General features: G+C 40.7%; 2 protein-coding genes and 3 long non-coding RNA genes across 11 annotated transcripts; 3 read left to right on the forward strand and 2 right to left on the reverse strand.

Annotated features, from left to right (window-relative positions):
* Nucleotides 1-3,547: 3,547 nt before the first annotated feature.
* LOC111845493 (uncharacterized) lies at nt 3,548-6,071 on the reverse strand. 2 transcript variants are annotated; one of them, XR_002838626.2, is made up of 3 exons: nt 6,010-6,071; nt 5,081-5,160; nt 3,548-4,954 (listed from the first exon to the last, which is right to left on the reverse strand). It is a non-coding gene; the product is annotated as an uncharacterized lncRNA (long non-coding RNA). The 2 variants fall into 2 exon arrangements; XR_002838625.2 differs by lacking the exon at nt 6,010-6,071 and having other exon boundaries at nt 3,548-4,628; nt 4,858-4,954; nt 5,081-5,535.
* A 16,081-nt stretch (nt 6,072-22,152) lies between these two features.
* gaa2 (alpha glucosidase 2) lies at nt 22,153-33,300 on the reverse strand. The gene is made up of 20 exons (XM_023814909.2): nt 33,129-33,300; nt 31,743-32,387; nt 31,438-31,583; nt 31,184-31,349; nt 30,421-30,517; nt 30,009-30,128; nt 29,810-29,928; nt 29,581-29,712; nt 29,209-29,319; nt 28,616-28,729; nt 28,441-28,525; nt 28,092-28,209; nt 27,743-27,876; nt 27,479-27,630; nt 27,229-27,377; nt 26,381-26,522; nt 25,943-26,041; nt 25,701-25,865; nt 23,153-23,299; nt 22,153-23,057 (listed from the first exon to the last, which is right to left on the reverse strand). The coding sequence occupies exons 2-20, from the start codon at nt 32,361-32,363 to the stop codon at nt 22,995-22,997; spliced, it is 2,880 nt and encodes a 959-aa protein (XP_023670677.1). The 5' UTR covers nt 32,364-32,387; nt 33,129-33,300; the 3' UTR covers nt 22,153-22,994.
* Nucleotides 33,301-33,349: 49 nt separating this feature from the next.
* On the forward strand, nt 33,350-36,085 carry LOC111845474 (uncharacterized). The gene is made up of 4 exons (XR_002838621.2): nt 33,350-33,417; nt 35,010-35,074; nt 35,503-35,573; nt 35,689-36,085. It is a non-coding gene; the product is annotated as an uncharacterized lncRNA (long non-coding RNA).
* Nucleotides 36,086-36,316: 231 nt separating this feature from the next.
* LOC111845471 (transcription factor MafK-like) lies at nt 36,317-48,612 on the forward strand. 5 transcript variants are annotated; one of them, XM_023814914.2, is made up of 3 exons: nt 36,317-36,419; nt 44,562-44,631; nt 44,736-48,612. In XM_023814914.2, the coding sequence occupies exons 2-3, from the start codon at nt 44,605-44,607 to the stop codon at nt 45,168-45,170; spliced, it is 462 nt and encodes a 153-aa protein (XP_023670682.2). In that variant the 5' UTR covers nt 36,317-36,419; nt 44,562-44,604; the 3' UTR covers nt 45,171-48,612. The 5 variants fall into 5 exon arrangements, with proteins under 5 accessions (XP_023670682.2, XP_023670680.2, XP_072568647.1 ...); XM_023814912.2 differs by lacking the exon at nt 36,317-36,419 and adding an exon at nt 37,172-37,493; XM_072712546.1 differs by lacking the exon at nt 36,317-36,419 and adding an exon at nt 37,529-37,847.
* Nucleotides 48,613-63,403: 14,791 nt separating this feature from the next.
* On the forward strand, nt 63,404-65,537 carry LOC111845499 (uncharacterized). 2 transcript variants are annotated; one of them, XR_002838627.2, is made up of 4 exons: nt 63,404-63,857; nt 64,229-64,247; nt 64,502-64,944; nt 65,085-65,537. It is a non-coding gene; the product is annotated as an uncharacterized lncRNA (long non-coding RNA). The 2 variants fall into 2 exon arrangements; XR_002838628.2 differs by lacking the exon at nt 64,502-64,944.
* The last annotated feature ends 6,552 nt before the right edge of the window (nt 65,538-72,089 follow it).

Raw genomic sequence — 72,089 nt, forward strand, 5'->3', positions numbered from 1 at the left:
GGCTGTCTCCCTAATAGAAACAAAGCACGAGTATTTTTTTCAATTTCCAATTGGAAAAGGCATGTCTCCTTAATGTTTACATTTGGCAAGTTCAGTCCCATTTGTTTTTTTTTCTCCAGTTAATATTAGGTAGCAGATGTCCAAACTAAAGTGGGAAGAGCATATTTTTTCACCAGAATTATTTGTATGGTTTCATCATAATCTGTTATATACTTAGATAGATAGTCTTACTAATAAATATGCATAATGTCAAATATGGAGAAGACATATCAGCCTCATGAGATACTTTTATCCTTGTTTATTGTGTAAACACATTTACTTGATATGTCGAAAAACACAATAGCTCTACATAAAATATAGAAAAGTAAATTATTTTTTTCAACAGCATGACGCCTCCCTTGTTTTTTCCCCCCACATCAATATAATATTGGAGCCAAGAGATAACAGATTATTAAAAGTAATCTGAGCTTTATTTCTGTTCCTGGATGAGGAGAACTCCGTGGTGGAAAACAATCAGACAGGAAGCAGTAATAAGATAATTAGAAAGGCAAACTAATTTGACTTTATTGCCCAAAGAGGTTTCCTATCTTAATGACAGGGATCCGCTTGGGTGAAACTCACACTAGTTATATCAGGACTCCGATGCTGCGAGGAGGAGATTCTACGTGTAAATACCACCTCAGTGCCAGCCAGACGACGCAGCAAACGGGCTTCTTCTTCCAATGCGGCAAAAAAAGGAAACCATTTAATCAGCCGCGGAAAACATTTATGATAAAAAATCGTCCAGTTATACATGAGAATGCAGCAATAAAACGCCACGTGACATGAGTAAGACTTGCATTCTTTCCCAAAACAATACATCTTGGTTTCCAAATGTTGCTCGTTAGTAAAATTATTATTATTATTATTAACAACAACAATAATAATAACCAGAATCAGTCAAATAGGACTTTCTCACTTCTTCCAAAAAAGAAAATATCCAATTACTGTATTTTACAGATACATCAAGTTACAGCCTTCATGAATGAAGAGATACGTAGCTTAATTAGAATCCTAATTAGAGTTAAATGTGTTGTGATCATTTGAAACATTTGCAAATCGGTTATAATAAAACAATCAGTAGATATTTGGCGTTTCATAGCCTATAAGATGTAAGCCACCTGTGAAATCTGTCACATTTCACAAAATGCAGCTTTGATAGCGCGGTCTGTGAGGGGTGCCGGCGAAGAGTGATGGAAAGCGGGCTGTCTCACATGCATGAGTGTTCATGAGTGACGGTCCAAAAGGCAGCACCGGTGTGTCGATTAGACCGCATCAGCCAGTGAAACACGCCCCGGTGCTTAATCGGATCAGACAGCACGCTGTTGTCACTGCTGTCACTACTAACCGACAGGCCAAGCTGGCTTTGATCACTTCGCGTTGCACAGGCAGCTGGACTGAGTCGAGCCGCAAACATGTGCGGTATTGGACCCCCATCCCAGCCTAATGCACTGATTCATCTTACCTGCAAGCAACAGCCTCTCAAATACAAAAAAGAAAAAAAAACACTCATCGTACCTGGAAACCGCACTGGGATAATTCTGAGCTGGTTTTAGAAACATGGGTATATCTGATCGAGCTCAAGAAACGAAATGCATAGAAAGACGTCATTGAGGCTGAAGTTGGCGCGATTAAGCTCTCCGTTAAGGTGTTTGAAAATCGAAATCAGATTAGGTTTGACGAACATGTATGGTCTGTTGATTACAGAAGTAATTAATTCTTCCGCGGAAAGTTTTTCTCCAACAGTAATGACAGTTTTTGCTTCCAGCAATTGCGCATTAAAGAAAAAAAGGAAAAAAAATAACAATTAGGAACATAAAGGATATACTTCTGCATTTCAGGTACCATGGGAACTATAATACCAAACCAAGCAAAACATTATCATTATAGAATTAATCACAAAGATAAACACTGCAGGAATGTAACGCTGCAGAAGATATACTAATGTGTCATTATATAATAAGCAGCTTTTTTTTCCTCTAGAAGATCCTTGCAAAATATTACCGTAAACCTCCTAAAATTAAGGTTGCAGGGTTAGGTCCCAAAAGAGGATGTCATGTTTCTGAACATGATACTTAACCTGTATTGCTCTGGAAGGTTCTAATTAGGATAAAAAAAGTCACTTTGAATAAATGCATAACCTATGTTTTAAAATAATATGCTGACGGTTTAGTTATACACGTTAAATAAGCATCGTGTAGACGCTTCGGTAGACTCTATGTATATTTACCAACAGCACCTAAAAGGATTTGGAAATCACCGATAAATTCCAGGTATAAATTTAATGAGGTGCCGAAGCGATGCAGCAAGGAACTTGTCGACATTTATCAGTTTTACAGATATCCATTTGTAACCCACATTAAGGCTTAACTATCAGTGTAATATCGATGGTAATGATCTGAACACCACTGTAATACTACGGTTTTTACTAGGGTCTTTACCTGAACATGTCGACTTTTATTCGGGAAATGCGATTTATTGGAATGAATTTAATTTATGTTTTACCTTAATAAATATTGGGGGCCTGTGCTGCCTGGATAGACTCCAGGCTCGCAACCTTAAAGACGATATGCAGTTCAGAAGACGAATGGATGGATGGAAAATAAGGAGGATATATTGATAAAATTGGCAATTTTCAGCACAATTTAGATGGTTATTGTTGTTGGAATACAGTGGATAGCTGGATGGAGATGGCGATTTTCTCGTGGTTCCCGCAGCTGCCTGATAAAGGTTAGAAAAGCATCTATATCTTCTGGTCAACATGCAAATCTCCATGAAGTGAAAATTGTAAGGAATAAATGACTTCACTGCCTTGTAATTCATGTGGAGTCGAGGGAGAATAAGACGGGCATCCTCGCTGTTAAATTGGGCATGCGCCATTAGCTCTTAGAGAGACTGCTACAGTATGCAGCTTCGGTAGCTTTGTGTTCGCAGCCTCTGTCGAACATCTCTAATGCTCTGCTGCTTTTAAACAATGCAGCTTTTTTCTCGTGATGTGAGGGGCAGCTGAAATTGCACGCTTGGTTTCAACCCATTTTTGACACTGTGTCATAATTTAGCGGGTCTAATTGCTTTCAGCGCCAGAAAGAAATGATTTATGCAGCGCATCATTGTAACACTGGTGATACAGGCATAGGTCTAGGCCAGGCCAAGGATTTGACACAAGGCCTAATTCTTTTTGAGAGCCATTCTCAGAGCACCGTGTTACGCGGCTAAGCGAAGGATGCCTGTCTTGTGCGTTTTGGAATAAACGCGTGAAAGACAAGCATTAAAAAACTGACTTGGTTTCACAAACCTGCCAAGTAGCTGAGTATCGCCATTCTGTGGTCTTCAAGGAAGCAGTGAAATTAGCATCAGGGGCTGTAGGGTAGCTGTCGAATCTTCCGCACACACCCCAGCAGAAATGACAAAGAGTTGTGACATAGCACCCCCCCCACCACCACCCCCAATGCCTTCACCACCTTTCTTTCATTCTTGTAACTATATCTGCCAGTCAGCAGGTTGATTGGTTTAGTCCTGGATCACTGGCAATGAGCTAAACTTGAGAGCACAGGCTGCTTTTTCATGTCAGGGCCTTCGACAGAAACCGGCAGCGGCCCAAAAACAATCACACTTCAGACTTCAAAGGTGGAAAATGCACGGAGAAAAAGGCCGTTTACATTTTTTCACGCTAGCCAAGTTCAACTCATGCGTGGAAGCAAAAGGAACTGAGATGATATAAGTGGAAAGTGGCAGTGAGTGGAGACGGCGGCGCGAGCAGGTGTGTTTGGGCAGGTCGTGACATATCCCAGTACAATCTGACCTCGGGAGTGCCATAGTCACCAGTCAGCCCATCTGCTGGTCCTCCCCATGTTTATGTCAAGCTGCGCTAACAGTGTACTGCCGTCCTCAACGCAGAAATATTGAATATCCCGATGGCTTAACGGCAAGTTTCTTCTTCTGGCATCCGTTTGGGTCATTCCTGAACAGCTAGTTAGGTAGCGTCCTGTAAAAATAAACAAATAAATCTCACTGATTGTGAGAGCTTAATAGGTGTCATTTAGAATAGTTGCTATTGCATAAATATTCTTCTTCATGTCTAGTTGGCAGCCATGTAAAGAGAGTGAAGTACCATTTGTTGCCTACCAATGATCAACAGTTCATTCTTTCTTACAACACCTGGCTGTGATGAAGTAATGCTTGTTAGAAATGTCTTAGTTTAGAAAATGGGCGGTCACTAAGTTTTGTAGCTCTCTTGAAACTGAGTATTTTGGTAAGCATTATGTTTAGGCTATGTTTATTGTATTTTTGAAAAAATACGTATGTGTTTCCAGGATTCTTCATTAGTAAACACTTAAATGAGGCCACTTGTTTCCACCTGTTTTTCTCTTTCGTGGATTTACACATTGTTTTATGTTTTACTGCACTACTTTGTCTACACAAACATACGAGTAGGAAATAAATATGTCCATTCGTGAATCCACAGGAATATATGTAAATTTCCTGCCAAAGTCTCTTCCGCTTGTGTAAAGCTATACGGGCAGCTAAAGGAAGTACAGTCCAGTTCCTCTTCGATGTGTCGAGGGGGGCTCACACCCAGTGTGTCCTTCCTACCAAAGCAAAAAAAAAAAAGAAACGCAAAAAAAACTCTTGGTCCATTCCAAGGCAGAAAAGCATGTACATATGGAGGCACTGAGAGAGGAGCAGCATGTTATGACCAAGCGAAAGGGAGAGAGAGACGTAGAGAGCCGACAAGGTGATAAAAGAGACAGGGCCTGTCAGCGTGTCACTGCCCCATCAGGCTGCTCCAAGCGACCCCGACGGAGGAGAGCTTCTCACAAGCTGTCACTCGGCCCTGTTCCGCCCCACTGCTAACCAGCCAATCGGTCGCTGGCTCCGTGCCCGGAGCGCAGACACAGGATGTATCTGTTGCAGGCTGTTGAAAAAGGAAAAAAAAAAAAAAAAAAAGAATTAAAAATGTAGCATGTTGTGTAACACCAAAAGGTGCCAGGAACAGTAATAGGACACATCAACCACTAAGCAAATGATGGCATCAACGTACTGATCAGGCTAATCATCATGTCCCTCGCTGAAGGGAGGGATCTTGTCTCTCTTCTTTTCAAGCCAGATGACGAAGAATGTCTGCTTTGAAAACATGTACTAACTAGTCTAAAAATTAGTCTGGAAATATTGTCTGCTAAGACAGTCTTAGGGGAAAAGGCAACGCAAAGCTAAATAGTGCTAATGTCCATATTGTTTTTAAAAGGCATATTAGAGTCGTCAAGATTATTGATCGATTTATACAGAAATTTGTAGGAACTGCTTAGTGTTTCATTTTAGCTGCTATTATTTTATTACGACATAGAGGATCTGAGGTGAGCAGGGAGTGACCGATCCGTGAAATTCCAGTTATCGGTTACGGCATTTGGGAAGCGGAGTATCGAGATGGATTAGTGTGGACGGCTGGGGCTCTCATCGGGGCCTAATGTCTCAGCTGTCTGGATGTCCCGTCAACCGGAGCAGGTCACGCCCCCCCCCCCCCCCGCTACCCTCAGTGTGGGTACACCTCACCACCGGATAATATTAATCCTCACTCGGAATAACGAGAGGCTCGACTCTGCGTCCCGTACCGAAAGCTGATCCCAGCAGAAGAAGTGAAAGAGTGGCTCCACATCCTGCATCTGGGAGACTCATTTGTGTCTTTTAGCAATTAGCGATGTGGCTAATGCCCCTGCATGCCTTTTCCGGCCCTTCCCCGATGCCAGAAAACACCTTGAGATTTTACGGCAAATTGCTCGGGACTGCAGTATCCGCTCACCTCTGGGGGGGGCGGGGACAGGTGAACGCACCGTGACAGGAATTTCCCCTTAAATCAGCGGCCATGACTACACCCTGGGTTGCCAGATCAATTCAAAGTTCTTCAGATAAGTAAGGACATTGCATGATATATAAAATGATAATTCCTAGCATTGCATACAGTGTGACCCCTACCTTGTGCCCTGTGCTTCCTGGGATAGATTCCAGGCTCACCATCTCACCATGACCCTTTCCTGGTAGGAAATAGATGGATAGTAATCATAGTTATAATTATATACCACTAAAGGATATTGTGCTGTATAGACTGAAACAGGAAACTTATTTGAATTTGATCTTAATCTTTCCGGTCAGATGTGCTCATACACACTGAGCAGTCTTTATCAGATTTTTGTGGTTTGCCAAGTGAAAAGTACTGTTAATTTCACGCATACGTCAGATGCGGGATTACACTGTTCCGTCTCCTACCAATAAAACCGCTCTCACCTTAGATTGTAAATCTTAAACACACACAAACATCGTGCCATATTGAACTTAGGGATGGTGTGTGGCTCAGTGGGTTAGGATGCTCAGTAGGTTGCTGGGTTGAATCCCATGGTCTGCAGAGTGATTTCACCATTAGGCCTTAACCCCAGTTGGTTCAGGGAGTGACTGACCCAGCTTTCTCAAATGTACATTTCTTTGGATAAAAGCACATATTAAATAAATCTAAGTTTAACCAGTCACTGACATTCAGATATTAGTTAGTGGATCATCACCAACTCCACAATAAAGCGCTTTCATTTCGATAAGCACAGGAAATAAGCGGTAGATCCGAAGGGGGAAACCATGTCTGAATAGACACACAAGCAGCAGCCTGAGCGACGTTCGCTATGCGGTCAGTGTCCGTTGCGGTTCCGACAAGACAACAACTGAATCAAAGACAAGCTCCGCCTACAACAATCACATAATATAACATAATATCTCTCAACATTAAGGAGGGGCACCCCCCCCCCCATTCACTCCGGAGCACTGAATAAGCAGACAGATGGTGAATTCAATATAAATTATGATCCCAATCATGTGTAGCAACCATGGTATTATGTTCACATTCCTCATAAGCACAGGTTACTTTTTGTACTTTTTCAGTCCCATGTATGGAGGTTTTATCTGTTATAATAATTTTAAGTCCTATATTGAACTCCTTAGTCTGCTCTTACAATGCTGACATTCATAACAGTTTGCAAGCAGCTAGAAACTGCAGCCTTTTAGACGTTTAGAAGTTTCACAGGCACCTCAGCAAGTTAAAGCCCTTTCTTTGTGGGACATTAGATGCACTACAGATGAGTAAAAGAGGGGAGGAGTCTGTTGGATCCTATGAGTAGATCTGCAAGGGCCCTGATGCGGAGATACATTTTAGGCACTTAAGAAGTTTGGATTCTTTTGGTGAGTAAACAAGGGTTGCGGATATAATAGTGTGATAGTGTAACTAGAGGCGTATTTCTGGATGAAGTGTGTATCCTCAGAAACAAGGGAGCAGGCAGGCGGGAAAGCGGCTGCTGAATTTCTCAGGCAACGGGCATATAGCAGAAGCGGAAACAGACCGCAGAGCTTAGAGAGCATGTTAGCAGGATTCGTGCTGCGTATGACGTCTCGTGCAATGAAAGTGAAACCTCCTCCACCTAATTAACGTTCAGTGGGGCCCTACTGACAGCTTGGCACTTTCACTTAAGCGACGTCCCCGGACTTCCACCAGAAACACCTCTAATCTCACTGAGATGGAATTCCATACTGCTCAAGCTCTCGGGGAATCTTATCGAGCCCTTTGAATGTCAACATCATTTTAATTCAGTAAAAATATTGCACGTATAAGATTTTTTTCTATGATTGGGTTATGTTTTGCAACACTGCAAGTGAAAACTGCATATCTCTCTATGGTATGTATAAGGCTAGTAACTACTCATATGTAGATAAGCTATTAGGATACAGTTTTTGACTATGTTTATTTGTGTAATTAGGGATATGCAGTTTCATATAAATAATATATATCTCAGAGTGAGTGCAGGCTCAATGGACTGTGTTGCTTTCCAAACCCAGGGGCTAAGGAGACCAGGCAGGACAGAGTACAACATCGCCCCCTTGTGTTCAATGACCACAACTGAGCCAGAAACTGCATCTGGGGGGAAAGTACAAGGCTTCAGCTAGCATAATGGTGTTTAGGTGAAGACAGAGAATTTTATAAATAATATTTTAACATAACATAAGATCATATTCCTCCTGCCGGTTTTGTCTCTTGGTTGGTGGCCCAATCAGGATGTACCCCAGCATTTCACTGCATGGAAGAGGCTCCGACATCCCCCTCCCCCAAACCACGATCCTGAGTGGAGGGGTTGATCGCGTTACTGTATATACATTGTATAATAACAATAATCTGCATTTATAACATTATATAGTAAAATGTTGTGTATTGAGGGCCAGCTACATATGTGATAAAAATGCATCCATTAGACTTGTGTTTCACAGGGCCATGCGCTTTATGAATAAAAAGAAATATACATTACAACATGTTTATTTTTGTTTTGGATACAAGCATGGAGAGAATGACCTTGAGGAGCTGCAAGGATATGTTAAGCACCAGACGTCGATGTCTAATGTGTATCATAATGTGAGTTACACTAACCCATTGACTCCATGGTGATCGGACCAAGACTACAGCACAATGGCGCCACAATGAAAGTCGCTCATCTCAGCGAGAAAATTTAAGGCTTAACGTAACACTACTTTATTCCCCTCGGCTCGTGTGCCCTTCCATGTAGCCGACACGGCTAATCCAAGAGCCAGACTTGCACGCTGAACAAGAGCTCCGTATAACGAGAGACGCATTCATCCCATACTGAGCTACCATTAATGTTTTTTTGCGAGTTGGTTTAATCTGGCTATGCATTCACTGGGCAACTGCCTCAGAACAGAGTTCAGCGTTTCTCAGAATATTGTAATTATTGCGCTAATGTTACTTGACCTTGACCAAAGTTTCCCCATAAAATCGTGGTTTAAATACCAAAGACAGATTAATGAAGTGAGTTATGCTTCCTCAAAGAGCCGTGCTTCAAGTCTATCTTCCGCGGTTAATTTGGACGTAGCAATTCGCAGCGAGGCCAAGCACAGAACTTCTGCCTTAATCCTCCTGCCTTTATTAAGCGACACTCAGCTATTAACGAGATCACAGCTACAGCCAAGAAGATAGGGCAAATTCTGCAAGTTTTAATTTCATACCAACAGACATAATTGGAGTGAAGCACTCTCTTGGCCCTAGTGACTGGCCCCTCCCACCCTTCCCGGGAGCAAGTTGGATTCAACACTATTCATGTCTGTGGCGACTGGTCACCTGACCATTATTTACCAACGTCAAATACCAATTTGTCCACTTCCACCATTAGAGAAAATGCATGAATATTGCTTTTCCATGCCTCTATAAAAACTGAAGCTGTTTTTTTTTTTTTTTTTGGAATGATAAAAACACATCACAAAAGAATGATAATGTGGATTCATATGTATATATTCATATATTTTCAATAATTTCATCATATGTATTTTGTACATATGATGATACCGTTATCATTTTTAGTAGCATGCATTCCTCAGACTGTCAGTTAATAGTACAAGGAACAATAACGGTAAGCAGGAACACCACAGAGTAAAGAATGCAGGAACAGTAACAGAGTAAAGAATGCAGGAACAGTAACAGAGTAAAGAATGCAGGAACAGTAACAGTAAGCAGGAACAGTAACAGAGCAAATGAATAACACAAAACAACAGGTAATTCAAAAGTAGTCTCTATTTCTGAACCATCAAAGAGACTAAATAAATGAGCAATAAGTGTCACAGATAAAAGTCAGATGTGGCTTTCTGGACAGGATGTTAAACAAAACCACAAGACAGAGGGATGAGAGGAAGATAATTATGAAATTATCACAAAATCGTGACAAAACGAATGAACGATAAACTCTAAAAAACCCCAGTGTCCCTGCAGACAGAAGGTCAAGTGGTCTTCAGGATTTAAACAAAGACGTCTTCCTCCACAGGTAAATCCACAGCTACAACGAGAGGCAGCTATGTTATGTTGTTGCTGTTATGTTAGAGTACACAGTACATTGATCCAAACCAGAAAAGAAAGACTATGCCAAGCCTACCTGCAATATGACAGAAATTGTCATAAGATTTGGTCTAAACAAAGAATTTCAGGAAAATCACACAACCCTCACTACCTCAGAGAAAAGACTGAGAAGAAGCTATTAACTATTAACAATTTACACTGAAATAAAAACACTTACTATTACAGAGGATACAAATAATAAAAATCATACTTGTGAAGAGTATGAGGTCAAAAAAGCATTAAAATGACACATTTTACTGCCCAGTAATAATGCTGGATGGATGGAGGGATGGAGGGATGGATGGAAGTTTTCATCAATCAAATATGAATAGAAAAAGAATACATTCAATGCATGCAAAATATTTCCTGAAATACATTTTTTGTATAGAGTGCCAAAAGCATTGTTGAGAATGGGCCATTTTTTGTGTTTTCTAGGACCATGTATTCTGTGTAATACCAATTGTACAAGGCAATATGCTCTGTTAAACAATATGGTAACCATAGCCAATAAAAAGTCAAGAAATTAATTACCTGGCAACTGCTTATACTAAGATAATAGTGCATAGTGTTCGGTTATTCTAAATCATATTATTCCATTTTTATCCAGTACCACCGTGCCATATCTTTCCATACATTCCCACAACTTAATCATAATTAAAATTATAATTATATAGAAGTCATTAGGAAAAACATGGCTTGAGAACTAATATGGCTGCCACAGCAGCCAACCAGGCGTGTTAGCTCAGAACCTGCCATGACAAAAATCATCAAAATATTACAGGTGTTTTAATAACTGGCACATTGTGCATAGCATTAGCCAATCTTGGTCAGTTTGCATTAAGCCGGTCACTACATGTATTTCACTGAATTGTTAATTTTCTAAAACAATAACATTGTTGTATTCTCAATTTGCATTTATTTGAAATCGTTGAGCCTGCCAACTTTCTCAATACACACACACACACACACACACACACACACAGTTGTGTAATCATATCTTTTTGGGGACTGCTCATTCATTTCTATGGGGAAAATGTTAATTCTAACTATGAGAACCTTAACCCCTACCCAGCCCTAACCATAACCATAAGTAATTAACCAAAATACAAGAATTCCCATAAGGTAAAAAAAATGGGTATTCTTCATGTTGTAGGGACATATATATATATATATATATATATATATATATATATATATATATATATGCTGTTAAAGGTCACTGACAGTGTATCACATAAATACTAGCACATTGATATATGTTACGTCACTAATGGCCGTTGGATTGAGACACAATGCATCATTAAAGCTAATAGGCATGTTCTGGCGGAGGGTAGCATTACATTGGTAGCATTACATTGGTAGCATTACATTGGTAGCATTACCTGGACGACAACACGCTGTGGCTACAGTCTGACTTTCTTGTAATACACGTACCTCTGGTGGCGGGAGCAGGGAAGGTCACCTTTTTCTCTGCTAAAAGGAGCCTTTGCTGCTGCTTCAGAGAAACAGGTCAGTTTAGGGCAAAGCAGCTTCTGTCATTATACTTGCATACCTGCATTTGTCATTCTGAAGATAACACCCAATTAAGGAATGAAAACTGGACTCTTTTGTTTGAATAAATATGCTGCAAACAGGCGTATGCATCACGTGTATAGTTTAATGATGGATAATAGTGCAAACTGAAGACATGACATTGTACATTTTTGGATTAATAAGACACAAGTAGCTAAAACAATTATTAAGTTAAAAGTAATAATGTATGCTGTAGCTGTCATTTTAAATATTTTTAGTTATGTGTTTTACTTACGTCATTTTAAAATGCACTCGAGATAAGAAGCTTGAGACAGGAAAAAATATAAATTAAATAATGTAGTTTCAATATACGAGTTTTTTTTTTTTTTTTAAAAAGAAAAGAGCAAAGGAAACCACTTTGATTTTATTATCATACATTCTGTTTACTTGCAGACAAGCAGGGTTTACACATGGTGTCACTAGGCGAGCAGCGCTGCTGCTTATACTTGCATGCATAGTTTATGTCAATCTGGAGAATTAAAAGTTATGTCCACCAGGGGGCAGCATCAGAAAACCTTCTCGCCTCGGTCCGCGGTCTCACTTTTTGCATGAGGTTGTGGCATGGAATCAGCCCATTTTGTAAAGCCTTCTTTGTATCCTACCTACTGCTCCACATCGCACTGGAACTTTGCTCTGCCACATATGACTTTACGACCTCATTTTGAATGTTGCATTATATGCTGTTAGATATCTCGTAGTAGTTTTTCGTACTTAGCATTACAGCTGCACGATATTGGAAAAACAAAAAAAAATTCCCGATGAATATTGTAATATTTTAAAGCAAAAATGAGGCAATTCGGCCCATCAGATTATATTCGTAGAGCCTTCAAATTTTTATATTACATGACACAAAAAATTTGAGAAATTTCAAGAGATGCAAGTAGTTTTTGATGAAGGATCAAGACTGTCAGCATTTACACATTAAATTGTGACATACACTCACCTAAAGGATTATTAGGAACACCATACTAATACGATGTTTGACCCCCTTTCCCCTTCAGAACTGCCTTAATTCTACGTGGCATTGATTCAACAAGGTGCTGAAAGCATTCTTTAGAAATGTTGGCCCATATTGATAGGATAGCATCTTGCAGTTGATGGAGATTTGTGGGATGCACATTCAGGGCACGAAGCTCCCGTTCCACCACATCCCACAGATGCTCTATTGGGTTGAGATCTGGTGACTGTGGGGGCCATTTTAGTACAGTGAACTCATTGTCATGTTCAAGAAACCAATTTGAAATGATTCGAGCTTTGTGACATGGTGCATTATCCTGCTGGAAGTAGCCATCAGAGGATGGGTACATGGTGGTCATAAAGGGATGGACATGGTCAGAAACAATGCTCAGGTAGGCTGTGGCATTTAAACGATGCCAAATTGACACTAAGGGGCTTAAAGTGTGCCAAGAAAACATCCCCCACACCATTACACCACCACCACCAGCCTGCACAGTGGTAACAAGGCATGATGGATCCATGTTCTCATTCTGTTTACGCCAAATTCTGACTCTACCATTTGAATGTCTCAACAGAAATCGAGACTCATCAGATCAGGCAATATTTTTCCAGCAGAGGAAACAGCCTGGTGGTCAGCAACAGGTCCCCACCAAGCTGTGGAAGAAGAAGGGCCGAGGCCAGGGGGAGCCGCACCCCCAGAGCCTGCTGGACACCCAGCGGCCGCTAGCAGCCCAGCTCTGCCAGTGGTGCCCAGCTGCTCAGCATGTCCACTGTCCCTGGAGAGGGAGCAGCAGTGGCTGCCACCAGTCCTTGCCGACTGGCTGGAGGACATGGTGGAGGACTGGTTTTGGCGGTCACAGAGGTGGTCAATCTCTGGGAGGGGGGCAGTGTAGCACCGGCTAGATTGTTCCACGTAGTGGAGCCCAGTAAGTGCAATGAACATGCTGGGAAAATGTAACTGGCCCTGCATGCCTCCCTTAGGTCATATGGGGAAATGACAGAGGAGCAGTAACAATGCACTAGTAATACATATCACGAGTGGAGGACATTCACCTGAGATACATAAGGATGGTGATCAATGCGCTGTTTATTTTACAGTGATTTAACGTAAACACAAAGAGGCGGGGAAAGGAACGAGAGTGGTGCCATAGAAATGAACAAAAGAAAACCAAAGAACTCTTTTCCCCTAATTATTGCTGTATACAAATGATAAAGATCAACGGCAAAAAAAACCAACACAAAACCAAATACATTAACCATCACACAATTACACAAAAAACCACATCAGTCAGCTCTCTTTTCTAAGTCTCTTCGGTCTGCAGGTCGGCTTCCTCTTAAGCTGACGGTCTTCCTGCTCATTGGCCAGCACAGGAGACAGACCGTTTGACAGACGGGAGACACAGCTACAGGGACGGTGAACACTGTTCCGGGTCGTCTTCACGGCGGGAGACAGGGTAGACAGACAATGTGGGGACTACACAGAGTGATGGAACGCCGACACCAACGAGGACGCGACATACCCCTTGTGTTTATGTTATTAATTCCTATTGTGTTCCCGATTTTTGTGGGTACCCTTGTCTTTGTCATATTTGAACCCTGTCTGATCCTCACGTGTCTTTAGCCGTTGTATAAATTGCCCATCGTCTGTGTCACACCTCCTTATATTTCGGTGTCGTGTGTGGTTCAGTAATTGTGTGCTGCCTATGTTAGTCCTTAATAAAAGGGTATTGTTTTTCTCTGCAAGCAAGCCTCCTCATCTTTTGCTGCCGTCGCAATGCCTTGGTCCACCACACTCTACAATATATTTTTTATTGAAATAGAACTAGGCTTCTCATATAGATGATTGATCCTGAAATAACTCTTTAAAACAGCTGTTTACCACAAGAGGGTTAGGGTAGCAATACAAATTAGTGGAATTGCCCTGCATTCCTGTAATTGTGTTTCAAGCTAGCCTCAGGTCAGACTATTTTAAGTGGATACCTCGTTATCTGGTATTAATTTAAGCTGTCTGCGATATAGGGACTTATTCTCTGTTTTTTACTGATAACTAGAGGTTGAACTCCAAAGAGAGGAACTGTGATAAGTGATAAGTAGGACAAAATATCAAGGTATATTTTGTATATTTTAGGAAAGCCTACATTCATTTCAAGATTCAAGAGTTTATTTGTGCAATAACAATCTTACTCTACATGTCCTTCTGCTAAAACCAATTAAGACAACACAGATCAAAAGTACAGATTCCTTAAGGTGCTACTACAAGTTAAGGTGCATGTACACTAACACATCCAATTATAATCATGTCACAATAAATATGTAGACACAGTGCAAAGTAAGAGGTGTTTGGTGAGGAGAACCTTTGAAGTAAAGCTGTTTCATGTTTGGAGCGAGAGGAGTCAGCTGACGTGGTTTGGGCCCCTGGATGACACTCAAGTTAGCTGTTCTGGGAATGTACCTCTGGGCATAGACCTCAAGAAAGGCCCAGAACAAGCTTTGGGGGATTATATCTCCTAGCTAGCTTGGGATCCCCTGGAGAGAGGTCAAGCCTTTGGCCATGTAGAGAGAGGTGTGGTCTGACCTGCTAAGCACACTGTCACTGAGGCCCTTGACAGTCAGGTGGCTGATCTGAGTATTATAACCCTTTTTCTTACCGACACCAGTAACTCTGATCTGTGTGACTCTGGGCTATGACTCTGTGACCAGAAGGTCACTGGTTCAAATCCTGTGGTCAGTCGAGCAAGTTTACCATTGGGCCCTTAACCTCCTTTGCTCCAGAAAAGCTGTCTGACCCAGCTTCCTTACTTGTGTACTGTTATGTATAGAAGTGCCCGTTAAATAAATAAATATAAATCAGACAGAAAAAAAAGTCTCACCAGAATGGGTCTAGCTTCTCCATGACGGTACATGTGTTCTTTTCTCTAGGTGACTGATGAGACAGAGGCTTTTTTAATGAAGTAAAATCCCAACTACACAAGAGAGATTTGGTCTGCAGTACCCAGAGTGAATTAAGGTTTATCTTCTAGAAATGCAGCTACTAATTAAGCAGAGTTACAATGGCATATAATTTTACTGAGCGCGTATCCTTTTGACCCCTGTTACTCCTGTGAACCCTCCAAGCAAGCTTGCTTATTGTTTGTCATGCATATTTCAGACAAGATTCACTATTGTGATGTGCTGATATTTTTCACTGGTAGTCCGGCTCCATTATAATTCTGTTCTGGTTAAGGGAGGTAGAAAGTGTTTGGTTGAGTAGAAGTTGGTCTCCTCATAACCATCTCCTGACTTGTTGCAACTTGATGACATCCTGACATCACTGCGATATCTTTACCATACATATATAGTTCATGTTGAATTACATTTTTTTTTGTTGTTTTATTATATAAATGATCACAAAAGTTACTTCTTGTTTCTTTTATGTTACAGAAATGTCAACACATCTGTACCTCTGCCATGTGTTAATAGTGCACCATAAATCTCCAGCGGAAAGTGGAGGAAGCCAGCGGAAAAGGGGGGAACGTTATCAAGGTCATTATTTTAAAGCTGAAGACATCTTTCAACACATCCATGCATCAGGTGAGCTTTGGCCTGACAGGCACAATATGCATTATGCATATGACTATTTTCTGGTATCGAATGTAACACCATGCAAGCATGTCGACATCTCATAAGAAAATGATGGAAGCACTGCTCTGTTGGGGAGGGGGGCAGTGTTGCCATTTTAATAGCACCACACCTTAGAGGGTGGCAACACTCAGAGCTTTAGAAGAAGGTCATATGGCAGGAATGCTGTCTAAAGACTGTGGGGCTGCATCAACACCCACACAAGGAATGTATGTAATGACCTTTTACATACATATATGTAATGATCTTTCTTGCAAGCTGTTACATGACAGCTGTCCTCTTCCATGTGGGAAAGAGAGGAATGCAAACTGAAGTGTTTCTTGTAAGGCGATATGTGTATATTGGTCTATGTTTATCTGTCTTTTGGTTTTGGTCTCTGTTTAGGTATGTACATATTAATGGAGGCTGACGGCAAAAATAAAATGTGGGAATAAGAAAACAGTACAAGATCACAATGCCGAATTTCTCCAAAGAAGAGGGAAAAAAATGTGTTTTTAAATGACAATAAAATTGTAGTAAGTTATGTCAAAGTTGCTAATTTCATAATTTATTCTCCAAGCTAGAAAAGATGCTGTTTGAACGACAGCGATGTACTCCCCGGACCTCCCAATACCCTCTGACCCCATCTAACACCTGCTCCTCCCGCACCCCAACCTCTACGATTTCTAGAATTACTGAATGGATCAACTGAAAAGGTAAAAGCCAATAAATGTGTTTTTACCCCCAATGAGTCCTGGTCATGACACGTAACTCTGAAACTACACCTTTTCATTTATTGCACATTCTGTTTAAGTGCCAGGTTGCACAAGCTATTCCCCACGACAAGGTGGTTAACTGTAAAAATATTTCCAAATAAATTAATAGACAATTCCAGTTCAGGAATAAAGGGCTGACAGCAAAAGTAGTGTGATTAAACAAGTAATGCAGTTCAAGCAACACTTGAGATATAACAAATTCCTGTGCAAATTCACTTGGATATCAGTACAGTCAGACAAGATTTCAAGTTATCGGCATTGGTGCAATGTGTCAATCTTGGCTGGTATTTTAACTTTACCAATACTCCAGCACCAGGATCAGCCTTAAACAAAATAGTGTCATTCAGCTGACCTGCTCAGGCACACTTTTCAAGTTTCACCACCAGCAACACCCCCCCCCCCCCCTCGCCTGGGGTCAGAGTGCAGTTTTGGGGTGATCTGTATCAGGTCAATCGGGTAGGGGAATTTGTCTCAATCCCTTACAAATGTGTGTGCAAAGGATGAAAAAGATCTGTCAAACACTTTATGAGTTATTATGCTAATGCTGGGTTCCCCAATTCCGGATAAAATTTGCAGATCTCCCAGCTCATTTTTTTGCTATCAGTTTGCCACACTGCTTTAATCTTGGGCTGATCGGTGTCATAATTTAATGATTTTCAGCTTGTCATGCATAACATGCCTCTGCAAAGCTTGAAAAAGATCTGTTAAATACTTTTTGAGTTATCATCTTAAGGGGATCAAGTGTAGAAAACCAGCCTTCCCTTTGCTATTACTATAGAGTGCTGCTTCACTTTTGGGGTGATCCGTCTCAAAATTTTTATCAATTTCAGTTTGTCTCCCATACAATGGCTCTGCAAAATTTGAAAAACATTTGTCAAACATTTTTCGAGTTAGCGTCTAAATAAGAAAGTGTCTGTGGCAGCTGTGATGGTGGCCAAAAGCATCTGTATCTCCATCCACGGAATGCAAATAGAGGAGGTATCTGCTTTTCATGACTAATAATGCATTACAAACAATGGGATCATTTTACCAGGGTTGGACTGGCCATCTGGCATTTTCCCAGTGGGCTAATGGGGTTGTGGGCTGGCAAAATTGAGATCTACCCCCACCGCACCACCCTTGACTGCCAAAATTCATCATTGGGGATCCCCCCAATGATCATATCATAGGTATGCATGTGTGCTGGACCTGTATGGCCAAAAGCCGAGGGCTGATTTTTAATGCCAGTCCAACGCTGCATCTTACTGTTGTGGGAACCATTTCTCAAGCCTTCACTGGGTATTGGTAAAGGTGTCAGCTGTCAGAAAGATCTCAGTGCTTCTATCCCTGAACCACAGCACAGAACCTGACACATCTGACCACAATGAATGCCTGTATTGGTATTTTTGAGTTAAGATCGTACCAAAGAAACAGTTTAATGGAGATGTTATTCATACTGACCTCGTTTTTCATAATCTGATTATTTTTTTTCTATTCCCATACAAAAGGCTGTCTGGCTCTGGATAATCTTGGTGTCACACACCTTGCTATTATTATTATTCATTCCGATGTGTCTTCTGATGCACACTTTATCACACATATCAAAACACGGAGCCGGGAGACAATGGAAAGCGCTGAGCTCAGCACCTGAATCCAGCAGCAAGCAGTGACCTGGCCCCATAATGAAAGTCCTGCGAAGGGCTGTACTAAACCCTACTGCTTTACCAGATACACGGTCTTATAAATAGATAAAAACTTTTGTTTAAAGGATGACCTAAAACTGTTTAAATCAAGAGGGTACAGTTTCCTCCTAAAGACATTAAGACAGTGGGAGGTGTGTGTCTCAGAGGGGTAGGACTTGTGGTCGGAAGGTCGCTGGTTCAAATCCTAGGGCTGGCAGACTGATGTCACTGTTGGGCCTCTCAGCAAGGCCTTTACCCCCCAGCTGCAGGGGTGCCGCATGCTGGCTGACCCTGTTTTAAATACTTTTTAACTAAAGAAGCGATTTGGTTAACTTTCCTCCTTGATGGAAATAATTTTAGGAAAAGCAGATGGTGCCACGCTTTTGGTCACCTTGGGCAATTGACTTGATTCATAGAAATAGCCAGAAACAACATTATAACATTTTGTAGCAGGTAGCTAAGTCCTACAATTTTCACTCTATCCCTAGGAATATCATTATCAAAACTTTTAAACCGATAATAAAATACACAAAAACTAAATAGAAATGTAATGGTTTAAAATAAAATTAATGAAAACAAATAAAACCACACTGACTGAAACGAAGCAGAATTTCAAATAATGAATGCAAATAATATGTATAAAGATAAAAACTAAATTTAAAAAGTAAAACTATAATAAAACCGTGCCATGGTGGACAGGTATCCCATTCAGAGCACTCTCTGCTTGGTGCTATACAGTGTACCGCCTGGGAACAGCCGTGGGCCCCCATCAAGCTCGGTACTGGATGTACAGTAAGGAGACACTTCGATAGGTATCATGCAATCCCTGAATAAATAAACAAGGAACGGAAGCTAGGATAAGCTGAGAATATTTCTAAACTTCTCAAGAAATCTTAAGAGTTTCAGCTTCTGGATTTGATTGTGTAACTCAAGGAAAAAAAACAAACAGTATAAGCAGTCACACCTCTTGCTCACCAGCTCGTTACACACATTCACTTTACATCACTGCTGCTGAGATACTCCAGGCTTAGGGTGGACTTGCTCTGGCTCACTAGCTAAGTAAGCTTCTTATGCTTATGGACCACGATGAGCAGCCTTGCTGCCAGCTCCCAGCACTGGCCGAAGCAGAGACCCATTAACATGGTCACAGGGCCCTGGGCTTCAGCCTGGTTAAGCCCATGCCTCGCTGGGGGGGGAGGAACCAGGAGCAGAGACCTCCCATTCGAGTAGAGTGGACCCAAGATATTGAATTCAGAATTTGGTGATTGTTGACACACCACAGCACGCAGTGCACAACAATGAAATGTCTCCTCTGCATTTAACCTATATGTCACATCATGACATAGCAGGGGGCAGCTAATTCAGCGCCTGGGGAGCAGTGCTTGGGGGTGGTACCTTGCTCAGGGTACCTCAGTGGTAACTTGCTGGTCGGGGATTCAAGCCAGCAATCTTTCAATTACAAAGATTCCCTAATCATTGTTTTATTGCTTATTAAAACTAATGGCTGTATTTCTGTACAAAATTACCTGCTATATGCTTAAAACAATTGAGACGGTGACATTTCCAAAAGAATCGTGAAACTTTGTTTTCGTATTTAATTCTTGTATATTTTGATGAAGATTATTAAACTGCACACTTTTCGAAAACAGTTGATTGTTCTAACAATAAATTATTCACAAGCCAATACGATGCAGAGATTGCAGTAAGACAGTAAATGATTTAAAGCCTTAATTTCTGGAAATACCTTCCATTTCCACTACTTCTTGGATTTTTTTTTTTTTCGAAAATGCAGAGGGGTTGCCATAGAAATGGGGCCACTGCAATAGTGACTCCTGTCTCTGTGCTAACTCTCATCTGCAAGACGGCACTCCCTCGGAATAAGATAAAGAAAAACAAACGCTATCATCTAGTTTGCCTTTATTTTCCACACTCATGCGTCCATCCCTCCACCTGCTAGTGGTTTATCCTGCTCAGGATTGTCTGGTGGGAGAGCATTAAACTGGGGTGAACCCAGGAGGGGATGCCAGTCCATCGCAGATTTTCTACATTTATTGTTAAAATACTATCAGTCACCAACTTCCAGTGTGTTACTGTGGAACATTGTTGGGCGTTCACACCTACAGACATTTAGGCTCTCAGGCAAGAGTTATGATTCAGCATTAATCATAACAAATGTGTACTTGATGACTGATTGTTTCCTTAGATACCATGTCTGCTGTAGAGTTTTGCCAGGAAATACACAATTAGTGTGTATTTACCAACTTGGCTGCAAGAATACATCAATGGCACAAACAGAAATGAAATTAATTAGTAGAGAAGTGATCCCTTGACTCACTGTGACCAGACTCAATGTCTGCGACTCCAGAAAGGCCATTGAACTCCAGTTCCTTATTCTGAGGTTTTAGGTGACAGAAATTCTTTTTAAATAGTGCATCTAGTTTACAGTCAATGATGATGTGCGTCTGTTTTTAAAATGACCAATTTTACATGTCAACAAGCAACTAAGTAGAGAAATTACAACACACACATTATTTGTAATTGTTTCATTTCAAATGGGAACAGGTAATTTAGTTTTTTTTTTTTTTTTAACTGTATAATTATGGTTTTGTCTTTATGAATATTTTACATTTACATGCAGTTTCAGGAACTAAAGATAGACACAAACATTTAATAACCATCTCACTAATTACGGGTGATTGTTTCTTTGGAGCCTCGGAAAAAGCCTGTGATCCTTTGCGGGTAGGAAAGAATATGCAAGATGACGAACTGGTGCCCTCTAGTGGTGCTGTGCTAAAGCTGTCACTTCACTAGCTAAGGAAAACGCGCGTGCCAGTCCTCTGATGCGCTGTATCACCCGATTCAGTTGTACAAACAGATCAATAAGCTTCCCGAGCTTATCGACCTGAACAATCAGGTCTTCTGTTTAGTAGGCTAATTTTATTTGCCTAATGGATAAATTTGGGGTACTGATCCTAAATAATGGAATAATGAGTCAAGGTACAGATAAATAAGTATCCCCTCTGGACCCCAAGGACTGTTACGTGCCAGGCTTAATCCCATGATAGAAGTGCACTGGATTAGGGTCACACAGCGGAAATACAGGGCTCTGTGCTGTTCCTTTCAGGTTGTTACCCTAACGTATGCATTTCACCTCCCCTGGATACCAAGAAAAGAGTTAATATTTCAGATGGGGCCAGTGAAGACCTTATTAACCTATTTCACCTCATATTGTCATATGGATTCCGGATTCCCCAAAGCTTCTGCAACTCATTTAAATAATGACAATAAATTTACCTCTAATCAAAGTAATTGGTCAAAGTGAATGCTCTAAACAAGGAAATGACAACAAACAAAATCTAAAGGGATTATTTATGCATTTATTTTAGGTGATAATGGGTATAATCGGATAATCGGCAGTATTTTGTTTAAAAGAAACACTGAACGGTGTCATTTGATATTTAAAACTGGCACTGCAAGTGTGTGAAACTCTTTGGAAGAGTCCAAATTTTTTTTGCCCTTTCAACATTCACCACATATTCAAATTAATTCTCTCGGAGTAAGAAAACTACAGTAAAACGCAACAAAAGCCGACACCACGACAGTGACAAAAGCACGACGACTCCAATAAAACTGTACAGATTTAATGAACACTGCATTATGCCATTTGATTAAAAAGGACATTAAATTAAAAAGGACAAGCTTGAAATTTTATTTTATTGCTGGTCTAAAACAAAACATTTCAATTTAAAAATTCAACTCAAACAGGTTTAGTGCAATGAAGCATCAAATGCTTTGTTATTTGCTTAATTTATACTTCAATACAGTTCAATTCTCATGCATGAAGAGAGAGCAGCACACAACAGATAAAAGGGTGACTGATGGATGACACTAATTGGCTTTATGTGTTCACTGCCTGCCGTGTACTTGTTGGAAAACCCGTCCAGAGCATATATATCACACACACTCACACACATAAGTTACATTAGTTAATACATTCTTATTAAACTGTTCCATCGATTCCCGAAGTGTCACTTTGTCAGTGGGACTTTTGTTCACTATGTTATGAACTCCCAGCAGGAGAGATTTAAGGCACAATGTAACTACTGCAATTCTGAGACATGGGGCTGTGTTACCTAACACCTAATTTTGCATCTTGTTCCTATACGAACAATTTCACAACAAAAGCAAAAAAAGAAGCAAAACCAAGAATGGAACTTTTTACGTAAAACATTTCACAGTCGTTGGTTTTACCCCTTAATACCCATACAGTGTACATTTAGTGGTCCTTAATAGTGCAATAAAGCTCAGAAGCGCGAGCATAAAAATCAACAGACCAAATATACATATATAATTACTATTATAATTCCATGAACGCTACCAGGTGATTTTCACAGAGAGCACAAGTTTGGTAATCAGAGCAGATCCAGCAGCACAGGGTATTATTACTTGGTTACGCCCAACAGCCACCTAAGCCCAGCTGATTGTGAAGTTCTGACTGAGGTTGAGACCAAGATCTCTCACGGTTAAAACCTGGACACAAAAAAATATGGTGGGGATTTAATGACCGTTTCTGGTTGAATGTACAGAGCCGCTTCCCCAGCGCTTTGGCCGACGCTGCCACCTACCTGATTCGCCTTGTATGTAAAAGGGACGTCCTGGGAATTCACAGTTACATTGGTCGGTTCCTTTTTCACTCCAAAAAAGGACACAGTCTCCAAAGTGATGTAGGTGGCCTCTGTGTTCTCATGGAGCACTTGTGAAGTCATCACATTCTGGTGAAGAAGAAAAAAAGGAAATTGCACATTACATAGCCTGTCTTTGTAGCGGAATGTCCCAACGTGCAGGAAGAACAATCAATCTTCACCAGAGTCAGGTAGAGTTTAATTTCTGTCCTGCTAAAAATATATCGAGTTTCCAAAAACACAGCAGCGTTGAAAAATAGGCCTCTACGGTGAAGGCTGTGCCATTTCTAGCTAGCTGTGTGTTTTTCTCTGTTTTTGTTTTAAAGATACTTCAGTGAAGTCAGCACATTCCTTAAACGATACTTAAAATATAAATTCTCTTGTTACATGGTGGGTCTGGAGGTTTGAAAAACAGCATCTGAAAAACACTGATATTCCCAAGACACACAGGTCACTGACACGCCAACTGTAACAAACAGGTTAAAAATATATAACTATAATTACACAGTAATTCTGAAGATATAAATAGTCTCTAGATGGAAATTATATTTTTAAGTGCAGAGATTTAGAACATGGTTATGTGCAAAAGCCTTAGTTCAGCCAAGTTTCAGTGATTGAGTGCTGTTGTTACATATATAACAGCAAACGTATAAAAAGGTAAAATAACAGCATGCACGTCTTGGAACTAAACCTACAAATTTACTCCAGTCTTATTTATATTCGGGTGTTTATACATTTTTTATCACTAATGCTGCCTTTACATATATGCTTACCTAAATATTTAACATTGTGTGTTAGGGTAAGTAACTGATACATGGATCTACTTTGTTAAAATGACTTAAACTGCGAGTATAATGACTGACTGATTCTGTTGCCTTGTTGTTGTGATGGGGCAGCTTCAGGCTTCAGCAAACCTCGGTCATGTGACAGACCCTGTCCAATGAGGCTTCAGCTAGCTTCGGTCATGTGACAGGCCCTGTCCAATGAGGCTTCAGCTAACCTCGGTCATGTGACAGGCCCTGTCCAATGAGGCTTCAGCTAACCTCGGTCATGTGACAGACCCTGTCCAATGAGGCTTCAGCTAACCTCGGTCATGTGACAGACCCTGTCCAATGAGGCTTCAGCTAACCTCGGTCATGTGACAGACCCTGTCCAATGAGGCTTCAGCTAACCTCGGTCATGTGACAGACCCTGTCCAATGAGGCTTCAGCTAACTTCGGTCATGTGACATACCCTGTCCAATGAGGTTTCAGCTAACTTCAGTCATGTGACATACCCTGTCCAATGAGGTTTCAGCTAACTTCGGTCATGTGACATACCCTGTCCAATAAGGCTTCATCTAACCTCAGTAATGTGAGTATGTGAATAATGTGAATAAGTTTTATGAGGCTTCAGCTAATCTCGGTAATGTGATCCTGTCCTATGAGGCTTCAGCCTGCTGTCGGTGACCAGGCCAGCGAACCCTTGTCAAAGTGCCAGCTTCAATCTGCTTTACTCATAATGCATTAACAGCCAAGCCATGCCTGACATGGGAATTCGGTACTTTGCATAATCATAGCACAAAAATAATAATAATAAAATTAAATCTGAATTTTACCACATAAGGCAGACTCAGGCAAAAAAGCTGGCTATTTTTCCTGCCCCATGTGATCATTTGAAAAAATAAAAAATAAAAATAATATTATATATATATATATATATATATATATATATATTCAGATCCATGGATTTGAACAGATTTTTGTCCATACATTTTTCGTTGAATTAATATGAGATACGAAAGATCTACCAGTTCTATTGATTACTTTTTTGGAAAGTTCATGCATTAAAGTAAAATTTAACAAGTCCAACTAACTTACATGGGCTGTAAAAATGAAATAATTTAAAAATGGCCCCTCTTGACATGAAGCTTGGATTTGGCCTCCACAGATAATACCTACCCAGGGCCTGATGTGGGCTGCTGCGTAAGGCACATATCTGGGATGAAAGCAGCGTTATAGCCTACATTTTTTTAAATTCAGTTTTTTTACATTATTTTCAATTTCCATTTGAAATCGCATTTAGTTTTAGCTATAGTTTTTGCTGTGGTTTTATTAGTTTTTTAAAAATGCATTTCTATTTAGTTTTCATGCGTTTTAGCTTCTGTTTCAGTCGTTTTAATTCTAGAGATGGACATATTCAGCTTTCAGTCTGATGTTCCAGATACTATTAATGGTACTTAAAGATAAACAAGTCATTAATTCAGATAAACAGAATTTAAAAACACACTAACAAAGTATCTGACATTTGTTTTGACTCTATTTCAGTTTTGGAAGTAATACTTCGATTTCATTTGGTTTCCCATATCTTATTTCAGGTTACGAAAATGTGTTCTTACAGTTTTAGTTTCCGTTAACGAATGCTATGGTAGAAAGTGAAACACTTTCTCAGAACCAAGCCTAACAGACCCAGCCATCTCTCCCTGCTAACATGCTAGCACACTTTACCGTACCTTGGCCACATCGAACACGACGTAGGCATACTGGTTCATCTCGTAGGTGTCTATGGTCTCCCCGTCATCCCAGAACAGGTCTCCGGAGGCGGTGCCCTCGTCCGTCAGCGTGGCGATGAGGTGGAGGCGCTGTCCGCTGGTCACCCAAAGGGTGGTGTTGGCCCTCTGGAGGAATGTGAGACAAAATGAGACGAACCCCAGGTGGGACCGGCCGTCGCAGGGACAAGCAGCCCCGCTCCTACCTGTCTGGCAATGACCGCTCCTTCACGTAGGTGAACGTTGATTTTATAGAGGGGAGCATCCAGCTTCACCTCCTCACCGCTGCTCCTCAGACAGTCCCCCTGCAGGGACAGTGGGGAAACCCCACAGAGCATGCTGACATGACAGCCTCGACCTTCAGAAGGATTCTCGATTCCCAGTTCAATGTCTTAATGGTGACCACATATAAACCATCAAACTGACACGATGATTTTTTAAGTCACTTTTGCTGCAATCTGAATTGAAACAGAAGTGAGGGAAAGGCTGGAAGAAAAGATCAAATAAATTATGCAGGCTTAAAAGAAGATAACTAGATATTGTGCCATTGTTTTTCCACTTTAAAGGTGGGTGGTGACAATTTCTGAAAAAGAATGATCTATTTGAGAGAACCATTAACATAAGGGTGCTATGCTTTTCCTTACCGTGAAAAAATCGTACCACAGCCCTTCGGGGAAATATCCAACCACATAATTGACACCTTGCTCCAAAACAGGAGTCACCAGCAAAATCTTCCCCAATAGAAACTGCCGATCGATTGCATAAGTCTTCTCGTCATTTGGAAACCTGAAATACAAAACAATAAACACCATCCCCATCTTCATCCAAACTGCATGTCATGCACTGTTTGGATAAAACGTCATAAAAATGTTGCAATAATGTTACAACACTCCAAGAGAAGTACAAAGTATGCAGTTCCATTCAACACAACTTCCTTATTGCACTGTAAACCTTTCTATACATTTAAAATGTATGAAGTATATGAATGGTTTAAAAATTTACGTGAAAAAATGTACGTTTCAAAATTTTCAGAACGGCCTTCAATGTCAAACACCCCTAGGATGAACAATGTAGAAAAATGACTCTTGAGCGAATGGTACTGTGCATGTTTGGGATTGGAGTTTACTGGGAGTATTCACAACCTTACATATTTTGAACAGTATCTGATAGCATGACTATAAACCCTGAAATCTTTCTGCTCTTCAGCACACACATATGGTAAAAGATTTATATGAAAATTCCATAATACCTCAGCTGAAAAAAATAGAATTTCTCTGAAGTTCTCAGTAACTCGACCCAAACAGTGATGAAATATATTACAAGATTTCTATAATAAATAACACATTAACCCTCCAGAACAGGCTCCTACCCCTCCCCCCATGGCCTTGAACTGGCTAAGTGTGTAGAAGGTGGATGGATGGATTTACTAAAAAAAAAAAATATATATAAATCCTATTGCAGTTTCCCTGCCGGCAGTGAACGGCAGTCTCACTGGAAGAGCAGTGGCTGGGCCACGGTGCATCCGTCCACGTGGGCGTGGTGGAACAGCGTGTAGAGCAGCGGGAAGAGCGAGTAGCGTAGCAACAGCGCCTCCTGCATGGCCGTCCGCCCGGCAGGGCTGAAGGCGGTGGGGTCCTGGGCCTGTCGTGGAGAAGCACACCGATCAACGGGAAACAGGCACGACAGGGATGGTGGCATAAGCTCCACAGCACCACCCAATGGCTGCATGGAGTAAGGCGCACCTTCTGGTTGATGGAATTGTGGTTGCGGGAGAAAGGGTAAAAAGCTCCAAGCTGTGTCCACCGCACACACATCTCCTCGGTGGTGGTGCCCCCAAAGCCACAGATGTCAGCTCCCACTAGAGGGATACCCACCATGTTGAAGGTCAGCATGCCTGGAAACGTTGGGACGGAGGAACACACGCATCTCAGATTCTGAAGCCTCTGCAGGTGATCAGCTGTCCCGCCGAGCCCCGGCGTGGTGTGGGACGCGTAACGGCTGCTCACCACAGATGGACGTGTGTAAATCCTTCCACCGACTCTGGTTATCTCCCAGCCAGTGTCCCGAGTAGAGCCCCTGGCTGGGGAAAGTCGAGCGTGATATGACGAACGGCCGCTTTCCCAGAATCCTCTTCAAGGCACTGAGAAGACAAAAAATATGCCAGTATGAGAGTGAAGTCTCAATTTTGCTACTGAACCGTGTTTTTAGTTGCCAAATAGACACTTATGTAGTAGCGCACACAAGTATACACAGCATAAATATGTGGATAACAGCAAACTTCTTATCGTGGAAAGAATTTTGGAAAGGACAACAAAAATCGATTTCAAGCACATTAAATGCAGTAAAAATACTGACCTGGAGGAAGCTTTGGCCTCCATTAGACCGTACAGGCTGTGGAGGTTATAATGAACTGATGCTTTCTGCTGGGCAGAAGCACAGACCGTTTTGGCTCTGAGGGTCCCACCAAGAACCCCTGGAAAAGCCAAGGGAGGATGACAGCTTTTACAGTGACCTGCCTTTGCCGTCTACATTCAAAAGGCCAAATACACAAAATGACAAGGCTGGCTTTTAATGTACGGGAATATTAAGTTGCCTCAGTCCCCAGGTAGGCCTGGAAACAATACAGAAAAGTTCTGCAGTAACCATCTAAGAGGTTAATACTCCTTAGTTCTTCCAGGAGATCTTGCAGTCTACTTAAGCTCACCAGGTGAGTAGGGTGGGTCTTCCAGCTCATTGGACGGGCATCCCTTCAGCGATCCGTCCAAGAAGTTCGAAGGCTCATTCATATCCTGCCGGGAAGCGTAGAAAATACACATTTCTTTCCGATAGCTTAGAAAACTAAAGCAAATCGAGGGAAAAACAAAACAACGTTGACTTACAATCCACACTCCATCAAAGGGAACTTTGGCATGAAACCTCTGCAGGTTCTCAAACCACCATTCATGTGTCTCCTGGTTTGAGAAGTCTGGGAAAGCAGTCAAACCGGGCCACACCTGAGACACAGCAAGAAACCAGCAAACCAAGTGACACCTGATTCAATCAAACTGACAGGAGGTGCTGGAGAGTACTGGGTGAAATTAACCAGCTGGGTTAATGGCTACTTGGTGATTTCAGTGTAACCCTTCCAAAGACTGATGGATTAGGTGGTAACAGAGCATATAGCCAAACATGTTTGTGTCAGACTCGATTTCTGAATAAAGGAAAACGGACGCAGAAAACATAATGCCCCTTTTGCACAACAGCTACAGTTTAGAGAAGTTGGAAGCATTGTTTGCATCACAAGACCACGAATCACAAGATGCAAGATTTCATTCCAAATCAAATACTGTCATTTTTTTCCTCAGATAGTTAATAAAAGCGAGTGTGGGTTTTCTACAAGAAATACTCAGAGGTAAAACCCCAAAGCTCTTCTGAGAATATTTCAAAGATCATTTCACCATGACTTGCAATAATGCCGATTGCCAAACAGCACCTTCCCAATCAAGGTTTGCCCACTGGAGTCATTGATGAAGACGCCTCTCTTCAAGCCTTCGTCATAAGGCCAGTAGGAGCCGGCCGGCTGGGTGCTGCTGATTCCTGGGTCCTGCAACACCCAGACAATGATCCAACACAGCAAACTGGGAAGGAAAAGGCCTGTGACCCAATTCTAATTCAAATTCACTAATCATGCTTTGAAGAAAATTAGAAAACTGTCTACATGAGAAATGGAAGCCATGGTGGCATTTAAGCATAGCTTGTTTAAACTATGCTAAAAAACTAAATTAATGCTTAAAGATGTAATAGCGTTTGAAGAAGGACAGTAGGAATATGAAAAACCGTACAGACATCTAAAACTTATTACTACCAGGATCATGACGTAACGTTGTCCGTGACTGTGAAGGTCTTTCACCATATCTGGTAGGGTCGCAAAATTCTGAGGGTCAGTGGTGAAATCCAGAGACTTGTCCATGTAATCGATATCATTCCACTGTACGTCCTGAAACAAAAACTCATTCTTAGGTAAACTTGAGACAAGACGAGAAATTAGATGAGAAGAACAGCAATTACATGTCATAATCGAGTACTGTATGTACCTGAGGTATCCCATACTTCCTCATGGTCTTCACAGCGTTCCATGTATTATCACTGGAATTATATCCCCAGCGACACAGGTGATAGCCTAATGCCCAGAAAGGCGGCATGGCAGGAAGGCCTGCACAGGGAATTAACAATGTGACTCGGGCTGGCTCAAGATCTGGGACACACTTTGTTGGGTCTTCCGTGAAGACTCACCAACAACCTCCAAGTACTGCTGCACTACAGAGCTGGGATCTGGGCCCAGGAAGATGTACAAATCCAGGATACCGCCGACGGTTCGCCAAGTGAGGGCCGGAGCTGGCTGCAGCACCACATCTGGGGGAGGGTGTTTGGACAAGTGCTCTTAGACTGGTGATAAATCAAGAATTCTCCGTCATACTGCTATGAAGCTGCACTTCCAGAGAAAACAATACTGTTAATATAACTGTGTAAATCGATGTGGTGTGAAATTAAGGGGTCAGGGGAGAAATTATGCAAGAGCCTTCGGCCCCTTTCAGATGAAAATGAACGCTTTTCATTTGCTGTCCGGAGGGCGAAAGACTGTATAACCCCAATACGATCCCCAAGCCGTGAGACCCATTAGCGCACGGCTAACACGATGACTCACCCATGGCATTGCTGTTCAACAGGAAGACCCCGTGAGCCAAACCACCCGGCTCCATGCCCAGGTAGAAAGGATGAACGCCATACAAGTTAGTCTTTTCCTTTCGGAGAACATTAAGCAAAAGGAAAAACATTACCGCTTCATTAACTCCTGCAACAGCTCTGACACAACATGATCAAAAACAGTCTGTTTGGGGCAGCTGGTAATAATTCCAGTCTTGGGAAAACCTGAACATATAGCCCTTTAGTAAAGAAATCAGCTGTGTTTCTGCAGGGTTAGACAAAAGTTCAGCAATCGCATGGGTCCCCCACGACTGAAATAATAATAAAAAAAGACCACCATTCTAGGGAAAATGCAGCTAAAAGTTATTAAGCGATATGATTCTCTTTTGCTAGGGGGAACAGGTCATGATCGGATAGCAGGGTTTCCCAGTTCTGGTCCTAGAGGGTTTGCAGAATATTACCAGGTTTAGTAGGTGCATCTGAGTAGGGAAATCAGGAAACTGTGGTGCAAACTGGTCTTACAGGACCGGAACTAGGGAATCCTGTTGAAAGCATCAGCTATCATCTTACTTTTTTATCTAATGAAAGATGCATTATATATAATGCAATGCAAGCTATTCACATTTTGCATTAGACTGATTTATTTAACAGAAGCTTTAACCCAAAGTAACAGAGTTGACAAAGCAGAGTCAGTCAGCTAATCCCCAGAGCAACAGGCGTTTAAAGTTCTTGCTCAAGGGCCAAACAGTGACATCACTATTTACCACCGGTGCAGCATCTCGAGCCCACATGGTCAGCGTGTTCCACTCGACGTCATGCAGAAAGGCAGCTCGATGCTCCCCCAGGCCATAAATAAAACGTGAGGGCAGGGAAGTAGATATTTGTAAGAACTGGTCTGCATAGAACAGGGGAGCCACGCTGGTATCAATTCTGTTAAAAATGCAGAAAAATGAAAGGTCATGAAAAAATGAAAACACTGGAAAATGTAGAAGTAGCATAAAAAAATAGCAATCCTTACAGCACAGTTCTAGTTGCCGTCCTTTTCACTTTCAAGCCAAAGGGATTCTTGGAGAACTCCACAGTGTAAAGAGGACTGGGTGCTTTTTTCGTGGCGTTGGGTACAGAGATGGGGACTTCAAAGCGGCGGGAGGCAGGATCCGTAATCTTGGATGAACAAGAGACACAAACAAATGATAAAGTTAACTGTGCAACAGCAGCATTCAAGCTTGGGAAACATTAACACCTAAGACATCCTTGAGTTGCATCACAAATATGGTTGACTGGAGTGGTAGTAGGTGTAGGCAGATACTGGTAGGATCTTACTTTCACATGGAGACGGGAGTCAGTCTCAAACATGACATCTAGCTGCACGGTCTCAATGTCCATGGGGTAATAGGTCTTCTCTGCCTTCTTCAGCTGTGCTGTGTAGCCAAGTTGAGTCTCATTCAGCGTGGCCACTGAGTACGTAGGGAAGTCTGGGGAGTAGAAACACCAGGGGATGCCGTTCTTGGACGGAGGATTCTCCGGAGATACCTGGACGAAGCAGCAATTCCTAGCCTCACAGAGGTCCTGTGTTACAACGATTCTCTCTGGGTAGCAGTCAAAGCGCCAGTTCTCAGGGATGGCGCTGCAGGACTGCGGAGAATTGGCCACCCTATCCGGAGCTCGTGAAGCTGAAGCTGAAGCAGGAGGCGGCGGTCTGTGGGGAAACTGATTGCTCGGGTTGTGCAACCAAAAAATGGTGCCGATTAACCAGACACCACAGACCACCAAGAGCAGAGCTCCAAGGGCCATGAATCCCGATGAGCTGGAGCATACAGACTGCTTCTCCAGCAGGGGGCTTTCAGGGGGGTTGTCTTCCACCCGTTCCTCCGGTGGCTCCTCAGCAGATGCAGACCCAGAAAAGTACACATCCTCTGGAGTTAGGAGTTTGTAGGATACCATCTTGCTGTTAGGAATCCTAGGCAGCTAAACAAATGCAAAGGCTGGATGCATTAAAACCAGAAACGAAACACAATGTTTCTCCAAAATATTTCTGAAGGATCTTACAAACGAGTAATCCACGTTATCCTTGTAATTTAAAAAGGGGAACTACGCTCTGGCTTTCCTTTTAGAAACGACATTCTTCCCAAATGTAAAATATATACGTATATACGGAAAATACGTTGCTTTATTATACATTAAGTATACATGCATTAAGTAGCTATTTTGTCGGGGTGCTACTACATAAGCATTCAAATATCTTGTACAACGCGACGTGCAGTATTGTTGCAGCTACAGCCATAAAGCATGCAAGAGAGCTGTTCGTGCTGTTATTTTTTTACACTGGGATTATAACTGCTGACCTTTTCCCGAAGGAAGGCATGTGACTTTTCTTAGCTTCCAACATAAAGCATCTGGTAAAGAAATTTGACTGCCCCGTAATGTCCCTCAATGCTGTTTCTCACGTACACTGTACAGCAGAGCATGTCATGTAGTGAAATGTCAGCTCCCGTCTTAATGATCTCTAATTTTTATCCATCCTCTAAGGTTATTTACAATTGAATCCTTCTACGATGCACATCACCTGCCTTATGTATTAATACAGCACGCACAGGACATCGCTAACAAAGCTATTCTTACTTAGCAGTACTAACAAATCGGACAACTGCATGAAGTAATTAAGCAAAAGGCTATGCATGGCGCACTCAAAACTACACAGAAACTCACCGCCAGAGTATGTCTAGCTGAATAGCTCCTGTTCTCATTTAACTCCGCTTACAATAAACCATAACAAATGCAAGGACAGTTTAAGTTTGGTTAAACATCAACGAATGAAGGATTATTGGCAGTCAAGATAACCCCTGCCGCAACGACGGACAGCCGGACGGCCAAAAAGAGTTTTTCTATACGCCAACGAAAAATGAATTACGTCATCAAATGCGTTGCAACGCTTTTGTTCATCTACATATTTTCACGCCGGCAAGCCATTAAAGTAAACATAGAGCCGCTAGAATAAGTAGGCAAAACTTTAATCTGCGCAAGGTCCTAGTGTAGGCCGACAGGGAAAAGGGCATAATGGCGATCTAATCTCATTTAACTATAATGACTGAGTTTGAACATGTTGACTTCCAATGAAGTTTTCATATATTTTAGCAGATGATAGTATACACACTAAACATTTGTATAGGCAACGTAAAACTCCTACAAAAAACTATATGTTATTATGGATACTGATTGATGGACTTACACGTGTTTGGTTATATGTATAATGTCTATCTCATTTTCTGCTCGTTAATCATAAATTACTGTAAGTTGTGCGGTAGTGTGTTGTCTGTGTAATTCCGTTATTTTCTCCTTATTTAACGTATTATAGCGCTGGGGGTAGCCGTCGGGTATGCTGAACCAGCGCTAACCGCGTAAAAATGTCAACAGCTGTGCGTCTGTAATTATGTTGTTATTGCGTCGTATCACGTACGGTGTCATGTATATACTGTTTTATGTTATATGTTGTAAATGCAGTGTGGGTATCCTTTTAAGAGCTAGAAATGAAAAGTGCGCTCTTTTTTAGAGTGTTTCCTTTTGTTTCTGCCGCTGTACGTAATGCCTTGATCTGCCTGGTCTGCCTCTCATTACAATGTAGGCCTAATAATATTGAAATTGTTGGTTTTATGATTAAAATAAAGACCAGGAGGCTACATGCAGCTAGGAATGGTGTATGGTCAGCTGGCGTTCATAGAGCAAGGAAATATGTACTGTTTTTCCGTGTATTTATTATTGTTTCAATTTTCTTAGCCGTGTTCAATCAACTGAATACTGGGAACGCAATGAAATTGTAAATGAAAGTTTCAGTTTGTGTACATATCTTGTGTTTTACAAAGATGTTTGACTTAGTGGTCTGTGGTCAAGTGGACTAGAATTACGCTTAAAGATAATATACACTGCCCATCCAAAAAAAAAGTCGCCATTTGAATTTATATCAGCAAATATACTTAAAAGCCAATGACTAGATCATTATTACAGTCCTGCAACGTTATGCAGCAATAAAGTAAAGTCAGCTGAGTACCTGAATCTACTGAATGGCCAGGTTACACCTCCATCCATCATAAACTGAAACAAGGACAAGAGTGCAAAGATTCAATGGGTTCAAATTGTCAAAGAGTGGTTCAGGGAGCATGAAGAATCATTTTCACGTGTGACTTGGTCACCACAGAGTTGTGACCTTAACCTCATTGAAGGTCTCTGAGATGTGATGAAGGAGGCTTTATGGAGTAGTTCAACTCACTTGTCAATACAGGATCTTGGTGAGAAATGAATGCAAATCTGGATGAAAATAAAGGATGAGATGTTACATAAGCTTGTGGAAACAATGCCATGACAAATATGCACCATAATCAAAGCTAAAGGCGGCCAACAAAAAATTCAAATGGCGACTTTTTTTTGGGACGGGCAGTGTACGTTTCGCATTTAGGGGGCATTCCAGTTGAAATTTCTGACTAGCAACTTGGAAATTCTGACTTCCCAATTCAAATGGAATGCAGCATAATAACAAAAAATTCTTTTGTACATGTAATTGATTTATTGATTCATTCATTCTTTCATTTTCTCTAGGCTTGACACCTGTCCTACTCTGGCAGAAAAAAAAGAGTACAGCCCTGGTAGTTTTGTTCCCCAAGGTACAAGCAACATTAACATACCCGCAATGGTACAAAAATGTCACTCAGAGTCCATTTCTGTACCTTAAATTAGATTAAAAGGTAAACTTACCCACCGCTAGGGTACAATTTGCAGGCCCTTCAGGGTACAACCCCAGTGACAAGTAATTGTACCCTCAAAAGTTCAAATTGGTACCTTTTTTTCCTGACAGTGCATGCAGGGTCATGGGGGTCCAGAGCCTATTCTCCAAAATATTTGGAACATAACTGGATCAGTCTGGGTTGCAGGCCCAGTATGACATGCATTCATGGGTCTCTTGTGGCAGCCCAGCCTATGCTATATAACACTGGACTTTGCAAAATCAAAGAGTAACAGTATCCTGCTTTGTAATGTGTCTGATGTACATTTCGTTGGTCATCTTCTGACATCTCCCAGTTTGTGTTGACAGTAAATGTTCAGGACGTACTTCTTCCATAAGTGCTGACCTAAAACAACAGCTTCTGTGATCCCATCTCTCAGGTCAGGACTCTTCTTTCTGGTGATCCTTAGGTCAGTTAACTTTTAAGACCGCAGTTGTCAAGTGCAAAATGGATCCTTTGGTTCATGTCAATGCTTGAATTTTGTTATTTTCCAGCCATAATCCCCTATGGATACACACAGTGCTGCAGGAAGAAGGCACAATGCATCCTTAGAGATCACCACCACCCAGTTCATACCCTGCTCAGATGCAAGGAATCTGGATACAACTTCAGACATCACCAGCCAGTAAGTATCACTACACAAAAGGCACAGTTCCACAACAATTAATTTTCCCAGCCACAGTCAGACTGCTTGGCCAGGACATTAAAAGGATTATAAAGAAGAAGAAGTAGAAGATATCATACCCTCAATCTCATAACATTGACATTTTACATTATACCCGCATACATCAGGGTCTGGACTCATCAAACTATACTACCTCCACCCCACTAACCCTCCAGGTCTCTGTTACACAGAGAGGTGCTAAAATATGTCTGTACATAAGTATAATATTCGAGAGTGTTATGTTCAATAATCAATGTGCAATAACTCAGGGTGTCTTTTCTTTTTCTAGTTTATTTTTGTGTGAGATTATCATTAATTGTGCTGCTCTTTGTAACTACTTATGTATCTCCTCTATTTTGAAAGCTAACCCCGATGTACTTGAACTACCCTGTACCTGTGCAGTCTGTCTGTCTGTCTGTCTGTCTATCTAGCAGCAGAACAATGATGCAGCTGAAATTAGGCAGATTTTCACCAAATGCTGGACTCACATTAACCTCTGAGTCAGTGGTTTACAAAAAAATCACTGTTGTGTGGACATACACGGCTTCTCTAAGCCTCCGGGTAAGTGAGAAACAAGACTACTGTATGACTGAACAATACAGTGCAAGGAGTCAAAAGCTTGTCACTAATTACCTGACTTTGCTAACGTTTTGGATTGTCTTCAAACTATCTGTGTAAGAGATATTCATGACATCAATGCTTTATTCCACAGTTAAAAGAATATTACTCCTATCTACAAGATACATCCCAAACATGGTGATACTCCTGATTTAAACAAAAAATCATGCATGGAGTCAGTACTTGAAGTGGGCCAATACTCACTTAAAAAATTAGTGCCCAGTGCAGGGCTATTCAAATCACAGTTCCCAAGGTCTGAGCACTGCAGATTTGCCAGGGTATTGTGAGCCACTAACTATCTGGGAGAAATGGAAACCCATCCTGGATTTGGAACTGAGGCCAGATTTAAGCCCTGCTCTAGTGCATTTTCTGATAAATAACCAATTTCTATCCAGATTATAATTCTTAGTTTTTTTATTAATACAATGCACTATGTCCAAATTATGCCAAACAACGTGTACTGTGTTCAGAGTTGCTTACAAAAGTAATCCATTACAGACAGAGGTGGAAAGTTCAGGTACAAATACTTTTGTAACTTCCCCAACACTTACGGTGTTTTGGCTAATTTGTCCGCTCATTTCAAATAATCATTCGTCTTAATCGTTTGTTTAACGGCGTAAGGGAAAAGCTGCGCCGTTGATAACCGTAACTGGAGCCGTTGGCACGACAACCAATCAGTCTTTTTATTCCACGTATCTTTATTTGATATGATGTAGTATTAAGCGTCTGTGTCTTCGGGGATCTTGCTATTTCTGGCTTTCACTAGTTTCCCGCCGGAATGACGTCAGTACAAAGTTATTTTCATGAATGGAAGGGGCGGTCACGAGGAGCGGGTGACGTGAGTGCTTGCGGAAGCATAGAGTGGAATGTCGATACATTGTTGTTTTGTAGTTATTTTGGATTAGAGATAGATTTCACTTCGATTGCAGCAAGGTCTCTCTGGGTTGAACCAAACGCCACCGTATAACTAGCTATATTGCAAAGCCTATAAATTTCGGACAACAAGCGAATTACAAGGTAACGTATTTTTTTCACCTCTAAAAATATCTGTCGAAATTCCTCTTTTAGTAGCTGGTGTTTACACTATGACGACAAGTATTTCTGAAACTAGCGCTGTGGGGTTATCCGTAACAAGTGATGGGTTAAGGTAATTTATACAATTTAATATGACAAATGAAGTAGGGTGAAAGATGATTTTAGGATCCGCGCGTTGTGTTTTAATTACAGAAATACTGGAGGAAAGTCGGGAACACGTGTTCGCAGTAAAGTGAAATCTCAGCGTCAGCCGCGGAGTTACTTTAGGAAAAGCATGATTCACGTTTTTTGCAAGTTTTTCGTGATAGTTTGGATACTTTTTAAAGATAACCGGAGGTAGGTAACTTTTAAACTATCAAGTTACAGAAGTGCGTTTTAAGTAAATTGAAAGGCTTCCGTTTGCCGTTTGAACATTTGAGGGGTCCCTGAAAAGGGAGGCGTGGTAATAAACTCCCTGAAGGGGAAAAAGAAACTGAAAAACAAAATTTATGGAAAGACACTTTAACGCATTTTAGCAGTTTAGCATTGTTATTCACCTGCTTTGATTCGTTATGTTAGATTTGAACTTAAAAACGGAAAAGAAAACGTAGAAAGCAGCGTACGGTACTGACATTCTCAAGATCATTTGATTTGAGGATTTTCGAGCGATTACACGATTAGTTTTCTTTATACAAAATGCATTAAAGTACTGTTTTAGGCTACATTGGAAATCGCAATTGTGAGTGAGCCTATAATTATCATTGCAATTCAGACTCGCTACCACGATCTTCAATAACATTTGTTGTCGTGGTTTCGCCGGTGTAAAAATAGGTCATATTTGGTCGGTCCCCTATGCGTATGTAATGCGATTCTTACGGTCTGTTCCAATCTGCTAATTTCATGTCGGGAAATGACAATACACTAATTATTGTAAAATCTGTACATTGCTGAATATGTAATATCAACACTTTCGAAGGACTGTATGTTTAACAAATACTGTGTTGTTATAATTTATGAATTTAAGGAATTTTTCAGTTTCCCAATCAAAATAGTTTGTTCTACTTGGAATATTTTGGACTTCTTTTACCACTGAGGAACCACACCCTGTTATTTAGGAAAGGTGAGTCATGGATGGGTATTGTGATTCATTTCCACTTTGGCAAATTTCACAATTGTCTTTCAATTTGCTAGAGGAATAAATGGAACTACGGGAAACAGCTTAACATGGTACGGTTCAAATAATGTTTATAGTCAGCGTGCAGCGGGAAAGCGTATGGACTGTGTCAGAAACAGTGGTGTGGTGAACAGAAGATTTTAGGGTAGTTGCATGAGTCATGCTCAGAAGCGCAAGCTTTAAGTTCTTGATCATTAACTTTGAATAAACTGTCGAGCTGTCGCATTCCCAACTTGGACATCTTCGCCCGTTTTAGTATTGCAGGAAAATCTAAGTCATGCAAGCGGCGCAACAAGAAACTATATTTTTCCCACAAACCGGTAGAAATGCATAATTTTGCAAATTATTCATATAGTACAAAATTACCTTAATGCCAGGCATAAATTTTCTACATTACGATGTACATCTAATCTTCCCGGTGACTGCGCACCCCTTACAAGTCGTGAGGTTAAAGGTTTGGAATTGCTTTTTATTGGTACTTTAAAAGGGAAATTAACTTAACTTTTTATTGTTAGTAAAGGAATCAAACGTTGTTAGGCGAGGGATAGGTGACCTGGTTCTTTTTCGGCGGTCGTTGACCGCTTTGGTTTAAACAGCATGGGATCCGCGTGTCCCCTCCGCTAGTCTACCGCACGGTGTCCCATGTCCCTGCCTCATGAAAATCCACGCGCGCGCAGCCCCTTTGTCACGCGCTTGTTGGTGCTGGACGCGTGCTTCGCGCAGCACAGTGGCCGTTTTGGTAAACTGGTATCTCACGGAAGCTCTTATTTTCCGCTTTGCTCCGCACTTCTTGGATATGTGCCAAAAAATGGGCAAGCTTTCCTGCAGTTACACGCTCCAAATGTGTTGCACAAAACATTCTCAATTTTTCAAGGGAAAAAAAAACATCCAGAGCGGTATTTTTGTCACTTCTAGCAATTCCCATGAAGAGCAGAAGAATTACTAGGAATAACGTATGGGCCGGGTGACTCCTAAGGTTAAAAAACTCGTATTTTCTGTCTTATTTCTTATTGTAGTATGAGCCTATTTGTCACTTCTATTTTCTATTGTCTTGTTCCATAAGAAATAGTATTGCACGTGTTAAACGGTCTATCACACCTGAAATAAATATCATTGTGAAATGGGAAGTTTAAAAAAATAAAATTATGGAGAACGTAGTAAAACGTAATCAAATCAATCTGAAGCTGTTTATATATATATATATATATATATATATATATATATATATATATATATATATATATATATATATATATAGTGTGTATGTATGAATGCGTTACTTGTTTACGTTCTTGTAATTCCATCTGGCTAACGTTCAGTGAATGCCTTAAAGGATGTTTTCTTTGAAGTTAAATCTGCGGTAGTTCTTGGATTTGTATTAAAGCCAATCTGGAACAACTTATTCGGAATTTTGAAATTGTTTTAATTGCCTTATTTTTAATTGTTTTCTATGAATATAGCCTTAGTTCTTATTTGCAGGTATGGTATTAAAACTTGATCCAAAAATAGCTACTTGTTTGCCGTCAGTGTTTCCCCTGGATTACTGCTGCACTCATCACTTAGTGGCTATGTATGAAAGCCAAATCCATGACGCTGTGGTTTACAAACATGTGCATTCTCTTTTGAGAAGGAAATGCCGCAATATATATTTAAAAATCATGTTATTGCTTATTATTGCTCTCAGGTCTGTCCTCTTCCCTTATCGTATACAAAACTTTGGAATCCCCCTCCCCCCGTTCATGACATTTTTTGAATTCCGCTTGGAAAGAAGAGGTATTCCTGTCCTCCTCCCGGTCGCAAAGTTCCTGTAGCCATGCCAAGTAATTTCCCACAGCTCGCTGGACCTTTCCTTCCGTCCAGCTGAATAACAGGACCCTCCAGGATACGTTAGCTAAGAGGGTGTGATCCCCAGTCTCTGGTCCCGCTCCTTGCAGTAAACAGCGTGACTCATAGCAATGCTATGCTTTCTCTTTACATAATATTTCATCAAATGTGCTGCGCTGCTGTGCGAGCAGAGCTGTAAACAGTGGAAAAAAGGCTTCTTTCCCTCCCTGTAAGGATGTGAAAGCCACACGGTGATTAGAAAAAAACTTTAGGCATTCACAAAACGGAAATTAGCAGCTGCGGCGAGACCAGCACGCTGTTCCTGTGATCTCTGCTGAGTGTAGTGTTTGAGCTGAACGAAAAGAGATGGGGAAAAAGCAGGAGCCGTCAAGCAGGTTTCTGATTCAGTGCGGTGAGGTAAGCCTCTGTACACATTCTACGTAAACTGGCTATTTCAGTAACTTTGTTCATTGTAATTAAACTGTTTGGATGTCTAAAGGAACACGCTTTGGGAATTTGTGCCTGTTTTGAATGTTTTATTTGTTGTGTCGTAGTTACTGCTCATAAGTATCATTTTGCCAGAACTGTATTTTTGTACGCTAAGCTGGCTGATGAAATTGGTAGTTAACCAACTAGGCAGGTTCACTGTTGATGTGAGATGAACTGCATGTATTTTTGAGGAGAAGTCTGGAGTTGCAATCTGTGTGGCAAGATGAGAATTTACCTTCTAAACTCAAACCACGCGTGTGGACAGCCAACTTTCCCATGAAAGTTTTCTTAGCAATTTTAATATTTGTGTTGATAGTAGTAAAAAATAAAAAGAGAGAGTTTCGTTGCACACTTTTTGATTACTGGCTCAGCGTCAAAAATTTCTGAACTGAAGTAAATATACAATTGTTTTGCATTGAGGTTATAGCTTTTGGCATTTAAAATACATAAACAGGTTAAAAAGAAATCGGTCTAACCAGAATCCCTGTTGTAAACATCATTCTGTTGAAATGTACAGTTCTTTAATTCCTGCTAGATGTTTACATCTCTTGTCCGTTTTTATTTGAAGATGAATTCCTGCAGTTTCTCAGGGTTTACAGTCTGTCTGTAAATCATGTATGGAAGCCCACAGGCGGTGGTGAGTGAGGATGGGCGACAGACACATTTGATCGTGGGCTGTTGCTCCCTCTGCAGCTTCCCAGTGAAGGTTAGGAGCGACTGACTCACAGGAACGCTATGTCACAGCGCTGGAGTCTGCAGCCGCGTGGTTTGCCGTGTGTGGGCAGTAGGCTGTCCCGTTCTCAGGCTGACTTTACACGCCTCTTTTTTTGGCGTCAGCAGCATTGTGTATCAGACATCCTCGATGGCCCAGTGGTTTCCAAGTTGCAAAGTTTGTTATGGTAATCTAGTGGGTGAATGTTTTCCATCTCCCCCATTTTGCAGTGTAATACATTCTTTGGATTTCAGTTATGTTTGGAATTTGGCTAAATGTTAGAAGGCCATCGGTTCACACTGTAAATCACACTGACAGCTTCGGAGGTCTTTGCCTCTTAAGCATGTTACAGTTTGTCTGATCTCTGTTCAGATTTGCATGACTTGCATAATTTGGCCAACTTGATACCACGTGACGAGCTGAACACTGCTATTGCTCCAATGTTTTTGCCAGTGTCTTGTCTACACAGATATGGTGTATACAGTCACGGCTTTTCCCTGACAGATAGGCTTACATATTAATTGTTTGCATAATGTCTTAGAAGAACTGGAATAGTGGTTGAACATACTTGAATATGGTTTTCATGAATGTTTACCTATAAACATGACGAGGATTAACATAGTTCTTACATTTCAAGTAATTAATTCCCAAGCCAGGAAGACACATTTTTCTCTGTGGTTGACCTGATCTTCACATATTATTAATTTCTTTTATAGTTGCAATTAAGTCTAACGTGTCAAGCATTGTTAAATATGCAAACATATATACTTAATATATTTCACAGATATATTAATATGAAGCAATTCTCTCCTTTTAAACGGAGACACTGAAAGTGTTCTTCAAGTTTGTGCTACGGAATGTTATTTGTGAAGTAAGAAGCCCACTGGCTGCCCCTGACATAGCAAGCCCCCCCCCCCCCCCCCCCCCCATCGAGGCGCTGTCAAGGCCTCTTCCCATTTGCTCGCAATGTGCAGTGGTTGTTTTGCCGATTAAACCAGAACTAGAGAAGAATCGCGGATCTTCCTGCTTTTTTCCTTCCCCCGTCTCAGCAAGCAGGCACATTTCCTTGTTTATTTCTAAATAGCCCTAAAGAGAAATGACTCCTGTTAAAAGACCAGAAGGGCTGACTCTACCATTGACTTTTGTGCTTGTAATGAATCTGTATGTCATCTTTCCTGTAATGACAAAATCAGCTTATTTATGGACGATTTAAAAAAATAATAATAATAATTTAGATCTACTGCACCGACTGGCAGCTGAAGGCATCAGGTGGCCGGGTGTCCGATGGTAACTGGTGTGTCTGATGGGGAAACACCCCACCCTCAGTTTGGGGACGGTGAGATGTGCATTCCTGAGAAATCCAGCCAGCGCCAGGATGGCGTCGGATACCGGCCATGCTGCTTATGTGGCAGATACCTTTTGTCTTGTCCTTTTGTCTGTAGTCAACTGAAAGAAATAAAAAAAAAAAAAAAACTTTGTGTTCAAAAAATGCTAAGAGGAATCCCCCACTTAGTGTGGTGATGTTGTTTATTTAATTTAATTTAATTTTTTGCTGTAGACAACGTGTCGAGTTTGCAAAACTTGTCAGTCTGTCAGGTTAAATATAGCCAGGAAAGTTAAATAAAGAAATGCGAGGTGCTCTTGCATAGCGTGCCGGGTAATAGGATCTCACTGGCAGAGTCGAGGCCTAAATCTGATAAAGAGCATTGTCTCACAGAAATGCCATGCAATGCAGGCTGTCAGCGTCATGCAGATTTTGCCCGTGTTGTTAAAAGCATGAGTTGTTGGAAACATGCAGTTCTTTTATAAGTTTTCACTTGTTTGTGTGTTACAACAATCGGACTTTACTCCAAAAAATTGTTTTCTGTGAAATGTCTACTTTTGGTGGGTCTTTTTTTTTCCCCATTTGCAAGTTGTGCAGAAGTATGTGAACACAGATGAAGAAAATAACAATCTGGCCAAACTGGAACGTTAGCATGCTGGAAAGAGTATACATGTGTTTGTTGTCGCGTCATGTGAAAGCGAGCATTCGTGTATTTTCTTTCCTCAGTTCATTTTATGTGGCTTGTGCGTGTTCGTGTCGAGCGGGCTGCCCGTCCTGTTTGTGATGTGCCCTTCGGATCGCTTCAGTCCTTGCAACTGAAGGGCCCTAATGCCTACCACGTGTGTGGCCATGTTGTCAATGAGCCTGTTTACTGTTTGCTCACCCATGTGACCAATTTTCCGGCACTGATTTGATGTTGCTTGGTGGTGGTTGGGGGGGGGGCTGATTCTCTCTGCTGGATATTTCCATGACAACAGGCAAGGGACAACAACAGCTCCGTGAAGGTCTAGTGTGGACGGTGTCAACTGCAGGCCGTTGCGAACGGGAGCCTTTCCTTCCTGAGACCCCGTGCCGATGCTTTTCACGGCGCGGCTGCTCCCAAAGGCTTAGGCTTCAGAAGCCGATGATTCTTCTAGCAACCGACTTCCGTAAATATGAAACAGGGCCACCAATCCTATTCTATTTTTGAAAACCGCTACCATTGTTTGTTATAGTTGCGGCATACTTTCTTCTCAGCAGCTCAGCGGATCCAATATAAGACAGTTGGCTGTAAACATGGTCAGCGGTTGCTTGTTCTCCCATATCGCTTGCACATGGTTTACTTCTTTTATCTGCAATCTCATGTTAAAAATAGCTTGACGGCAGGCCTTCTGGAGTAATTGAACGGCACTGAGGCAATAGTCTCGAATAGTGTAATGCGGGCCATGTGACAGAATGGCAACATACTGGAATTTTTGGGGGAATCCAAATAAAATGCCTTCACTTTTTCCAACGTTACCCAACATAATATGGTAGTTTTTTAATACTGTGTTTGATCTGTCTTTTCAGTTGCATTTCTGAGGGATTCTGGACAGCTGGATGCACGCAGGGCATGACGACGCATTTTAAAGCTTTACAGGTAAACACAGGCCTGTCAGCCATCTTGAAACCCCATACAGGTGTACCCAGGGGCCTTTGCTGACGCCCACTCGCATGTTGCCATTCTCCGTCCCGCTCCTCCAGGTGAAAAATGAGGCGGAGGAGAATGCGGCCGCCCTCAGCGACGACGAGCTGGTGGCCATGTCGGTGCGGGAGCTCAACCAGCACCTGCGGGGCCTTACCAAGGAGGACGTGGTGCGGCTGAAGCAGCGGCGGCGCACGCTGAAGAACCGCGGCTACGCCGCCAGCTGCCGCATCAAGCGCGTCACGCAGAAGGAGGAGCTGGAGCGGCAGAAGGCGGAGCTGCAGCGCGAGGTGGACAAGCTGGCGCGCGAGAACGCCAGCATGCGGCTGGAGCTGGACGCGCTGCGCTCCAAGTACGAGGCCCTGCATTGCTTCGCCCGGACCGTCACCTGCAGTCAGCTCTCGCCCAGCAAAGTGGCCACCACCAGCGTCATAACCATCGTCAAGTCCACCAATCACAGTCCTGTCTCCGCCCCTTTCTCCACCCCCTCTTAGTGAAAGGGAGGGGCCCTTTTCCACGCCTCCTGCCAGTCGGATGCATATATCATTTAAAGGTCCCGTGAGGATTCTGACATTCTCACAGACTATATCTGTTCCCTCTTCCTCATATAATCTGCATCGCCTATGCCGATTAAAGTGTTGCCGCAAGCTAAGCTATAAATCTACAGCAACAGTGGGCCAAAGCATACGCTGAATATACACAGCCGTTTTAAATACGGCCTGGAGTCAAGATTTCGAGAGAGGCAGAGTCGGTCTAAAGTGTAGTTACATTTTTTTTTTTGGCATCCTTGGTTGTGTTCCTGAAGTAATGCAAACAAAGCATAAAATATGCAGGATGTCGTTTGTGGCACGTCTCAGTGACACATCAAATGATTGTGAGGGTTTTTATGATCACAGAGACGACTGGTCCAACGACAGTTACATTTCTGCAAAGAACATGAAATGGCTAAGAATCGAAACTGATGGTGCAGTGGATGGGTGCAGACCAGTTCTCCACAGCATCTTTTTTCATGTAATGCCTGAAACATTTCTTATTTTTTATACTCTGTCACGTCCGAGATCGTGAGTTTTATACATTCCACGGCAATGTAAACATAATGGCATCCTCGTAATGCACCTTTCGTCAAATATATATGAATAGGTGTTTATATTGATTCCAAATCACATCTAAAACCTCACGTAGAAATGCCAGTCAACACTATTGCACATAATCCGATCTTCAAAGTCAGGCATGATACCTGAGCTGTCTATTTCTATCAGGTATATTACATCTGTTCTAACAGTGATAGAATTGGTATTTCTTTTTTTATTCATTTACTCATTATACAAGCCACATATAAACTTTCTTGTCACTATTGAACCAAAATCAGTGGTGAAAAGTGATTGAACATTGAACTAAATAAAAGCACAGTGTGTTTTTGCGTACATAGTCAGAGGGAGTATCTCAGAAGTAGGACCTGAGTAACTACATCCAAGCTGTTATGGCAGGAAAGATCATGGCTAATTTATATAACATATATGTAGTGTGTTTGTGTATATATAATATATAAGTATAGATTTTTGTAGTTATGTTTCTCCTGAGCTGTTAATATTGTATTGTTAGGTAATCCATATTGGATATGGGAGGTTTCATTATAGAAAAATAAAATATTCAGTTGTGGGTTAGACGTTACAGGCATAAATAGCTAATTTTCGGAGTTTCGCGGAATGAAAACTGGCTGTAATTACAGGCCGCGTCTCTCATGTGGGAACATGTCACCCTTTTGATGTCGTTCCTGCTCGGTCTCATGAAAGCATCACTGCTGATGTGAGTCAAAAGCACTTGATGGTTTTTTTGCATTTCATTTTTAGACATGAACATTTGGGTAAAGGTTGGGGGGGTGTAACTGACAGAAACAGAATCTCTGTCGCCCCCTGCCAGTGTAGATATAGTGGATGATGCAGTGTGATATGTGGGGTCCATTGCTGAAGCTTGCTCGCCGCCCAGTGATGTCACACTTGGGGATTATGGGAGGCTCGCAGCATTAGCGGTTCCCCGTGGAGACGACGGCACTTCCCTTGGTTAGATGCCATTATAGAACGGGCCATTTTGCTGCTGTACAGCCCGATGCATTACTATCAGTCTCCTTGCTCTTGTAATTTTTGTTTTTCATGTTATTTTCCTTGAATCATTTGGTCATTATCATTCTCTATTTTGCTGTATATTAAGTTAATCCTATAATATATGAAATAGCAATCACTGTTCCAGTTTCAGATTTTAATGTTTGACATATTCTTGGGGTTAAAAGTACATTTGTCCCACAGGAACTATACAGCTTCATGAATGCAGTAATGTACCTGACTAAAACTGGAGTGTTTATATGAAATAGAATCCAATATATTCCCCATTTCTATCAAAAATTAGGACTAATTAATCTTGAAATTGTCCACAATCTAACCAGCAGCTAGAAGCCTTTGAACAATAGACAAATTATTGTTACAAGTCTTATGAATAATCAGTCTGCTATTTGAAGAGAAAATGTGTTTTTTGTCTTGTCTTTCCAGCACTTATTTTCCTGTAAGTGAGCAACATTCTGTGTTAAGCTTACCCCCAAAACAAAAGCATTTAACATAATTGCATTTTCTTTTTGTACAGTAATTTTGTGACTCGTTGTCCATAATGGTTCATTGGTCATATGATCAGTACAATATACTGTAATTCTTTCCTATTGGAAGCTGAGAAATAGTTTTGTCTTAACAGAATTTGTATTAGCAGAATGATGGTGTCTTTATCTTTACTGACACCTAGTGGCGAACTCGTGTATCCAAGACATAGTATAAAATAACTGGATAAAATTTATTTAAGGCTGCTCATTCTTTTTTTTCCTCCTGTGTTAACTGCTTGCCTGCCCCTAGTTCTCCACTGGCCACAGGTACTCACCCTGAATTACGGGCTAATTGGTCACACAAGTGAGAGCTAACAGAGAATGGGCATTTTCTGTTTTAGGGCTCAAATTGGTTATCGCCGTGAAGCAAAGAAGCTAGAAATAAATGTGGGTGCTGAACAAGGGGGCAAATATATCTCTCCTTTTCTGCCCTGATCTTGAGTATATGTACTGTATTTCTATTTTATGATTTTGTTTTTACTCTGTAGTACTATGTTTCATTTGTATTGGAATAAGCAAACATGATTGAAAGCGGTTTGTCAGCATATGAGAACTGAACATTCTGTCTTTATACTTTACGGTCTATTTCCTGATAGCAGTCGCTGTTAAATTATTCAATATTTTCGATATACAACAGTTTCTAAGTTATACTCTGTGCGTTTGCTCTGAACACCATTCAAGCTCTTTGCCAAACACGCACAAACACATAATCCCAGTTAATTTGTGTGGTGCATAATTTGCACTGAATGCATTAAAAATGAAACATGAAGTATGCTGCTTAAAAAACACTTTGGACACGTCGATATACAAAGAATTAAAAAAGATGTGCTTAACAAATGTTAATGTGTCCTATGGTTTGCATAGAATTTTGAAGAATCTGATGATTGACACGGTCTGGTTATCTTAGATTTGTTGGATACACATTTTGTTTCTTTTTTGTCGCTGTGAGGTACACAGATGGTGCAGTGATGCATACTGCAGTATGACTGCCATCAATTAAACAACTTTAAACACCAGTAAACTATCTTACAGAAACTATGGTCTTTGCATCGTAATTCAGTTTATTAGCATTTTATAGTTATTCAGAGTTGTTTTCACTTTTATCTAAATTATTGGATTTTATTTACTTTCTAGTTTGATGGCTGTACTCTTGTGTATATATAAAGAAAAAATATTTTCCAAAACATTTTTTTCCATACTCTGACTGAAAATATTATTTATTGCTGTAAATAAGAGTCCTTTGTGCCTGTTTTGTACTTAGGTGCTGAAAATAAAGCGTTTTCTCATGAAAAGCATAGTTTGATCTTTTGATACATAAAGAGCTATCTATATCCATCCATCTTCTCCTCACATATCACATTCAGGGTCAGCTGGAGACTCTCCCAGGCTGTACAAGGTTGGCATACATCCTGGATATGATGTGTAATCCATCACCGAGCACATACACATACAGTCATACTCTATGGACAGCTATTTATTTTTTTTTTTAGAGACACCAGTTTGTCTACCTAAATGTCCTTGAGCTGCAGAACAGAAGAACAACATCTGGAAGACACCCATGTGACACAGGTAGGACATGCAAACTTCACAGCCAGACCAACGGTATTTGATCCCTTATTCCTGGAGGTGCTACCTGCTAAAATACCATTACATAAAACAAAACTACCAAAAAAATGAGATAGAAAAGTTAATCCTTATTAGGGGAAAGCGGAGCAAAAGTACTATTGAAAGGTCACCTATTCTGGTTCTTGCTGACTCATATGATGTAAGAGTCTTAATTTAGCTTCAGCTCTTCCAAAACTTCTTAAGTTGGGCAACCAGTCATCAGAGACTGTGATGGTGACTTTTTATCAGCTGGTAGGTGGGAAGCAAGAATGAGTCACACACTCGCCCTTTCTGATCTCCCGCCTTATCAGGCGACTCAGTGACCCTGGTAAGGTCACACTTTTCGCTCCCTGCATGCTATCCCATGGATAATGGAAACGCGTTCTTAGATATCATCGTGACAGACATCAGTGTCACTTCGCAGTTTCACTTCCTTTAAATGCACTTACCCTCGCCTCCACCTCAGCTGGAGAGACACAAATACGCTGGATGTAAATCTGGATTTTTTTAACATTAGTGCTCTATCTTGGATGCTTGGCACATCACGCTTAAGTTGGTAGACGATGTTTCAGTAGTATTCTGCAGTTCCATAGTATTCCACAGGTGCTGCATGTACAAATTCCTCTTCTGTCAGGAGAAAGAGAAAAGGCACATTGACCTGAACACCAGCTGACTAAATATGTAAATACTATTAAGCTCAATTATTTCATCTGCTGGAAAAAATGGTGCATTTAGCATTTCATCTGCACTTCACAGCATCCGTTCAAAGGAAACCCCGCAGTATTGTATTTCCATATTGAATATTTAAATATTCGCAATCACATATTTTATGTAATAATATATTATTACATATTTTACCATTTATCGTCTTATGTTATAGTTTGTAAAAGATCTAACTGATTAAGGTTTTTAAAAATTCACACTAATTATGTAATAAAGGCTGGACCCAAAACATGCATAAAAAGTCCAAAACCAGAGATGACATGTGTCACATTAGTTTTAAGGCCACTTGTTCATGGGACATCTGTGATATTTTGCAAAAATAACAAAGGTCCTGGAGATTTGTTTTAAGCCACCAATAATTTATATATGTGTGTGTGTGTGTGTGTGTGTGTTCTATTCGCTGATGTCATAACTATGATTATCTTTAAACCAACAACATATTCATATCCACGATGATAACTGTAATGTAACAGTTTATGGTTAAAGTATATGCATTGTTGTACTTATAAAACTTTACGTTCCTAGTGAAGAAAGGCAACCCGTATTGTTATATTAGTGACACTTAAAAAAACACGTCAATTGACCGACTGAGACGTTGCATAAATCAGCCTTCAGTTGAGTAACTCACTGTCCACTAGAGGGAGACATTGACTGCTGCTCGAAGGTGCTAAAGTTGCACATTTTCCATCACCAGACAAGAACACAGAAAAAAGACTAAAAAGAAACACTGAACAGTAATTCTATCTATTTGTAGCATTATTATATAATTTGCAATTATAACATAAACACAAGAAGTACTCCTGTAGAATTGTGTTTACAGAGATGAGTAGTTAACTCAAAAAGACTACAAGTTTTGCACTCAAAAGAAGTATAAAGCCATTCTTGGAATTAATGCACTTCAATATTAATTTGAATTTATACCACATAATTACTTTCAGCTTAGTGAGTTGGCAGTAGGTTGGACATTTTTTCTTTCATGACATCATATTGATCCTTCCATCCATCCGTGCATACATACATACATACATTAACCAAGACCCTATCCTAGAATGCAAAGACCATGAAGCAAGATACACCCTCGAAGTGAGAATGTTCCGACACATAGCCACTAATATAACTGATATAATTAAAGACATTACAATTGAAGTTAAACAATTACATAAATATACTTGGTAGGATTTAGTTTACAGTCTACGTTAATACAACGATAGACTTATAAATAATACAACTGGATAAAAAGCAATAAAGAAAGACCGGCAGGAGGCAGTGTTGCCTCAGCTTTCAGTGTACTTTCTCTTGCGCTCCTTCTCAGTTTCGCCTGCTTTCCCCACATTCTCCTCACGTAAAGGCATCACGAGCCGCTGTAAGTGCACGGCACCTCCTGACGGGAGGTGTCTGTGTGGGCCGCCACCGCACACTCTCTGTTGTGTTAAATTACATGTTACACGACGAAACCAACAATCGGGCAATCAGGACCTTAAATAAGGAGTGTCACAACACGGCTCTGATTGGATCGTCGCGCTGACTCGGGTTTGAGTGCGGACTCGTCCTGATTGTAACGTCGCCCAAGATGCGCTTATGTTCAGTGGTTTAACTCTGAATTGTCATCGGCGAGCCGGTTATTACGTGCAGCCGCTATTTAGGCTGTCATTTCACGCATCATCTTCTACTGCTCTCTGTCAGCTCTATCCTGAAACACAATAGACGTGTATGGCTTTGTAAAAAGGAGATCAGGCGTGCATGCCATGCATCACATCCTATAGAAAGAATGCTGTAAGTAATAACTCAGAGATGATTAATATTTTCAAAAAACGTCTTAATAATAAACGGGGTTTTAATAACTGTACTGATCTAATAGGTGCTGATGAATTAACTTCATACTTCAAATTGATTGAACGATGGAACTTTATGAATAATAGTACATCATATTCCCAAAGTGTTGCGAATAATTTTAGAAAGTCAGCTACGTTTTTAGATGCGTGGTGTAAAGCACGCCGCCACTGGACTGTAAAGCATTAGGGACGTGTTCTCTGGAGTGACGAATCACGCTTCTCTGTCTGGACAGTCTGCGTTTGGCGGTTGCCAGGAGAACGGTACTTGCCTGACTGCATTGTGCCAAGTGTAAAGTTTGGTGGGGGGGGATTATGGTTCGGGGCGGAACTAAGGGCGGAGCGGGCGTGGCCACCGCCCCAGGGCCCTCCCCTGGATCGTAGAGGCCCCTCCTCCCAGGCATAAGAGGCCCCTCCCAGATACTAAATACACACAAAGTTATACTGATATTTCTCCCAAGCTCTTGACAGCTAGAATATATTACTTATACTTTAACTTTGACTTGAGATTTTATATATCTGTCATTTTTGGTATACATTCTTACTGTAATTTTTTTTTTTTTAATCTGTAAAATCCCTATAACAAACTTAAAATATAATACATAGTAATGTTTTGAAGTCAAACTAAGCTGTTCCTTTTGTATTTAATGGTTTTCCGTTTGAGGAATTTGCAAAAAACTGCAGTGCATGATGGGTAGGATCTAATAGGCTATTATATGGCGCATGCCTTCTGTTTGTTAGCAATTTCGCCGTCTAGGCTACGTTCTTAAAAACTGCTTTTTGTTGGATATAGCCCGATTATGTGTTGTGGGCCTTTTAAAATTATTTGTTTGCAATTTTGCCAGGTAGGGTACCTTCTTTAAACTGTTAGACTACATATTTCGGGATGTTTTATTGTAGTCTTTGTAAATATGTATATAGTTTAGCCTAACCCAGCCACTTAAGGGAGCAAACCAGCTCAACTAGTTACCGGTGTTCTGACAAAACATCCTACCTATTGAGACGTGCTATCGAGCCTATCTGCACATGTGCAGTTCCACCGTCTTGGGATTAGGGTTCGGTTTTAGGGGTTAGGGTTAAGGTTAGGGTTTTAGGGGTTTTTGGGGGGTTAGGGTTAGGGTTAGGGTTAGGGTAAGAGATAGGGTTAGGGCTATCGATTAGCACTACGGTAGGATGTTTTGATAGAGTAGGACGTTTTGTCAGAACACCGGTCCGAAGCCCGTATTAATGGGGAGGGTTGGCGTCAAGAAATAAAGAGACTGTATCTTCACTGCATCACTGATGTCAAAATGTGGGAAATATGTAGTTGTATAAATAAATGCGTTAAAGTAGGTTAATGGCTATACCCGGATGCATGGACGCATTATGAGAATGAGAAAGACGGTGCGTGCACACTAATTAACCTATACCCTATTCACTTAGACTATACACTGTAATTTTTGCAACAGAAATGGATGAGATGGGCAGGCAGCTGGAGGTGGAATCTTTGTCCTTGGTAAAACTCTGACGGTCTCCACACTGGTAACAACGTTGTTTTCTAGGCATAGCCAAACAAATCTCCTCCTGTCTGAAAAGGCGTAGAAAACGCAATTTAGCCACTAAAATTTTACATTTTTTTTTGAGGGACAGTCAAATTCTCCCGTTAAGTTTTTTGTGGTCTTGCACCCACACTTTAGAACTCGTTTCAGCGACGCCACATATACGTGTGCGCGTGAGGGGGCGGCCCATCGGTGTTTTGCCCCGGGGCCTTGTGTGCATTTGTTCCGCCACTGATTATGGTGTGGGGTTGTTTTTCAGGGGTTGGGCTTGGCCCCTTAGTTCCAGTGAAATGAGCTCTTAATGCTGCAGCATTCAAAGCCATTCTGGACAACTTCATGCTCCCAACTTTGTGGGAACAGTTTGGTGACGGCCCCTTCCTGTTCCAACATGACTGTGCATCAGTGCACAAAGTAAGGTCCATAAGGACATGGATGAATGAGTCTGGTGTGGAGGAACTTGACTGGCCTGCACAGAGCCCTGACCTCAACCCGATAGAACACCTTTGGGATGAATTAGAGCGGAGACTGTGAGCCAGGCCTTATCGTCCTTCTCGTGTGTTTAAAGGCAGGTGTCCCGATAGCTTTTGGCAATGTAGTGTGAGTGTGTGTATGTATATGTAAATATATGTATATGTGTCTATATATATATATATAAATTTACAGCCAGGACTCACTATTGGCCTCCAATTTATATACCAACCAAATCGAATACGACAATAATAAGTACTTCATAATGTATAAAAAGCAATACGATTGGTTGCTGAGTGTGAAGACTAAGCTAATTTTAAAATAGCTGAAGTAGTCTGCACCTCTGCTGATTGTGCATTTTCCATAGTTTTTATATACATCAGCACTGAGACCCTGGCAAGTGGTTAGCAATACATGTCCTTTAAGAGGTGAGCGAAACTGATGAAGCAGAATGAAGAGTCCTATTTTAATTTCAGGTTTGTTTTCATAAATCAGAGCCGATATGTTTTTCTTTTTCACGGGTCTGGTGGCCTGAGTGTCATGATCCAAAGGCGAGGGAAGGCGGAAAGAACCGCCGGAGGGGACCTTATTGGTACCACAGACGGAATAGTGTAGGTCCTTATGCAGACCTGCCAGGAATTGGGGCTATGACAGGTAACAGACAGAACTGGAGAACACAGGACTGGTAAGCACAAATACATACAAGACTAATGACGGACCGACATGATTCAGGTGTTGGGGATATCATGGTTGGGGATACTGAGTAGAACACAGCTGAGAAGAATTGAGGGTTCCAGAGGGCCTGCAGCGCCCCCTCCTGGCCATACAGGAGGATAGACAGAATCGGTCGTGACACTGAGATCTGAAACCATTTTTTTTTGCTTTGCCAGCCCTCTGAACATTCAGATTGACAACCAGAAAAGTGTTCCTGTGTTTGTACCTGTAGTATTTGTAAATGTTTCTGAACCTTTCTACTGTATATGACTGAAAGTTATATGAATGAAAATATAGTGGAATGGAGAAGAACAAAGCACAGTCTTGTGAAAATCAAAACACAAGCCTGCTGTATATGCCAGTACCAGTGTCTCCAATATTTGCAGTAGCCTGAGTTTGAAAACGAATTGGTCTTCCACTAGGGGCACCCCAACCTCTGATCAAGGCGGGCCAGTATAATATTTTTCATATAACATGCTCTTTCTGTGGTTGACCCAATCAGAGAGATGGTATTCTGACACATATGCTACATAATTCTGATATGGTGCATCCATGTGTGATTTCCAGAGGTTGCATCACTACTGTTAATTGGCGAGGAGTCAACAATAACTGATGCATAAACAGATTTGGTGAAAGTGAACAGATCATGAGAGCTTAGCGGAAAGAGAGAGCGTGTTCAAATTGCTCTAATTAATAAGTTAAAAATATGTACACGTACCAGGCGAGTTAATATCTAAGATGTCCTGCAGAAAACCATAAATACATGTTGTAAGTGTAAATACTTAAATGCTATGTCATAAGCATCCACCTAATATAACATAAATATCTTCCTAAACAGCTTGTGTGTCACTTGTGGGAGGACACCAGTGTACCTACATGAATGGAAACTCCACGTACAGAACAAAAGGTGGGAATCGAACCCACAACCATGAATGTGTGAGGCCACCATTCCACCCTATAACTGTTTTACAAACAATTATCTGAAGTCTTAGCACTAATACTCCTGCAAATAGCACTATCAGTATATAAGTAATGTTACCTTGTTTAATACAGTTGTCCCTTGGTAACTGTGTGGTTCCAGCCCCCCCCCCCCCCCCCCCCCCCGTGGATACCAAAATCTGTGGATACACAAGTCCCTCATAAAATGGCATAGTACTTGTGAATAAGCTACGCACATCCTCCCGCCTGCCTTAAATCATCTCTAAATTACTTATCCCAAATACAATGTGAATGCTACATGAAGAGTTGTTATACTGTATTGTTAAGGGAATCACGACAATAGGAAAAACAAAAAGGAAATAAACTCTGCACATGTTCAGTACATATGCAGGGTATGCCAGCGCCTAGCGTCATCCGTCTGCATTCAGCGCAGCGTTTGGTGCATGGAAAATTCAAGTTTTACTTTTTGGAACATAATGATTTTTTTTTTGAAAATCTTCGAGCCACAGTTGCTTGACATGAAAGGCCGATGGCGTTACTACATGATGACAAGTCAGAATTGAGTGCTGGTGACTGCAGCTGCGAAGTTTCCAAAAACTGTCTTATGTCCAGTTCTTCAGGTTTCCTGAAGGCATTGCATTGTTTACAGGCCTTATTTTATGAAGTTCAGGTCAGGGGGGCTTTGCTATAATACCATTGTCTGCAAACAGTGGCTGGCAGAAGATAACATTTCCCCAGGACCATAGGGCAAAACATACAGACACAGGGATGGTCCCACAATGTTCAGAGGGGTATCAACATGGAAGCTTTTGTTTAGTACAGATGCTTTTATGCAATGGGGTGACAGAAAGAAGCAGGGACTATGAGACTGTGGTGGGAGGTGATTTATATGAGCACCTGGAAGCCAGTGAGCTTAATTGCTAATCACCATGGAGAAGACTGCTTTGAGAGACAGGCTTAGGTAGGAGGACACTCCAGATAAGATGTAAGGTGGTTCAATTACATGATAACCTTTCTCCTTCTCTTTTTCTGTTGTTGTTGAGGTGTACAGTAACGCCTATGTGTTTCTTTGTTGTTTAGTCACAGGGCACAGGGTGGGGGCGGGGGGGGGGGTTGTTTACACTGCTATAGCTCACATGAATGGCTGCTGGTGTCATAATTAGTCATTATTATTTGGCTTTATTAAATGGTCTTGAATGATCTTGTGTGATGCCCCATTGTGGTTTTATTTTACCTTCCGCAGTGAAATGTCGTTTGATTTAAATAAAGCTTTTGAAAGCTTTATGTTTTGTCCGCCCATGTCATCTGCTAATGCACAGAAACCTCTGTACGTTTTTGCAAAGATGAAATGGCCGGAAATGGTTTTACAACAGTGGGATGCCCCTAAATCACCGCTTGTCTTTTCACCCTCGCTGAGAGAAAGCACTGACGTCAGAGCCCAGTGGTCAGCACTGGCTGGAAGTAGAGCGTTAACGGATAGGAAAATGTTTTCAGCTTCCTGTGGTGACCTCAGCCAATCCTCTTCACAGCATAGAGTCACATAAATCAAAAAAAGAGAGGGAGACCGTTTGCTGTACATGTGTCTTGCTCCCTGAAAGTCTGTTAGGTGGCCTGTACCAGGCCATGAAGCTTAATTGTTTCAAGCAGACATTGCTGTTATTAAAGCCATGAAATTTAAAATATTGCGTAGCTCAAAGTAGTTTGTAAGCATGACATGAAGTCAGAGAACCAGTTTCCCTTTAGATGCGACCATGTTCATAAAATACCACAGCCTGGATTATTCACTACTTTCATAAAATGCTTATTTCTTATTTAAAAGAAATATTTTCATTAAAAATAGTAATAAGCAGATTTATTAGGTATCATCCCTCCAAAAAACTCCCTCACTATGTTTCTCAGCCAGCTGTGCCCTAGCCTTCTGCGCTCAAACTCCGCAATACTTCAAGCTAGCTAATAGCTATCATTTTTGACATAATTGGCTGGGTTCTTCCATTAATTCTGGACCTTTACAAGAATTTATTCTAATTGGCAGCAAGTGAGTGACGGTGTTTTAATGGCGTTCTTTTCCTTTTACTTAGCGAAGTTAAAGTGCTGTGAGGAAAGTCAGCCCATCATTTTTATTCCATCTAAACCTTAAGCTCATAACGCTATTGTTGGCCATCGTGTTTCTCGTAAGAGACATGGAAACTCATAGAGGTGGAAATATCATGTTCTAAACCTTGAAATGAGTTATTTAATTCTATCTTTTGATAATGTATGCAATTGCATTATTTTGTGCTTAACTGTATTTGTGATATTTTGTTGTTGTTATGCTGAGAAGATGAAATTAACCAGGCCTATTAATTTTACAAACTTTAATACTATATCAATGATATTCTAATCTACAAATATTTAATAATTACAATTTTAGATTAATAGCCCATGACTAATAATTCATCGTGGAACTCTAACTGCAAACATGTGACGTAGCCGTATAAATTTTGACTTATAACATGTCATAACTGATATTTATGTGAATAAAACACGAGCTGGAAATCCTGTACTATAAATTTACTTCTGTTTCTACATTAAGAAGCACGGTTCTTAGACACCTCTGCCTCCTTGCACTGATAATTGATAGTTGGAAGATGGATGGGTATTTTGAGTCATACAAACAGTTCACAAATGAACCATAACACGCAGATATGAACTTATATATGATATATGAAATCTAAAACAATCCAAACAGCTGCTATTTGTGCTCAATGCGCTCTGCAGTTGGCAAACTGTGCATGTACTGTACGACTCCCATTGTAACCAGATGAGGCTTCATCTGTGCCTATTTCTCTATAAAATATCCATTTTCATAGTCAGTGTTCGGAAGACGTTCCCTTCAAGTACAATTTTCATCAGCGTTGCATTGTGAGCGCCCTCTGAATCCCAGCACACTGCTGGGCCAGTGTCAAGCTGACAGCCTGCATTATGTTCTTGTACACACTGTCGATGAGGTCTAATTTGTTTTTACAAAATTTCTGCCAGTAGATGGAAAAATACGCTTTATCACTCCTTGGAAGGAGAGATGATTGCGAAGGAGAAAAATACGCAGACGCCAAATTGTAATATTCATAGTGTATGTATTTTTTGGCCTTCACGAATTCCTCACACAAGATAAATTGATGCTTCTTTAGTGAACGAAATCTGTTACAACTTGACTAACTGCTTACTTAAAAAAATATTTTATGTGAAGTTTAGAAACAAGAATCAATCCCTAAGAATCATATAACGGGAGTTAGATTCTCACCCAATATATTATTATATTGGAATAGAATAGTATATGCATATACTTTTCCGGAGCAGTAGAAAATACGTAACTGTACTGTACTATTGGAAATTTACTAACATGGGTACAAACAGGGGTTCCGCACATTCTTCCTCTGTCCTTCGAAGGCAATGCGAGGCAGCATCCCCTGCAACTTGGCCTGAAATATTAATACGTATGCTGGTGTAGCGGCATCTTCCATTATAGTGATACCGGTAATGTACAGTAATCTAACAGGTTTAAGAAGCACCATATACTGTCAATAAGGCAACTGCTGTAGTGCAGGAGAGTGAAGATCCCAGAGAATCTGCTCACCCTGCTCATAAAACATGTTTATTCTAATAAACTTGTGCCTGGGCACGGAACATTGCACATTATAATGGTAACACTTTCCATGATTGCCAGGTCTCTAAGAATCTATGAACACATTAATAACACAATGCAATTATAAAGCATTATAAATATGGCTATATATAGCCATAAGCATTATAGCCATGTTTATTATGCATTGTTGATGCTTTATGAAGCTCGCATCTATAATACACTATAGATACCTTCATAATGCAGTACAAAGCATAATTCTTATACTGATCTTTATAATGCATTATGAAGGTGTCTATAGTGCACTATAGGTGAGCTTCACTGGAGCTTTTGAAGTATTTCAATCAACAGTATAATGCCTTATGTCTGTCAATAGAAGGTGCTGTAATGCTTTACTAATTCTTATACCGGCCGTTATAATGTATTATCTATAATGCATTATAGATGACAGCTTCAAATAAAGTTACCTTTATAATCAGCAATGCAGTGATGCATTTTTGGTTTTCCATTTCAGCTTGATTTTATTTTTCACATAGCGCCAGAAACTCCCACAAAGGAGAAGGAGAAGCTAATGAAGTAGCATCTGCCATCTTTTGATTTAATGCCTCCCTCAGGTTAAATATTTATTTTTCTGTTTTCAAACGGTGTTATTTTCCCAGGTCTTATTTTTGGTACTTAGATCTCATCTTTCCCACAGAAATTCAGAATATGTTAACAAAACACTAAAACCTGATTTATGCAACCAGTGTATTTTTTTCATTATCCTCCTATTTTTAATAATGTGTTTTTAAAATGTTTGAGTTTCAGATCTCATAAACCCAGTGTTCCTTGGTTTTTATGGTTTTATACATTCCTGAGGTGTTAAAGCTTTCTTAAAGACATATTTCGAGTAGTGGAGGAAACTGCCTCAAAATGTGGAGAACATTTTAAACAATTTCACTGGAAGGCTGCAGTAACAGTGGGTGCTGAGTCACTGGACGACCCATGAAATAATACGTCACATTGCGTAATATGTAGTGTTACAATTGATCCAACCTTTTAAACTTCTAGCCTTTTTGAGGCAATTTCAAGCTGATTTAGAGAAACTTTAAATAAGCTTAATATATTCCCTGCTATCGATTCCAGGTGTATAAGATGAGGTTTATCAGTAAGTCTGTCCTTTGGCCTGATTTATAATGAAGGATTTTTTAAAAATCCAAAAATGCATTGATTCTCCCAAACGATGCCCTTCTATGATTAAAATTCCCTCACTAGGAATGAATATGAAGTACATATTCCCTCCTGACCAATAAAATTGCATTTGTTTATTGAAATTTCTACAAAATTGTGCATAGTAAGTTTTATAATAGTAATATGTTTTTTTTATAAAAGTAATATGTTTTTCTAGATTTTATGAGGTCAGTATAGCAGGTTCCAGTTTAGAACTAATTATTCCTCTAATTACTTCTGATTTTAATACTAAAGCCTTCCAGTATCAATAATTAATATATTTAATAAAATATTTAATTCATATATGACACTAGGTTACCTTAATAATAGTATTCTTGATCACTTGTGCTTCTTTAATTAAAAAAAATGTAAATGAATTGCATTGAAAATTAAACACTCGCACCTTCTTTTCATAACAGTTCTAACCTTATTGTGGATATTGCCTATCTGCTTTTCTCATTCCTTCAGGCTAGTCTTTTCAATGTGATCATTTTTTTTTTACCACTGCAGTAAAGGATTTTTTTTCACGTATATGTAACATGTTATGCCTCCAGTCATTATGTACAGGCATTGCCAGTGGCTGAATCAGAATCAGAGAAGAGGGGGAGCCCAGCATGATACAGAACAGGCAGGGCAGGCATCAGCTTGGGGCCCCGAGCTGGGTCAGGGGGCCCCTGAGGGTATCCGATTATATACTGCACTGAAATGACAAATCTGCTTTATTTGTGTATTCTGTTTTTTCCCAAAAATGTAAATAAAGGTCTTATGGTTTTTAAATTCTCTTTGCTGATATTAATAATTTACACTTCACATGGAGTTTTTTTGCCACCTCTGGGGTTCCTGAATAAGCTGCTTTGTATATTAGTTTAGTAGTTATCATAAATATTTGTGATCACAATCTTAAAGGTGCATTATGGCCATTTGTTGGCATGTTGTGCTTAGCAAAACAAAATAAACAAAATCTTCTGATCTAAGAGTTATATTCATTTGACATGGGTATTGTACATATCATGTGGTTAAATAGTACTTGAATTTTTTTGTAATAAAACAGGTAAATCCATTGAAATAGCTTACACTAATACTCTTGCTTATTGTCACAGGGACTCATGATGAAAGGAATAAAGATCCACAGTGCAGCTCACAAACAAGCAGGAACTTTATTCAAAATGAACTCAAACTCGCAAGAAACAAAAGGGACCATGAGGGTTAGAAAAAATGCTGGTTGGTTACGTGAGGAAAACAAGGGCTGGAACTACACGTGAGGGTAAGCACAAGAAACTGCAGCAAAAACATCTACTACAATCTCAAAAGTACTGGCAGGTAACCAGCTAGAACAAGACAAGCTAAGACGAGACAAGAAAACAGATGTGGCCATGGGCAACAAACTAAACACTAGTTCTAGGACTAACAAGGATCAGATGTGGATCGTTAATAATCACAAAGGACTCAAACACTAGCAATGGGATGGCCAGCGACACCTGCTGGCCAAGCAGGGAAATGACAGAAAGGACATGGCAGGGAATGATCTCCTGACACTTATTCATTCATAATGTAGGGTGACCAGATAATCCATGTCAGGGAGGACACTCTGAGCTAGGACAGGAATTGTAAATTACCATTTCAATTAAACGGACCTGGATTTCACTTGATCACTGAGTTCTTGCTGTGTGCTGATTAGTCAGTCTCCTATAATCATGCATGTGTCACTAATGCTAATGTGAAACAGCTGGATGAGTCTTTCAGTCAAGGAAACAAACCAGTCAAAGCACAAGAAGAGCTAAACTATTTAGCCGAGCACAGGAGCCTTTCAATTAGAAAGTAGTTTGTAAAATACGAAGTAGCTCAAAGTGTCCTCCCTGACATGGATTGTCTGGTCACCCTACATAATGTCCCCATGAAAGTGCATTAAAATTTCAAGCTAATCGCAGATTGCTTCTTACACTTCTGACCTCTAACAGAATTTAGCTAGTAAGTGAAGGTTTGGCTGCAGTATGGTAAGGGAAATTAGTCAAATACAAAAACACGAGACAGAAATGAAGAGGTCATGTAGGAATATCTCATCCACTCGAGAAATAAATGTCTGGTCAGAGCTACTAATGAAAATTAACATAATAATAAATAAAATTAGTTTTTTTTGTTTTTTTTTTATAAAAATAATTTTTAAAAAATCAGTGTAAAACTGACCTTTTATTAATTACACCGTTCACTTTGAATCTTGTACAAAATTTTGGGACATTAAGAAAAAATGGTTAACATTGATGGAGCTGAGCTCTGTGAAGGTGCAATTTGGACATAAGGAGGTGGAGCTGAGCTCTGTGAAGGTGCAATTTGGACATAAGGAGGTGGAGCTGAGCTCTGTGAAGGTACAATTTGGACATAAGGAGGTGGAGCTGAGCTCTGTGAAGGTGCAATTTGGACATAAGGAGGTGGAGCTGAGCTCTGTGAAGGTGCAATTTGGACATAAGGAGGCGGAAATGGGCTCTGCCAGGGTCCATCTATATTTAAACTAAGGGCATTTTTGGACATCTCTGGTTAGAAATAGCCAATCTGCATAAATGGATGTTTGATTAAAAACTAATAAAATAATTGTTGTAAGGTGTCACCCCCAGCTGCCTGTTGTCTGTTCCCACGTTATTCATGCATATGAATTCCTCCAAGTCCTGTGTTCCTCAGATTCATCATTAATTTTGTCTCCTGGTGTTATTCATGTGTTGCTTTCCTTTGTCGTCCCTGTTTAGTTTTCCCATCATCCTGATTATTTTCAGTTTTGTATTTTTCGTATTTATAGATACCCTCATCACATCCGTTCCCGCGTCCTTCGTCGCATCCCAAACCACACATTAGTAATCTAATGAAATATGTTCGTTGAACCATAATAAAACATGTCAGTTATACTACCCAGCCTAAATGTGAACAATTTAAAAAAATAATTCATAAAAACATACCTTTTTAAAACATTCATAAATGTATTTACAGGTAATAGTCAATAAAACATGACGCTATGGAGCTAAATATATGGTTATAATCATTAAAACGTGTCATTATCCAACTAAATATGCATATGTTTTAGTCAATAAAACATTTCACTCTCAAGCTATATGAGCATTAATAATCTAATTAAACATGTCTATAGTAAAACATCAGTTATAAAATCCAGCTAAATGTGAACAATTAAAAAAAAATCATAAAACATATTTTTAAAACACTCTTAAATGTCTTTCATGTAATAATGTATTATTTCAGTAATAATCAATAAAACGTGAAGCTAATTATATATAATGTGATTGTCACGCCCGGCTCGTACGATCTTCTTGTGTGCCACGCCCCCCTCGTTAACCTCCTGTGAAATCCCGATGTTATCTGCTGTTCCTTGTTTCCGTCATTAGTCCTGTGTATTTAAATCCACGTCAGCGTATGTTTTCCCAGTCTTGTTATTGAAGTCTGTACCGTGTCTTCGTGATTTGTCTGCAATAAACCCCTTAGTTGTCTTGGGATTTCTGTCTGCCTGACCCTGATTCCCCGCTCCATGCTCGCCGTCGGTCTGACAGTGATAATCGATAAAATATATCGCTATCGTGCTGAATTTAATTATGCTAATAAAACGCACCCGGGGATGAGATTCCGCATGACAGTTGTCATTCAAGTTCTCTGCATCTCAGGACCACATTTTTGGTTTTCTGCATTTTCTGTTTGATTTTACACTTCAGAGCTGCAAGATTTTGTTTTTGTGATTCCTTTTCTTAGCCTATAACTTGTCAGATTTAAGATAGTCAAAGTGTAAGTGAATGAAGACAAAATCCATCTAGCTCCGACTTCCTTAAATCCAACAAGTTACCCAGCCAAGCAAGAACCTGCTTTGTGGAACACAGAGCTTCTGCACCTCAGGACAACAGGTTTATGCTTTTTTTTTTGCATTTTCTGTTTGTGTGTTTTGCACTTAAGAGCTGCAAATTTTTGTTATTGTATTTTCTTTTTTGTTTTCGTGTTGTGCACTTCAGGGATCTTTCAAAACATAAAATGTCTTGCTTAGCCGGATAACTTGTGGGATTTAAGATACCCCAGTCTATCTTCGTTCACTTACAGTTAGCCCAGACTGTGTTAAATCCTGCTTTCTGAAACAGGCCCCAGGGCTGCAAGTTTTTGTGTTTGTTTGTTGCATCTGCACTTCAGGACCATGGGTTTTTGTTTTGTATGCTGATCTACACTTCAGGGCTTAAAGTTTTTGTTTTTGCTTTTTCTTTTTGTTTTTCTCTTTTCACTTCAGGGCCACCGAACGTACATGGGTAAGGAAATATTACGCTTTTATTTTCACATGCCTCCATTTTTACCTCTAAAAATGTATTTATTCCATGGAAATATGAGGCTGAACATTATCAAGTGCAGTAACGTAATGTCAAATAATGGGAAAATTGTTTAATTGTATTATTTATTTTGTGCTTATATGCATTGGACTCTGGAGAATCTACATATTTATGCACCACACCGGCTTAGAATTTACAATTTATTTTTCTTTTAATTTATTTTTTATTCTTTGCAGTGAGAGCTAAAATTAATAAATGTGAAACACACCACCTACTGGATGGAATGCCACTTTCCAAGGACACTGAGAATGCCACATCAGCAGATCAACGCAGTAGATGTCGTATTGGAAAAAGGCCTCTTTCTGTGCGCCTGCATCGTTTGCAGTCACAGCCAGACGAGAGCCCCGGGGTGCTGCTAGGTCACCTCAATTATCAGTCTTGATATGCTAGCAGTAAGAATAACACTCCAGGGATCATCCTTTGGCGATAACACAAGAAAACAGGCTAGAATACTAAAAACACAGGTCCTCTTTTCTCCCCAGAATTAGCATTTCCCAATCTCTTGCCACAGAAGCGAAACAAACAAAAATATTCTTGATGGGAAAAAAAAAATCTCATTAAACTATGAGGTGGATGCAAATAGGAGCACCATCGAATGTGGAGGAACCAATATGACAGGGTGAGGAGGGCCATTACCCCAGAATGCTTTTTCTCCGTCACTATTAGCTAAACCAATTTCTCGCAGCCACTCGCCAATGTTCCAGACTCATCACGACTTGCCCTGTCTTGTTTTCGAATGCGTTCATTTCTTACTCATAGGGCACCTGGCTTAAGATGACAGAAACAAGTTGCGTCAGGCCCTTCGGCAGGCATCCCGACAGGTGCATTCAGTGGGGACGACATCCATTTCTTTCCTTCAAGTCAAGACCCATCTGTCTCATCTTGGGCTTATTTAATCAGCTGTAAAAGGTTGGACCACAGATACACACAGACACATTTAATTTATTTATCGCAGTCTGAATTCATTTACAATTGCATGAATGACCCTGGCCAGAGGTTACAAGATGAAAGGATAGATATTTGATGGATGGATTGAAGGATAGATATGTTAAGAATGAACAAGGAAGTTCCTATAATGTCCACTTTTATAATGTTACTTTGTATTTGCTAGTAATGAAGGTTCATCTAACTGATATTAGACAGCCTGGTCAGCATGTCTGTATACATCTAAGGATGTAGCAACTTTGCAATAAATGTTACATATCAATCATACATATTAGTGGTGTATTATCAAGAAAAAAACATGAATTCCTGACACATTTAAATATGTTTTTTTGTACATTGTTTGTAGATCCTTAATGGCAATTTCACTGACTACTGTCACTAATTACTATGTCTGTATTCCTTATTCATCCATCATTTAGTTTCTTTTTAAATATCAAAAAAAATGTTATTGGTGTTTGAAAAAAAGTTTAATATTATTCTGATCAGTGTTTACACATGCAGAGATTGTTGGGGGATGTTTGTATTCGGTCTCCTGAATTATGGAGTCAGAACAAAATTGAAAAATTTTGATTAGACATAAATCCAAAGGAAGCATGAGGAAAAAAAGCCTCTGCTGTCAGCAGTGATGGGCAGTAACATGTTACTAGTAACGCGTTACAGTAATTAGATTACTTTTTAAGTAACGGAGTAATCTAACGGCGTTACATTTTAGAAGGCAGTAATCAGATTATAGTTACTACCTGACTAACGCGTCGTTACTATTGTGTTGCACTGAAGACGTCAGATTAGCCAGTTTTATGCAAAAATAATAATAATGAAATACAGTTGCAAAAATCATCAAGCAACCGCGCGCGGCGCTACGTAACGTCATCAATCCGAGACGCAGCCACACAAACACTGCAGCATAGAGAGACCACCGGAGGGAGAAAAGGGCGCTTTTTACTCGTGGAAATACAAACATTATTTTAAATTTGTTGAAACTAAGGGCAAAAACATAATTGTACAGTGTGTCTTATGTGCGGGAGACAAAAGATTTTCAACCGCTAAGAGTTCAAATCTATCTAAACATCTCAAAGGACAACACAGTGCTGTTAGGCTAGTGGAGAAAGCGGGGTCAGTCCCCGACACAGACTCGGATTCATCTTTTCCTGCAACTAAACAGCTCAGACTAGACTTTTCAAGTCAACTGGTGAGTGGGGAAAACTTGAAAAACTTGTTGCTGCTTACATAGTCGAGGAAATGCTTCCCATATCCACAGTGGACTCGCCGTCTTTTCGCGGTTTAATCGACAAAATACCCACACGGAATAATGCACGGCTGCCTCAGAGAAAAACATTTTCTAACTATTTAGATAAGGAATATGCTACAATGGAGGCCAATCTGAGGGCCGCACTGCAGGCGGTAAACTTTGTGTCGACTACTGCGGACATTTGGACATCTCATAATAAAAGCTATATGGGGGTTACTATACACTGGTTCAATCCATGCACTTTACAGCGCAAGAAAGCAGCTCTCGCATGTAAGAGAATAAGGGGCAGGCACACATATGATGTCATTGCTTCAGAGTTGGAACAAATTCATTCTTCATCTGGGGTGCTCAACAAAGTTGTCGCCACTGTAACAGACAATGGCTCAAATTTTGTTAAAGCATTTAAAACATACCAACATGTTAGTGAGTCAGACGATGATGAAGAAGAGGCTGAGGAAGGCATAACCTTCACTGATATCACAGAAGCCCCCTCCACTGTGAACGAGAAGGACAACCAGCGGACACTCCCCCCACACTACCGCTGTGCATCACATACTCTCAACCTAGTTTCTACCAGTGATGTTGAAAAATTCATAACTGAAAATACAAACACTAGAGCTGTATATAGGGTTAGCATTGCTAAATGCACAGCTATTTGGACCAAAGCAAGTAGATCAACAGCTGCATCAGAGCATGTAGAAGATGTCAACCAAAGAAAGCTCCTGGTGCCAGCATCCACAAGGTGGAATTCTTATTTTGAGGCTGTTTCCAGGATTACAGAAATTCCCATGAATGATCTGAATACACTGTGCAACAAGTTAGAAGTCAAGTGCTTTAATGAAAAAGAGAACCAGTTCCTGATGGAATACTGCACTTCAATGAAGCCCCTGACAGCTGCACTGGACATCCTGCAAGGGGATAACTGCTCCTATGGTGCCCTTATTCCAACACTGGAAGTCCTGATGACAAAGACTCTAAGCACTAAAGATACACTCTCCAGGATGACAGCTGGCCTGCCAGATGTCATTGTAAAGGTATGTCCCATGCATTATCTAATTACTTGTAGGCAAAATATATATATAAAAAAAACATTTATATTCAGTAATTTTTAGCAATAGTAAAGATATAGCTAAATATATTAAATATTTCTTTGAAATGTATATTTTCAGGCCATTCAGTCTCGTTTTGCTGATGTTCTTGAGAACAAGGATGCCCTCCTGGCTGCTGTTAGCTGTCCACGGTTCAAGCTTCGCTGGGTGAGGGATGACAGAAGACAGCGGCTGAAGGAGCTCCTCATTGCAGAGTGTGGTACAGTTCCTCCAGTAGATGGTAAGACTGTGACAGTACCTACTCACTGGGTTAAACCAGGTGGGGGCATGGACTTCTACGAGTTTGGGCCAGACACTGATGAGTCCTACACTGCAGAACAAGAAGTCATGGACTATTTGCGATGTGGGGGATATGAGCTTCATACTCATAACCAATTCCCAAACATCAAAAATGTTTTCTTGAAGTACAACACCCCAACACCATCTAGTGCACTAAATTGCTCTTTAGTTTAGGTGGGATAGTTCTCACACCAAGGAGAAATAGGTTGTCTGACCGGAGATTTGAGATGCTTCTTTTGATGCGATACAACCACTGTTTTTCATCCTCCAATCCCATTGACCCAGAAAATTAAGGAGAGGCAAGTTCAAAATGCTTTACGAAGCACAGGTTATGTTAGTTGTGTTGGAAGGTTTATGTTGGAAATTCTTGACATTCTCCCTAAAACTTTCTAGTGCTGTCACGCCCACGGGGGCGGGACCCGACGGGGGCAGCACCTCCGTCCCCAATCAACCTCCTTTATAAACCGAGCGGGCACAACACTTCCTCGCGAAGTATTGAGCTGATGTGTGGAAGCTGTACTGAGCGTGATTCTTGTCTTTCGTATGCCCTTCTCTCCCAGCCCTGTCTGTTCGCCGAGTGTATCATCCTCACCTTTTTGCCTTCCCTCTTCAGACCCGCTCCCGACCTTAGCCTCCCTGTCCTGCTGAGCCCGGCGTCTCCTGTCCCCCCTTCCTCGTGTGCCCCGTTCCTGTGCCTTCTCGTCGGACGGACTTCCTGGTTAACGAACCCTGCACCCGAACCTCGACTACGAATCCTGCGCGTCCCCTCTTGGTACCTCGTCCTCGGCTCCCCGCCTCCGAGATCGGAGTCGTCTCCACGACTCTGCGCCACTGCAGAGAGGACCGGTCTCCTAGGCGACCCGGCGACGCTCCGTTGTTTGTTCCCCGCGGCCCCAGTAAACGATTTCGTCCCTGCATACCTGGATCCGTGTTTCCTTTCGTGCCCGATTGTGACAAGTGCTGCCTTAAGAATTTTTTTTTTTGTTATAAAATATGATTTACTATGCAGTAGCATTGTTTACACATTCTAACTGGAAGAAAGAAATTCAGGACTTTTTATTGTGACTTTGCAAAAACAGTGCAAAAGAGTTGTATTTATTTGATTTAAAACAAAGATGCATTTTATTTTTTATTAAATATTCAACTTAGAAAGTTGATTGCTTGTTTTGGCCTTGTTCAAGATGCCAATAAAGTGTTAACTAGACCCCTGTTGTTGTTTCTTTAAGAACTAAATTGCTGGTGGTATGAAGTGGATTTAAGTATTGTGGAAATACGTGGCCGTCACAAAAAGTAACTAAAAGTAATCCATTGGATTACTTTTTATGGAAGTAATCATAAATCAGTAATTAGATTACTTTTGAACTGAGTAATTAGTAATCAGTAATCAGATTACTTTCCCGGAGTAACTTGCCCATCACTGGCTGTCAGTTATCACTTATCAGTTTAGTTTAACATTTAGCGTTTCCAGTTATTGTTTTGGTATTCGGTAATAAGTCTGGTTGGTTTTGTGACTCAAAGTGAATTCTTAATGAAGTCTTATAATGTGGAGTTCCACACCTTAGCCCTGAGGAGATACCATCACAGACTTCCTGTTTCCATGATGAGTGAGTGAATAGCCCTTCGGTCATGTATATGTTACATTGTAGGAACCAAATGTTATTTTGACAATGTGAGGGCAATTTTTTCAGTCCCCATAACTCATCTTCATAGAAACGTACTTTTAATAAAAATCTATGAATGCAATCAAAAAAGAGTTTTCCCCTTAGAAATCAATGTAGAGTCCGAACAAAGATATAATTGCAAACCTGTGTGCGTGTGCGAGCATGTGTGCGTGTGTGTGTGTGTGTAGTTTGCATGTTCTCCATGTGATGAGCAGATAAAATGGTGTCCCTAAATTGCTGGTGGTGTCATTGTATGTGTGATGTATGCTGATGTGTACTCTGTGATGTGCACAGTGTGATGTGTACTCTGTGATGTGCACAATGTGATGTGCCCTGGGTGTTACCTGCCATGTGCCTGCAAAGGACACACTCCTGGCTTCCCTTGACCCTGCACTGGATAAGTGGCTGCGAGTTGCATGGATGGATGCTTCCTCGTGAAATGCTCTAAAATTCATTGCCAGTTATCAGAATGAAGGAAACCAGAGAATTCTCTGTAGGTGGCAGATAACAGTTTATCAACCTCTATAGACCAGGAGATGGCTTCACGAATTAATGAAACATTTATTGTTGTGTCAATCAGTAGAAAACCTCACCGCACGTTTACTGACAGCCTAGAATTGGGCTGCATACTCTAAAGAAGCCTGATCTTTGTACCTCCAACAGAGGATGATGACAGCTAAATGACAGACTGAAGAAGCCAACTGACAGTCACACATGCCTCAGCCAAAGACACAGCACCAAGAACAACACACACAGTGGTTCAACTACCAGTGGGTTTGACGTCATATATACCCACATCATTGTGTATTCTGTCCAGTGACTTGACCACTAGCTCAGTGTATGATGTAAAGTGTAATGAGGCACATCTCTTATCAATCTGCCATTCAAAGCGGGACACAGAATTGATGACAAGCAGAATAAGATGAAGTGGCAACAATGATTTAGTCAGGAAAAGGTCAGGGAGTGACCTTATCCTATTAAAAACTCAGCATTCCTTATAGACAAAAAGTGTGGCCACTTTAGTGACTCACATGGCTGATGCAATAGTTGAAGAAATGCCAGGTTCTCTGATGCCCCCTTAAGGTCAACAGGTTCACAAGGAGGGTTTTCAATGGAGATGATAAAGTCTTTTCACAATCTTGTGTTGGGGAGAAGATGACAGGTTGACAAGCTCCCTTGACAAGGTGCTTTATAATGTAAGCTGGATTTAACATGGGAATCCTGACAAGCCACCTCTAAGCATTTCTGATGATGTCACCCAAGAAAGACCTTTTGTAGAGGTGAGAGGATGATGAATCTTCCTGCTGGGATACTTGATGCCATGGCAGAGAAATATCACCCCTGAAGACCACTATTGCCTTTGGGTTCAGGAGCATCCTAGTGAAATGTGTTACCTGTGAAAGGATTTAATGGGAAATAGAGAGGAGTGTGAACGTGGACTAAAGCACAATGTGGCTGTTCCTTGGGGCTGAGACCCAACAGAGCTTAAAAACCCAAAATCTTAAAGAAACAAAATGTATAATGGGGGAAAAGGTCCATTTAAGAAAATGTACAACATAAAACAGTGAAAAAAACAAACATGAACAACCAAAAACCCATTGGCTGAAAGAGAGTCTTTTCACAAATAGGCCTTTTACGGGACACTCTGCACATGCACCAGTGTCCCAGGGCAGGACTATAATTCTCTCATTTATTGCCCAGTGGCTGTGAAGAAGGTTAGTGTTTACACGTTCCCAGCCCTGCCTCCCTTCATTACACTGACAGGCGGTGGCGCTTCTCTTACTTATCTTGTTGACAGAAACATCTGTCACCATGGCAATGTGAGGGAATGGCAGTTGATTGGTGGCCCTTTCTCACTGTAGCAATGTATGTACAGTCTTCTGAGGAGTTTTCAGGGTCCTCAAGCTTGTCAGATTCACTATTTTTATTTTGCTTTTTCATGGTTAACAAATGCATGAATGTATTAATATTATGATTATCAATGCTGCGCTGTATTCAAGGGTTATTAAGGAAACGGGAATTTATTTGATCCAGATATCTGAGTGCATCTAAAAAGTCAAAATCTGTAACGGGCTTGCACTTGCTATTACATTCAGTGCATTTAGTGTTTCGCAGCCAATTTCAGGTCAGTGATTTTAGAGAGGCTTTCACATTTCATCAGTGACTTTATCCAAAGGTCTTACCAAAACCGTTTATACACTGGAAATAACATACTACACCATAACAGACCTAATGTGAAAGCATGAAAAGTATATTACAGTCATAAAACAAAGCCTTGGAATTACTAGTCCTTACAAGTTTTCTCGTTCTGCTGTGGGTCTTTCAAAGCAAATTACCTGTTTATTTGTAAATAAATTGAGTCATACAGCACAAGTGATTAAAATAATTAGCTCATTCGTGAAAAAAAGCGAGATGATGAACATGAAACTAAGTTGGATTCATCACATGAGCAGCTCTTTCCATCAAGTCAAAAAAATGATTCCCAAATAGTATATTTGTTACAGCAGAGGACTTACAAAAC

The sequence above is a fragment of the Paramormyrops kingsleyae genome, chromosome 5 (assembly GCF_048594095.1).
Source record: "Paramormyrops kingsleyae isolate MSU_618 chromosome 5, PKINGS_0.4, whole genome shotgun sequence".
Taxonomy (NCBI): Eukaryota; Metazoa; Chordata; class Actinopteri; order Osteoglossiformes; family Mormyridae; genus Paramormyrops; species Paramormyrops kingsleyae.

Coding starts and splice junctions, on each gene's coding strand:
- LOC111845471 (XM_072712546.1), top strand. CDS start 37,786: ATGATTCACGTTTTTTGCAAGTTTTTCGTGATAGTTTGGATACTTTTT. Junction 37,848..44,561: donor CTTTTTAAAGATAACCGGAG/GTAGGTAACTTT, acceptor CTGTCTTTTCAG/TTGCATTTCTGAGGGATTCT. Junction 44,632..44,735: donor CGCATTTTAAAGCTTTACAG/GTAAACACAGGC, acceptor CCGCTCCTCCAG/GTGAAAAATGAGGCGGAGGA.
- gaa2 (XM_023814909.2), bottom strand. CDS start 32,363: ATGGTATCCTACAAACTCCTAACTCCAGAGGATGTGTACTTTTCTGGG. Junction 26,523..27,228: donor GCCCAGCCACTGCTCTTCCA/GTGAGACTGCCG, acceptor TTTGTATTTCAG/GTTTCCAAATGACGAGAAGA. Junction 23,058..23,152: donor TTACATACAAGGCGAATCAG/GTAGGTGGCAGC, acceptor TTTTGTGTCCAG/GTTTTAACCGTGAGAGATCT.